This window comes from Artemia sp. Qi Xiang Cuo, chromosome 16, assembly GCF_049724085.1.
Source record: "Artemia sp. Qi Xiang Cuo chromosome 16, ASM4972408v1, whole genome shotgun sequence".
NCBI lineage: Eukaryota > Metazoa > Arthropoda > Branchiopoda > Anostraca > Artemiidae > Artemia > Artemia sp. Qi Xiang Cuo.
The window spans coordinates 30,665,781-30,727,248 of NC_142809.1; the positions used below are offsets into that span (position 1 = coordinate 30,665,781).

General features: G+C 36.3%; 1 protein-coding gene across 2 annotated transcripts; it reads right to left on the minus strand.

Moving 5' to 3' along the window:
* Positions 1 to 35,630: 35,630 nt before the first annotated feature.
* Positions 35,631 to 60,547, minus strand: LOC148942773 (uncharacterized). 2 transcript variants are annotated; one of them, XM_089102044.1, is made up of 4 exons: positions 60,279 to 60,547; positions 57,309 to 57,435; positions 47,754 to 47,997; positions 35,631 to 37,147 (listed from the first exon to the last, which is right to left on the minus strand). In XM_089102044.1, the coding sequence occupies exons 2-4, from the start codon at positions 57,378 to 57,380 to the stop codon at positions 37,017 to 37,019; spliced, it is 447 nt and encodes a 148-aa protein (XP_088958170.1). In that variant the 5' UTR covers positions 57,381 to 57,435; positions 60,279 to 60,547; the 3' UTR covers positions 35,631 to 37,016. The 2 variants fall into 2 exon arrangements, 1 of the variants encoding a protein (XP_088958170.1); XR_016143042.1 differs by lacking the exon at positions 57,309 to 57,435.
* Between the last annotated feature and the right edge of the window lie 921 nt (positions 60,548 to 61,468).

The window sequence follows — 61,468 nt, forward strand, 5'->3', positions numbered from 1 at the left end:
TGGACATTTCTAGTCGTTTCTAATAAGTTAAAATGTACTCCAAACCAACCAACAAGGGATGCAGGTATTAATTTTCGGGGGGGGTTTCACGGGGGAGGGGTATTTTTTGGGGGGAGGGTGCCTATACTAATTTCCATTTTTACTGCTGTGACAAATTTAGTCTCATCCCATGAATTCCCCCCCTCAATGTCAAATTCTTAGTCAATGCCTTGTTTAAGGTGCCAAGACATACAACTTATCGCAAATATGATGTTCGACAGAGAGTTCAGGGCTGGATTACGTTCACGTTTCATTTTCAAATGTGAATCATGCAGTGAAGAGATTACTTTACACACTGAAATACCACCAGCACCGAAAAAGACATCGAAACCATCTCACCAATCACATAGTTTGGAATCAGATTTACAGCCAGAAGAAAAATAGACTGAAAAAAAGCAAAAAAGAACCAATTTTACTACAGAAAGAGCAGCCAAAAGACGAAAGGTCAGCACAGGGACAATAAACGTTAACAAAGAAGCAGTAGTTGGTGCAACAAACACTTGTATGAGTCATGCCCAAATTCAGGAGCTTTTTTTTACAGTTGGTTTAAACTGTATGTCGCGAAAAGTTTTTACAAAATATGAAATGGACATTGGTGAGAACTTGGAAAAAACACTTCATCAATATTTACTGAACATTGGCAAGATTGAGCGCAGAATGGCTATTAAAGCAGGCGAAAAAACTAACATACACGGTTCAGTTGAGACGCGTATTATAGTTGATGGTGGCTGGTGTACTAGAAGCTATCGTAAAATGTTTTCTGCCTAGTCTGGTTGTGGAGTCGTCATTGGTTTTTATTCAAAAAAACTTCTATACGTTGGGATTAGAAATAAATACTGTTGCATTTGTATGAAGCATCGAAGGAATGAAAATACTTTGCTTCCCGACTAGATGTGCTTTATGAACTGGCAGGGACCGAGCACAAGTATGGATCTGATACTTTAGTCGAGGCATTTTGAATCGCTCCAACTATGCACTCTTTAAAATATGTTAGATTTATCGCTGATGGTGACTCTAGCACCCACGCAGAGCTTACAGCCAAAGTACCGTACGGTAGATATATCAAAAAATTGAGTGCCAACCATGCATGTAAGTGCCTAAAAAAGAGGCTTTACATGAAGCAAAAAGAAAACCCCGATTGCAGGAGGCTTCTTAGTGGTTTAAAAATAAAGAAAATGTGCGATATTGCAAGAAACGCAATTGCACGAACAACAAAAGAAGGGAAAGGGGGCAAAGACCTTGTAAATGAGCTGAAAGCAATACCATTGCATTTATTTCGTGGTAATCATAGACACTGCCCAGAATGCTGCAAAAGGACAAGAAAAATTTTTGAATTCAGCGAAGAATATGTCCCAAGCAATATTGTTCTTAGTCGTGTGTATTCAGCCTTTGACACTTTAACTAGAAGAGCTCGATTTGTCATCGGAAACAGTACTAGCAACCTTCCAGAGTATCTTCGGAAACCGTACTAGCAACCTTGCAACCTTGCAGAGCATAGTTCCTAAGCTTATCGGGGGAAAAAACATAATGGTGACAAAAAGAGCCCGATACACAACGCGTGTTACCGCTGCGGGCATAAAATATTCTAAGGGACATTCTGCCCGTTTGAATATTTTTCGCAGAAGTTTAGGATCTACACCAAGTCGTGTGTTTGAATCGACTTGCTGTTCAGTGGTCCAGAAGGGCAAAAAAAAAGCAGACAAGGAAATCTAAAAGAAGTCGGTTTGGAAAACCAATTAAGAAGAAACTTTCGAGACCCGACAGAAGCTACGGCCCGAATGCAGGTGTTCCAGGTTTAGATCTTGATTCTCTTGAAGATGCAAAAATTGATTTTCTGAACCGCGTTCAGTGTACTGACTTAAAATTTCATGAAATAGAAGAAGCAATACGACTTAGGATAAACTGTATTGACGACAGATGCCTGGAATACAGAAAAAATAGGATAACTGCGTCAGTAGCTGGAATCATTTGTAAAAGACGGACAAATACTGTTGCACCGTTAGTGCGCCAACTGCTTTATTCCCAAAACTGCTAGACTAAAGCAAAGGAACATGGGCAAATTTACGAACAAATAGCTATACCGGCTTTTGAGAAAAAGATGGACTCCAAAGTTCATCCTTCAGGACTTTTTGTTCATATTAAATACGGATATTTTGCAGCCAGACCTGATGGAATAGCCACTTTTTTGTCTGGTGATACGGCGGTTTTGGAAGTGAAATCTCCTTTCAGTGCCAAAAATTTAAATATAGAAGAATGGAGGCTATCCCCAAAAAAATATTTGTCTTGAAAACCAAAATCTTAGAGTGTTGTAACATAGATTCTGGCTATTTTGTTATTTTTTTCTGCAAAGGCGATCCGTTTATTGAGAAAATCAAACGTGACAAAGAATTCTGGCAGAAAAAATGCTACCAAAATTACAATAGTTTTATCTTGAAGCGATATTGCCAGAAATAGTTGACGCAAGATTACCAAGAAATATGGAAATACGAGAGCCGTTTTTATAAAAATAATTTTAACAGTATTAACAATAACGACAGACAAATAATTGCTACTATACGAATTAAATAAAAAAAAAAAAAAAAAAAAACAAAAACAAGTAGATAATTGCGAATACCACACTTACTTTCCTTGACGATAAATAAAAGTTCAAATAGGGATAAATCTTTTTAATAGACAGTAATAATTAACAAAAAATACTGGATATTTCTGTCACATTTACAGTGACAGTCATCAGCAGAAACACTCACGTCTATTAAAAGGATTTATCCCTATTTGAACATTTATCTATCGTTTTTAACTGAAGTTATTTCAAGGGAAATTAAGGAGCAACGTTAAAACTTACAACGGACAGAAGTTCAACGTACAAGAAGGGGGTCGCCTCCTCCTCAATACCTCCTTCTTCCTCCTAAAGTTTTTTAGCACTTTAAAAAAATCTTTCTATTGTTCTAATTAAATGACCCTTGTGTTTCATGAGTGGTTATTAACTTTATAATTAAAATTTCTAATTAAATGACCCTTGTATTTCATGAGTCGTTATTAACTTTAGCGCAAAGAGCGAGATGTTGACGAGAGGGAAACCCCCTGTATATACGTAATAATTTATGTTCCTTTTAAGCTTTATTGTTGCTGCTTACTTTCAGTTTAAAAAATAATTTTTTTATAGTTTAATTTCTGGTGGTTTTTTAAATAGTGCCAAGAAATCCGGCTCCAACTCCACGGAAAAGGTCCCCCATCCCACCTATAGAGCATCTCGACCCGTCAATCCTGGTGAAAAATTTACCCCGGCCACTTGCGCACAACAGCTCCTGACTAAAAATTTACTCGGCAAAGGGAAAGTAAGACAATAAAAAGAATTTTGCATAGGAGTTTTGGCAAATTTCCCCAACATAAAATTTCCTCAGACAATTTCACCCCTCTCCCCCCTCGGCAATGTCTCTCCGGAAGCATAACTTTACCTGTTGTAAATTCCCCGAGCAGAAAATTCACAACCCTCCCTCACCCGAAAAATTTATGCCAACTTCGCAATAAAAAATACTATAAGTAAACAATGGGGCAAATTTTTTAACTTAAAGATGCATCCCCAGGGGCTATGGGGGCCATATTCCCTCCATGGTTAGGGCATTATATCTCACAATTTTGATCGAACGATTTAGGGAAAAAGGGGCGGTGAATGTCAGGGGGAGGGCTAATTGCGCTCCAATCTTTTTGTTCACTTTAAAAGGGCACTGGAAATTTTAATTTCAATCGGAATAAGTCCTTTTCCAATAATATAGGTCTATTGGTTCGATACAATAACCCCTTGGGAAAACAAACAAAAAATTGCAACAAATAAACACGTATCCGTGATCTTTCTTCTTGCAAAAAAATACAAAATTTCACATTTTTGCAGAAGGGAGCTTGGAACTACTACAACAGGGTTCTCGGATACGCAGAACGTGATAATATGATTTTCATTAAGATCTCTTGACTTTTCGGTGGTGTTTCTCCCCCTTTTTAGAAATCAGGCAAATTTTCTGAGGCTCGTAGCTTTTGATGGGCAACACTAACTATCAGCATGAGAAACCGATTGTTTTAATAGAACTATTGACACAAGAATTCTAATTTTTTGGTTTAGGTAAAATTTGAGCAGCGTAGCTCCTTACTTACAGTTCGTTACCACAAATTATTTGATTCTAGTTAAAATTAGACAAAAATCTATGAATATGCCTTGCAATTTGTACTTAGCATTAGAAGCATACAAAATAAGTATCTGTAGTTAATTTGTGACGGAATTCATGATGTTTTAACCTTTATTCCATGACATTTCAAGGACAATTTCCATATTTCTTCAGATTCCGATTTGATCGTCGATTTATTAAAAATAAATTTTGTTGGATGGATGCTAGACTGAGTATTAACTTAGTTGCATCTTTCTTCTGCATTTATTTTTTGGGGTCATTGTCTTTTTTTGTAATACAGACAAATTGTTCAAGTTTGTACACTTCTTTTTATTTGTGCTTTTACGACCTGCGCAAGCTACTTTTTTGCGATCGTAAGAACTTTTGATATTATGGAACAACATTTTAAAATGATTTATTTCGGTTTACGAGTATTGAACAATTAGCCTCTTTTCATCATTTGTGTTAGTTGAATAAAAGCTTAATAAAGGTATGCTTCATCAAAAACTGTTGTAATTTGTATTAGTAAATCTGATGTGCATGTGTAATGTATCATATGTCATAATTAGGTAAATCGTTTTATGGCAAAAATTTATAGTTTTCTCAGGTTTTTTTTTCATAGTGCTACTTTTTTTTTTAATTGTGTTAGAAGATTTTCATCAGATTTCTAGTGGATAGGTAATCTATTAAAATTGAATTTTTTGAACTGGTTGAATACAAAATTGTGCTCTCAGTTTCGATAATCCAACTTTCTCGCGCATTTTTTCTTTTTTTTTGGCGCGCGCAATTTTTGGTGTTGCAGATCCATTTTTCAAGATTCTGTTCTAGGTATTATGTATATTTTTAATAAATGTAAGCCCTTTTTCTTAGTTCATATCAGATTTGTTTTCATTCTCTTAGAAACCATATATTTTAAGTGACTTGTTTAAGTTCACGGAGTCGAACTATAAGACTGGTTTTTTAAATGAATTGTGCTTCATTATGGGATGCTTCACAAAAAGCTGTAGTAAAGTTTTTCTTAATCAGCCTTATGTGCTGGTACACCCTCCAGAGGAGATAGGCAGACCATACTGTCAATATGATCTTATTCCTATAAATAAAAACCTGATTCCATATCATCGTGTGGTGAAAACTATTTTTTCAAAACAGATTTCAAAAAATAACCCTAGTCAGACACAAATTTGTGCAAATGAATGTGACTAAGGTAAGAAAGGTGAAGCAGCTTCATGTATTCCATCCCTGGACCTTAACTTTTATATTATTCTTTCACTGGAGTCCTTTATTTTGTCTGCTGAACTGTGTACCATCCACCTTGCCCTAGATCTTTTATAGATTATTTTGTACAGTCTGAAAGTATTCTCTCTTTAACTGGATGACTCCCAATCTGCAATACATTTGCTCTCAAGTTCAAACAGAATTATTGATGATAAGGGCACACTTCTTGTGTGCGATCACACAAGAAGTCTGATTTTGTATCTTGACCAAGTCTCCTCCCCTCGTTTGTCATATAATAAAATTCTTTTTAGTGTCATATCGGGAAAATCTAAACATTGGTTATTACAAGATATAAGAATTTACTATGCTAGTACATCACAGGGTACCTACAAAAGAAGTCAAGTTTGGTTAATTGTAATAAAATTAAATAGGATGAATATATAATAGTTTAGAAACAAATTTGGGCTATATATTTGCGGTTGGGGGGTGGGTGGGTGGTAGAACATACCATATATTAAATACGTAACCTATCCGAGGTACCTTCCCCGCCCCCTAAACCCCAAAAAACAACAGTTTAAATATTGTAAACGCAATGGAAACCACACTTTGCATTCCATTTCTCTATTGCAAATACCCGTTTGTCGGGTTTTGTGTCTGGTTTCCTTGATACAGTTATAGCAGTGCGTACCAACAGTGCACAAGTACCGAATTTAGCTACAGAAATAGGGTAGGCCTACCATAGAGGCATTCAAATGAAAAAAAGGTATTTGTTTGCTGTTTGAGGAGTTCTTGTATTCGAGTTTTGTGTTTTATGTTTCAGCAATGGTAGCATAGGGGCTAGATCAAAATTATATATGGAAGCTTTATTACCCTAAATTCTGGACGGAAGAAGATCTCATAATATGGCAATCTGCAAGCCATTTCTAAACGAGTCGACGGGTAAATAAAACTGCACACATTGATTCAAAGATAATGTAATTCGGAATTAATGTTTATTTACTGCATACGCTAAAAAAAGTCTCAAATGCTGAAACGAAGGCATTTATACTTATGTACGTTAATACTACATACTGGAAATAAATTTATACTTCTTAGCTGACCTTGTCATTGAAATTATCCTGTCTAGATAATGCTAAAACCGTGGTAAGAGTTTCTTCAAAATAAATAAAAAAATTCTTTTTTTTTTAAGGTCAGTCTGGGCCAAAAGATAAAAGGAAAGCCCCATCTTTATGAATTTTCTAACCCCTTCATGCATAGAACGATGCGCGATTTCGTAAGGAGTACAATTGCTTCTGTCACGAAAAAAGAAAATACAGACTAGGACTTAGTCAAGGCTCAAAAAGTAAGTGTGGTACTTAGAAGTACCACCAATTACCATAATCTGCAAGCCATTTCTTAACGGATCGAAGGCAGGGGCGTAATTTGCTATGGGACAGGAGCGACAACTGGCCCCTCTACATCCAATTCTGCCCCCCCCCCTAGACCTCAGTTTGCCCGCCCAGCTGAAATTTAGTTTCTGCAAAAAATCTTGTCACTATAAGCCTGCAAAATACAAGTATCCAGAGAAACAGGCAGTTTTCTTTAGTATATTTTTGTCTTTACGGTAATATATGGATCATTTCTCAGTTTTCACTGTCATTTTCATTTTATTTGGGAAAATTGGCTCCAGCTTTGCCACCCCCCCCCCTCCCGAATTTTTACAAAATTACGCCCCTGATAGCGGGGCAAATAAAATTGATTGCACGACTTCTAATCAAGACAGTATCTGTTTGGTTTTTTTTGGGGAGGGGGGAGGGAAACCCTTAAAATTTGTTTATATATATTTTGGTTGAGTTTCTACGAGTCTGACAAAAATTCCAGAGGGGTTAAACCACCTCTCAATAAGGCTTTGCTTCTGAGAAAATGTTTCAGTTTTTGACGAGTTGGGCATACCCAATGAAAAATCAAGTTTCGAATTAGGTTTTTAACGAAAGTTTATTTTAGCTACTCAAGTATTTATTGTGTCAGCTAATTCCCCCCTCAGACGGTCCCCCCAAAGAAAAATTCTCCCCGCGTATAAAATTTTCCTCAATCAAAATGAACCTCATTTCTTAAAATTACCAGTTTATTTAAAATCACCTGTGACTCATTCTTTTTACTTTTCCTCCATCAAGGTACAAGGCCTTTTGCATATGAACATTTGCTCCAATCTATTCATTTGAAAACTTCAACCAATTCTTACTCCCTTCTTACTAGTCAAACCACACATTCTTGATGACAACTAGTCATCTGTAAGAGTTTGCTAAATGTTAGATTCTTGCCACTAGATTAAGTAATCTCTATGCTTTTTAATTTACTGGAAAAAATTCGGAATCAGTAACCCGGAAATTAATCAGCGAAGTAACGACCTTTAACAGAGAGACATGAAAACACTGCCTTAATAAATGTACGTCATTCCTTTTAAAACCCGTTAATTTTCGAAGCCACCTATTATCCAGGTTGAATTGTATGCTTTTTGTGCATCGACACCGGTCACCCCTTATATCTTAATGTGGATTTGTGGTAGTTTTACGCTCGGGATATTTTTTGAATTTATTTCTGCCCATTTTTGGCTTAATGGAGCTATTCACTATTTTTGAAAAACTTATTTTGAGGAAAAACGTTTTCTAAATTAATTTCTGTTCGTTTTCTATTGACACAGTCTTTTTCCATTTATATTGTTGGAGAAAATTTTGAACAATTTTTAATCTGGACACAAATAGTATTGTTTAATATAATTTTATACCTACTCAAGTTGAGCTGAAAAATAAAACTTAATATTATTCCCAAATTGCTCTAAAAACTTGCTTAAAAAAGTGAAGACATTTAAGATATGTTTCGTTTTCAGTAAAGTGCAAATTATGTTCTGATCTTGAGAAGGGGTTGTCACCACTATTCCTGTTAATTCTTGCTCGTTTTGACCTTGAGTCGGTTATTTATTGTAGTTTCTCTTCGTTTTAGATTTCATTTATTTATTGATGGTGTTGTGGTAGTTTTACGCTTGGAAAATTATTTGAATTTATTTCTGCTCATTTTTGGCTTAATTGAGTTCTTAATACTTTTCTTTGAAAAACTTGTTTTGTGGAAAAAGTTCTTTAAAGCAATTTACCATAAAAGGATACAACCAAAACTAGAACTTTTTCATTAGCTGAACTAAATACCTTTTCATAATGAAATTCCTACAGGAATTTGGTAATTGACGGGTACATCAGTTATTAATGTTAGAATGAGAATTTGATCAAAGTATCCTATTCGTTTTCTAAAGCCAAGGTATTCTGTTCTCAAAGTCTGTTCTACAGAATCTTTCAGTCTAATGAGCATCATCGTGCTAATGAATTCAATTCCACCCAAATCAAGCTAATGCCTCTATAATTGCCATATTCACTCTTATTACCTTTCTTATAACAAGGGTTTGATTGTAATTTTCCTAAAACATCAGGGTACCTCTTCCTTAATAAAATAGTTCCCTTGTTTTATCTCTAGCCTCGTCATCGGCATATTTACCACGCTTCAATCTTATTTACCATACTATCAGTGTCATTTTTCAATGCTTCTGATATCACTTTAGCTGTTCCTTACTAAATAAATCTTCCTTCCTTTCCAAAATATTTAAAATTCTTTGACCATTTTCTATATAATTTCCCACGACTTTATCACAGTTTAGCTCTCTCAAACTGTTCTGAATGTTTCTCCTTAATACTCTTTTAGTTACTAATTGAGGCCCGTTCCTGTCTTAAAACGGGGTTAGTCGAGACTGACTACCTAACTTCAAAAGCCTTGGTCGTCTAATGCGAAACATCTGTTTCACATAATAGTAAATCACCGTGGTTTAAAGCCATTTGTGCTTCCCTCTTATACTCGTAAGACTTGTAACTCAGGAGCTTCTTGTAAAAACCTTTCTCTTTTCTTCAAAGCTTAAAGTCCTTTCACTAATATTCCTAGCTATCTTTCTAACCGGCCTCCCCAAAATATCTAGGAGGCAAAAACGCTTCGATGACGACCCATTAATTGTTATTTTTGACGTTACCTATAAACAGCCATAAAAACAAATTAATAACAGACAAATAAAATACCATAAATCAGTAAATGACAATCCATTAATCGTAAAACAACTAATTCTTTTCCCTCCAACATCAAGTTCTTCATCAAGATTCAGCTGCACGTTCATCTTCAGGACAATTGCAGCAGAGTTAAGAGCTAAAGTCTAATAGTTTGGTTGTATGCATAAAATATGTTTTAAAAAATTTATATATTTTCAAGAAAATAAGAAACGACAAAAATTCTTCGTATGGATTATAAAAATCTACTCTTCATAAAGCCGCAAGTTTCGCTGCCTCCTATAGCCGACATCAAATTCTTCATCAAGATTCAGTGCCACATTTGATCGTGGGATAATCGCAGCAGCTACATATCTTTGCTCCGAATTTAGAAAATTGAAAGTGCTACATGCCTGGCTACAAGGTAAGATTTCGAAACCCAGCTTCTTACTTCTCAAAAATTCTATCGTTTGAGGGGATAGTTTATCCCCACGGTTTCCCACGCTAATGACAAGTATATCTAAAATGGCTGAATTAAGTTAATATTATGTTAATGAGTTCAAACACACAAGACTGTACATCACGACAGTTATACCTTAAGTACAAATAAATCAACAGGCACGCAGCAACAAGATTGGAGGCGAAATAAAGACCTTAAACCCTATTCTCATGGGAAATTTTGTACTGCAAAGAAAGGTTCTTATTACTAAAAGAAGACCCAACCTTTCGACAATTTTAAAAGCCCCCTTTTTATCTCGACTTCTTTGTAGTAAAAAACAAGAGTAAAAACCAAGCAAAAGTAAATGAAAGCCCTCCCCCCTTCTGAACACAATTGTAGGTTACATATTTGACAAATTTAGTAGTCTTAATATGAAATACGGAGATATCTCACACTTAGAAGATTTGGCTCTGTTATGCATATTTTCCTTGTGAGCATCATTCCTCCGTAATTTTTCCAGGGACAACTCCATTCTTAAGAAAGGTAAAATAGGCACCCACTCTACTCCCTTTTGGCTAATTATGGTTCCAATCTTGCTCTGTAAACCGTTTGAAATCTGGGTTAGGGCTTCGACATTGAGAAGCGGGACTTTTTTAGGTATACCAGTCGTCAGAGCAGTCCTACGGCAACCTCGGCCCCAGTTTCTTCTCTAGCCCATACAACCCTAAGTATTACTTGTTTAGCTCTTCTAAGTCATGGCGAATCTTACATCCTATAGAATATACACGACATTGGCATTTACAGTTTTCAAAGAAAATTCATCGAAAACAGAGATAATATGAAAAAACGAACCTTGACCCAGAAGAACCAAAAACTTGGAAACACATTTAAAAAAAAAAATGTCAAGTGAGGAAGACTCAGCACTTAAAGCTGATTTAGGAATTGTAACTATGATTTTGATTGATCTTAATTACAGTCTTCTATTTTGAGTAACAAAAAAAAAAATCATTTTTCGTTTGGAAAGCAGTGATGTGTCTTCTTTTGCATTATCCTGCTTCAACTTGTTTTTTAGTCGCCGGCACTGAAACGCCATAGAGATGTTGCAGGGTTCGTTTAAAAGAAAATTGATATATCTACGTGGTTTTTGTAAGTAACAAAACATGGCACTAAAAATAAAATACAACTTTTGACAAGTATAAAAAAAATAAAACTAAAATTTCGAAATGATCCTAAAACACATACATTGTAGCGGCATACCCAACCGAATCAAGAGCATAATGTAAACCAATACAATCGCCCATACATAGCCCATTAATATGCTAAGTGAAGAATTATAAACTTGGCTAAGTAAAAACTTGAGCTTATTAGGAAACTTTCATAAATTAATGTAGCTTAAAATTGATCTAGAGACTGATGACTCGAAGTGAGATTACAGCTAAAAGTCCCATTAAGAATGACAAAAAACCATTTCAGAAGAAAGCACTGTACCCCACCGATAGGTATGAACGTAACCATTCAATCATCAAAGTTTGCACAGCATCAGGCACAAACTACAGGGCATACCTAAGATTTATTTTGTTAAAATTTACTTGAGAACGAAAAAATGCTTTTAATTTTTATTACAAAGCTTTGAACAAGAACAAACATGCATCAATTATGATTTATTTTATTACGTTTTTTTTATGTGAAAATTAGCTTTATTTTACCAGATAATCGTGTTTCACAAAATGTTGTTAATCTGGTCTTGGATGGGAAAAAACCAAGTCTTCTCTTTAAGGGGGGAACAGGCGTTTCATTTAACTATATACATTCTTTATCAGCTTTTTAGCGAATTTATTTTACACAAATCAGGAAAATACGCCACATAAGTCAAAAACGTTATAGAAAATGTGGTAGAAAATAGTAAATTTGCAATTTTTGAGCAAAATTTGTCGAAGAATAAAATAGACTTCTACAAATAAGGAAATTACTAATTTTTAGTAGAGCCTAAGCCATTGATTTTCAATCTATTCTAGGGAAACAGCGAACCCTATTTACTTAAAGGATGAACGTCTGGATACCTAATTATCAATTAGTCCAATAAAGGTATGGTTTTGACTCGGCATTAGAGCAAGATAAACGTTTTTGGCAACAAACTGTTCAGCAAACTTTGCTTATTAGCGTATCCTAAACAGATCAAAATTACCCGTGCGGAAGTACTACTTTTTCTGAGGAAAAGAGGGAGAATAGAGTGAAATTATAAAACTGTGATTCCGGCAAAACTCTATGGATTGAAATGTCTTTCTATTTTACTCCAAGTCCAAGAAGATTGTATATGACCTCAGAATCGAAAAATTCCGGTATTTAATAGCCAATTTCCACACCAAACGATATAAGAGGGGGCAAATGTTTGTAGTTTAAACAAAATGAAATTAGCTGTAGCTTTCAGCATTGAAGCTTTGCAAAGACCTTGAAATCTTAACTGGTGTCAAATTCAAAAGGCGTTGACAAAGATCGTTGAATTTGTCATCCCTGATGGTGGCTTTCTCCTCAAGTAACAGATATCATAATTTTCGCTATTTTTACTTTTTCCAATGCTGATCAATAGTCTGCGTAGCATAAGCGCTGACCTCCAGATTCTTTGCCCTCTGCCGGGAATGCTACTCATGGTTGGAAGAAAATCATCCATCGCCTAGTGTGTTTTCCCCAGATTTTTCCAGGTATCTATTTGGAGTTGGTTCTACAGTAGCTGAGCTTACAGACTCACACCACAGAGCCCGGTCTGACAAAAAACAAATGCCGTCAGACTCAAACTCCTGTCCCAAAGAACATAAAATTGCAATTCGAGCACGCACAACCACTCAGCTAGGACGGCTTATAAGAATTTTCACAATCAGCTGGAACCCCAGTCTGAAACCAAACCGGTGCTTGCTCAGGCTTAGTGTGTCAGGAAGACCAACAAGTCAGTATCATTTCCCATCGAACAGATCTCCCTCTTCTCGGCTGAAGCAAGTTCAGTTTTTACAGTTAGAACGGCTGAATCATCTATGCCAAGCTGTGCTTGACACCCGGCTTCATTAAATTTCCCAGGTATAAGGCTCAATGATATTCAACTTGTTGCCTGAGTTGGAAAGAAAGTCTTCTTTCTTCCAAGCTGACTTCATAGCAGAGACGATCTTAGATGGTTGCCCAACTTGCATTGCATAGCTGTCAAAAACAAGGTAAATTAAATCGAAACACTTCAGTACAAAACGTAAGTATGTAATAGTTACTTTTAAAAAATAAAGAAAGCCGCAATTATGCTCGTTCTTGAAAACAAACTCGTATTAACTCGAAGACTCTTCCGAAATAGAAGTATCTCAACAACCTACTCTGTGATAACGATTAGTATATGTTTCACTAATGATAGTACCCTAGTATGATTTTGAAAAATGTGCGTGCAACTGAACCACCGTGTAACTGAATCACAAGCAACTGAAACCCTGTAACTGAATCACCATGTAATAGAACCACCGTGCAACTGAAACCCCGTATAACCAAATCCCCGTGCAACTGAACCCTCGTGTAACTGAACCACCGAGAAACTGAACCCCATTTAACTAAACCCTCGTTTAACTAAACCCCCGTGTAACTCAACCCCATTTAACTGAACCCCATTTAACTAAACCCCCGTGTTACTGAACCCCCTTGCAACCAAACCACTGCACAACTGAACCACCGTGCAACTGAACCACCGTGCAATTGAACCACCGTGCAATTGAATCACCGTGCAATTGAACCACCATGTAACTGAACACCGTGTAACTGAACCATCGTGCAACTGAACCCTCGTGTAACTGAACCATCGTACAACTGAACCACTGAACTCAGATGTTTATTTCTCTAAAAATATTACACAATATCATTGGTTAAAACACAAGCTAGAATTTTTACATGTTCAACCTTTTTGAAATTGTTTGTTTCTTAAATTCATGATATAAACACCTGTCAAAAATAATCATGAAAAAGCTTTGTTTTATTTTTGCACAAGGAAAAGAAGATCTGTCGTGTCACAAACCCTTAAAGCTGATTTATTACTCTTTTTTTTTCAGATGAATCAGACCTTTCTTGACGTTAAGAAAGAAACATATGCGTTTAAAATATTTGACCTTTGTCAATCTAGATAACGAATTTTGATCAGATGTCTTTGAGGAGATTGCAGCTAAAAAGGACATGGGAGGGGGACTGGTTGCACTCCAGCCTTTTTTTTCAACATTCTAACAACACCGCTACTGACGAGAGTCACAGTACGAGCAATGGGTCCGCTTTGATACCAATGACTCTAAATCTAAGCAAGTCAGGATTATAAATCAGAATGATAAGAGCTACAGAGTCGGCCCATGGCTCCTTCAACTTGTCCCCGAAGCCGCTTCGAAATAAAATTTAGAGGCGGTGGACGCAATTACGCTCGGTGGCGACGCGCTTAAAAAATTACTGGCAGCGCATTGTCAATTGATCAGCGTTTGTTCTATTTTACAAATTTTTTTGCTTATATTTCAAAAGTTTCGAAAACTGAATTGTTATCCGTTCTTTTCAAAATTCCTTCAAAGCAAGAGTTCTTGGGGTTCACAGTTCCTTTTCAGTTAATTACTATGACCAAATCTCGGACAAAATAAGCAATTCAAAATTTTACTTTTCCCAAACATTCTTTAAATCCAAACAATCGACAGTGAGACCTTAAATTGCCTGAAAATATAATAGTTCTGACAAAACAAGTAATTCACAATTTTAAATTGTAATTTAAATGAAAATCTAATTAAACATAAATTTATTTGAATCATATTTGGTGCAAGATACCTCAAGGGAATCTAATGTGTATATCTTACTCAATGTCTGGATTTCCTGGTCTTACAACCTGCATTCCACTTCTTTGACTACCCTATAACCGTTTCGCAATTCCCTGAAGTCTCTTCCCTTCATTTATCCTTTGCTGTCGCAGACTCTTCCTGTTTACCTTCCTCAGAATTTTCCACGTACCAAATTAGAGCTGGGTCGAATCTAGATCAGCATACAGAATCACGCCACTAATCCCCATTCCAAACCAAATAACCAATGACACCAGGATTTGAACCCTTGTCCTCGCGGATAAAGGATTTCAAGTTTAGCATGCTAAACACTCGGCTAGGATGGCTCAAAATTGTCCTAAATCGCCATTTTGCACCTCAGAGCTCCAATAAAAAAAAAGAAATAAGAATTATCAATATCTCGGTTTCAGCACTCTCCAAAAATTGTCCAAGACAAGTACAATTTATATTTCTTCCAACAAGGAAAACTATTTGTCACATTTTATAATCAGGCCTTATGAAAGTTAGTAATAGTTAAAGAGTTAATAAATAAGCTAATTTTTTGATGAAGTAAATACAGAAATCCAAAATTGAAACGCTGAGAAATTACCCAAGGGAAATACCAAGACACAATCACTAAAATTTTCTATTATATTATAGTAAATTGTATATTCAACAGAAAACACGAGCATTATATCCTCAGTGGTGATAATAAAAAAGCTGCAGCGGTGAAATAGGAAAAAAGCATTACAAACAAGGAAACACCGGCACGAGATTCCGAATATAATACTTTCAACACAATCAAACAGTTCGTGGCAACGAACTTCAATTATGGAGCGAATCGACCCAATAGTAACCCAAACTTTATAAAACAGAAAATTGATAACAATAGATACATCAAAGGATTGGCTTTTTATGCTGATTCCCAATATATAAAATTCATTAAGTTTAATGTTACCCATCAAAAGCTACGAGCCTAAGAAATTCTGCCTGATTTTCAAAAAAGGGGGGAAACATCCCCCAAAAGTCAAGGAATCTTATTGAAATTGCACCATCAGATTCAGCAAATCAGAAAACCCAGCTGTAGAGTTTTCAAGCTTTTATCTTAAAAAACGAGCAATTTTGCATTTTTGCCAGGAGAAAATCATGGTTACGTTTTTTTTTTTTTTTTTTTTTTTTTTTTTTCTTCCCAGGGGTAATCGTATCGAACCTTAATCCTAGAAGGTTTGGAGATAGCTCATTTGAACGGAACTTAAAGTTCTACCGCCCTTTTTAAGTACAAAAAAATTGGAGGGCAATTGGCCCCCCTCCACGCCTTTCCCCCCAAAGTCGTCTTGTCAAAATTTTGGGATAGCCATTTTGTTTAGTATAGTTGAAACGTCCAATAATTATATGTTTGGGGATGACATGACCCCCTAAAGCCCCTGGAGGAAGCGACGCAAGTTACGAAATTTGGCATTCGTTTACATATTGGGAAATACCGAAATTTTTTGGGGGGGGAGGGGCTTTATGGGGATAATTTTTTACGGGAAGAATTACCATTGGGATGGAAATTTCCGAGGGTGAAGTTTCCAGGAAAAATTTTACACAAAGGGAATTTTTTCAGAATTCATATACGAAATTTGTTTTATTTCATACTTGTTCGTTGGCGACCCATTTTACAGATGGAGTTGCTCTGTGAGAAATATTCAGCGGAGTTAGAATTCTCTGGGGTATTTTTACTTGGGGAAATTTCCCACGGTAAAAATTCTCTATCGGAAAATTTTAAATAATTGTTTAGACCACACTCCTTTTCCATTTACAGAATTTAAGAGAGAAAAAACGTGTAAAATGTAGATAAAACAGTGTAACAGAAAAAAAAACAACAACAAAATTTAAATAATAAAAATCCGAATATTGCGACTGAGCCTTTATTAACGGGAATAAAAAAATGTAAAACTAAATTAAACACAACATATGAGAGGCTGCTAAGATCTAAATTTTATTTTTTTTGTTTTGTTTTTCTTTTTATTTATATGTTAGCCTATGTTAGTTGTAGTATGGGCCGTCGGGTAGAATGATATTGACCTTAGAAGTTTGGTGAAGATTTTACATATGTTTGTTCAACCAAAAGAAAACATTTATAAAGAATATCAGGGCTAGTCGAAACTCATTTTAGTTAGAAATTATTACACTGTACTGAAGAGGACAGAAACAAGTGAAAGATAATCTTAAATCTATAGTAGACGAGTAGATTCAAAGATATTTTATGGGGGATCCAAATTTTTGCATGTGCCATTGAATAGTGGATTTTGCCTTACATTTTCCCCTCATTAATCTCAGAAAATAATTCAGCACTCGAAATTTTCCGTGGCACGCCGAAGCTTTTTCAGAACCGGCAGGCTGAAATATTTTCGGTGGCGGGACGCCGGTTTTCGGTGCGGCTTCAAGGGCTACATTCAACCTCATTACTCTTTCTTCTCGAGTTTTTTAAGAAGAAAGGTAGTCACATGTTAAATCTTTTGAAGCGGAATTGCGCAAGGTTTTTTTTCATCGATATTGTTAGAAGCGAAGGCTGGGCCAGTGACCAGTCAAACATCCTACTCTTTATACCTCCAACTTTTTAACAAACCATTAGGAGTTTTGCATCTTGTTTCAAGAGGAATCAATCGGCAACTACGAGATATTGTAGGGGTCGCGAGCCGAATTTTCTTTTCTAATTATAAAGATGGAAAATCTAAATGGTTCCAATCAAAAGACTGCATAATATGCCTAGCTTTCTCCCAGAAAGTTGGCGAGGAGAGTGGGACAGGTGCGTTGGAGAGGGCCATGGCCCAGTTCAATGCTTCTATTCATGCTGATTAAATATACTTGTATGATTACGATTCAAACATGAAGCAACGTAAGTATCTTTCAGCTGAAACCTTGGAAGTAGAAGGAAGATGGACGGCTATATGGTCTAATCAGCTTAAAAATCATTCAGATTGACGATTCCTATATTATTTTGATCCAAAAAAGTACTGAATGCCTATTTTGTGCAAGGGAATTGGCATGGGACAAATATAGAGCGTCGGAGAGGACACTGGCCCACTATGATTCTCCTTGTTTCAGATAGAGAATGTTATGGTAATTCTAGTTCAAAAAGGTGCAACACGCCTGCGTTTCTGCCAAAAAATTAGCGGGGGGGATGTTGGAGGAGCCTTAGGCCCATATTATCCCTGAGACAATATAGCTTGGATATAGACAGATCATCAGATATGTATGCATGCCTCTTAATTGAGCAGCATTTGAATGATAACATATGAGGCGTGTTCATAACAACAATGACATCAAATATAATAAAGAACACCATTTAGTTGATCTTATTATCTGTTATCGTTATAGAAAACGACTTGAAAACTTTGAGCGCATATACGTATATATTTCAAATACGGAACAAAAGAGAAAAAAATGCGGTATACGCTCCTAAAGTGAATTCTAAGCTAAACATGAGCGAAGATCAAAAGTCGTACACAGAGCCAAAAATTCACTTCAAGCACAGACAAGAGCCATGAACAAGCATTTAAAATTATTTATCAGCGCAACAAAATATTTAATAATAACAAAATAGCCTAAAAATACACTATAGGTAATAATTGGGTCTCTGATTAAGTGGCAATGGGTAAAAAGCTCTATTTCTATATGCAGGATGATCTCCTTAAGATTGGCACAAAAGCTTTGATAAAAATGCAGAAAGTTTAGGCGATAAAATATAAATTTTGTCGGTTTCAAACACCCTCTCCTTTTGAGCCCCCTCCCCTTCTAAGATTTTCACCGTATGGAGCTATACCGAATTGGTCATTTTAAATGAGTGAAATATGTCTAAAGCCAAATTAGTTATTGATTTAAACTGAAAGTTTTAAAAGATCAAGGGGAACATCTATAAATAATTCGAAAACAATATTTGTGACAGTCTTCAATTTTTAAATTAAGTTTTTAGCTAGGTGTTATCATTGCTTTTTTCCAAGTTTTTTCTTTTTTTCAGGCTTCTGTTTTATTGTACTGGTTGTAAACGCTTATATTACAGATATTCCAAATATTCTTACTAAGGAAAATGTAATACTTTTTTTAGTCCCCGAAATTCTCTGCAGCAAAAGTTTGGATTTCTCGATCACTATAGGTTTTATTGAAAAATTATGAGGAATAAAAATTAAGAAGATAAAACGAACCTAATGAAACTTTTGATTTCAACGCGAGAAGTTACGATAAGAAAAGACTCAAAAGAATCTCCTAAAATTTTCGCACAAGATACTGTTATCATAATCTTATTTAATGGCTAATAATTTCAACTTTAAAGAAGATATTCCAAACCTAAGCGTAAAATTAAAAAAAAAAACATTCTCCCTATTTGCAGCGGAAAATAAGCTTGTATTTTCTTATAACACCAGCCTGAACATGGCCAAAGTCTCTACTATAACCTCGTTTGATTCAACACAGGCTGCCAATGAAATCGATAACGAACGTTTAATTCGCAAGTCTTACTGTCGACTGTAGGCCACTAGAGGAAATAAATTGAACCCCTGCTTTTGATGTAAATTTTGAAAAAGCCATTACTCTACAATATTTAGTCAAGTTTGGAAGCATTATTCGACATCTTAAATTACTTATATTGTAACCTATATGGACAAATTTGAACCATTTCTCTAGCTTTTAGGTTTAACAAAAACATATCAACGGTCAACATTTCTATAAGTTGTATACGTCAATATGTATAAGTTCGACAAGATAAATTATGGCTTTTCCCTTTTAAATTTAAGTTTACATAAATTCCATTAATTTTAATTTAACAAACTGCTTAAATCAAACATGGCTTAAGAATAACCTCCTACAAGCTTGAGCACTTCTTTGTTATTCTTGTCATTAAGAAGGGAGCTACGCTTACTTTTTTTGACATAGTTTTTGTATATGGCCATGCTTTTTGAGTTGGGTTTAAATGGTCCATAAAGACCAACATTTATGTGCTTCTTATAAGTGTCTTGGGATTCTCAAGCCAAAGTTGGAGTCAAAACCTTAAAATGAAAAAATTAATAAACCTATATATAACGCTACATATCCCTTTGCATCAAAAAAAAAGTAAACTAGGCTGTGTTGGCTTCGTTTCTAAGTTTTTCTTCTTTATTCGGCAACATTTTTGAGAAAACAGTGGTTGGACAAAGGGGCGCCAGTTGGAACATTGATCTCAAAGATTGTGAGCAAACCAGCCCTCCTCAACTTCTTTCAATTATACGTTCCATTTCATCCGGCCAAAAGAATAAAATTAAATGTACGGCAAATCACTCTGTGCTAAGAATCAGAACCAGTTTAATGAAAACAACTGTCATAGACACATTGAAAAAATGCACTAAAAGGTGCTATTTTTTTTATATGAAAAACACTTCACTACATGAAAAACATTTCACTTCATTTTATTAAAAGCACTTGCAAAGAAAGGAACAAAGGAGTTACTGAGTCTGTGTGTGCGGCACGAGACGGGCATAAGCTTGCTCTTGCTTCTGGTATTAGCACGGACAGGCATTTCAGGTGGTAATATTGTCCGATGTACAGGACTAGACATAAAAACTGGCCAAAGCGAATCATCGGCTGAAAACGGCGATCACGAAGGCTTGGTATTTCAAGTGACTTCGGAGTGGAGCTGTAATCTACATATTTGTCACAAAGAATGACTTTCACAGCTCGTTTCTGGATTCCCTCCAATTCATCACCTAGATAATCTAAGTCATGAACTTGCGGGCCCCAGACGGGACAAACATACTCAAGGATGGCTCCAATAAAAGTGAGGTACGCCGTTTTCAGTTGATATATTGGAAAACCTAGGTGGCGCATCGCCACTAGTGTCCGCATAGCATAATGCCCCTTCTTTACCAGCTCTTGTATGTGAATAGAAAACGAACAGTCCACACTAAAGTTGACGCCCAAAATAGTCACACACGAAGCAGAAGGGAACAAAGTCACGGGGCAGGTAAAATCGCGTTTAAGTGGGTTAAACCTAAAAAACCTTTGATTTATTCTTGTTAATTTGAAGACTGTTAGCATTACACTGTGATTTAAACTGAACGCAAAAATTTGGGCCAAACTGGGCTACAGCTTGCGAATCCTTTACGTGGTATTTAATAAGCGCAGACAAGTCATCGACGAATTTAAAGCGATCGTCGAAGCCAGAAAGGACGTAGTTGATAACAGCCAGGAAAAGAAGAGCTGCTAACATGGGCGCCCATAAGGGTGGGGCACCCCCCCCCTGGCAGAATGATGCTGCCTCATTTTATATTTTTGTTCTGAGATTTCTAATATATAGCATTAAAAGTGCCAATTAGACGAGGTTTGCCCCCCCTGGAATTCAGCTTATGGGCGCCCATGGCTGCTAATTTGGTACCTTGTGGGGCACCACATGTAATTTCCACCCATTCCGATTCAATATCACCGGGAAAAAGGACGTACACATTTTGATACCTGTGACGTAAGAAATCAACTACCAATAGGAGGATGTGCTTCCGAGCACCCGTTGATTGGAGATTCTGGGCGGCAAGAGGGTGCTTAATCAAATCAAATACCTTTCGGTAGTCTACCAGAAGAAAATCGACAAAAGAGCTTCCTAACTCCAACCATTCAACTACTAGGTGATAAAGTCGTACTAAATAAACAGATGTGCTGCATCCCTTCAAGCAACCGTACTAGAAGGGGTCAAGTAACGGTGAAATTTGCGTAAAAAGTTTACGATATACGAAAGATTCTGCAACTTTAGAAAAGTTCGGTGTGTTATTTTTGGCTTGCCAAAGGATTACATAATGATCTGAACTCTGGAGAGGACCTAACGACCGAGGGGAGTATTAATTGTCACTCCTGTTTGTAAAAATTAGGTCTAGAGTACTGCCAATCTAGTGCGTAGCAATGGTAACTACCTGCTTCCGATCAAGGACACTAGATACCCATTGTCTGTTTGTCTGGTTAAAATCGCCAGCTATTATGAAGCCAGGATAGGCATGGGCACGACAAAGTTTGTCAATGTAGGTGTAAGTAGCTGATAAGCTCTTTTCCTTTTCTTTGCACTCTCTGGGTAATACACAGATGCAATTATCAAACAGGAGAACTTTTTTGATAGTTTGGATGGCTTGCACTCTACCCAGACAACTTCGTGACACGAATCGGTTGGTATAATTAAGGGCTTAGACGAAATGTCATTACGAATATAAATACCAACGCCACCACCTTTTCTACTCAAGCCTCTATCATGGCGAGTGTTGAAGTAGCTAGTTTAGCCTTTTATTCTGACCATTTCGTCAGTTATATCCCAGCATTCGGTAACTGCGGCAATAGGACCACTCACTTTTCTCAGCAGTATCTCCAACTCGTCAACTTTGTTTGTTAACGATCGGGCATTACACAGAATAAAATTCGGAAGCTTTCCCTGAGCTGATAACTGTTCAGGACGTAATAGCAGGGAAAGCTCATCAGAGGAACACGGTAAGATCGTCTGCGGCTGTGTCGGAGAAAGAGCGGGAGGAATTTCATACCTTTACAAACATCTTATTTTCACAAGAGTCCTTGGTTCACACACAGCCATCCTCCGGTCAGAACGACGTTCTTCAGAAATATGAACGGATATCACCATCTGTCTGTTTCGCCGCCCACCTCTCTTTCCACGCCGTCTACGCTTTTTTCGAAGCACCATAAACAGTAAGTCCTCTGGTAACCGTTTGAGTAATCCAAAAAGCCACAGTAACAAATGTAGATGGCGTTGTAGTCAGTTGAAGTGAATTAAATCTTCTTAAACAGTCTTTTTGATAAGTATAAGTCATTATGATTTCATTTACAAAGCTAGGTGGGCCTTCTTAAACAGTCTTTTTAATAGTAAAAGTCATTATTATTGTACTTACCAAGCTAGGTTGGCCAATTTTTAGAACAAACTGACAAATGTAGATGGCGCTGTAGTCAGTTGAAGTGAATTAGATCTTCTTAGAAAATCTTTTTAACAGGCAAAAGTCATTATGATTGCACTTACAGAGCTAGGTAGGCCAATTCTCTGAAAAAATGCACCATCACAACGAAAATCTGTCGAAAACACCACAGGAACAAGCTAAACTAGAGTGGCGCAAAAGCAGCTGTAATAGCGCTAGCAGCGCTCTCTATAGAAAAAAAAGCCTAAGCCTACGTAATTGAAAGAGGCGGTTTTAGGGAGGGTAGAGAGGGAACTTTCCCCGGGCGCAGGAATTTTAGGGGCGCAAAATCTCGAATAAATAGCTTAACAGTTATGATCATTTTGTAATTTTTGACATCTAATTTTTATTAAAATAAAGTAGAGGCAGTAGTTAACAAATGAGAATAATTAACGAATTATAAATTAATTAATAAAATAAATTAAAAAATGAATAAATAATGATAATTAAAATAATTAATAATGATTAAACATTTAAATAATTTAAATAATAAATTAAAGAGTAATTAAAAATAATTATTAATTAATTAGTAAATTGGAAATAACTTAAGGACCAGTCCCATCCAAGGATAAGTCCCAGCTACAAAAGCCAGTCTTACATGATATGCAACGTGAGTGGGACAGAACCACCTCGTTTACAAGAAAAGAGCTGAGGGTCATAAAATAGCATTTCGTTCATAGTAAGCTTTTGCTCGTAAAATTATGTGTAAGCAGATTCTTTGACTAAAAGACTTCATTAAACCTATCATAACCTCCTTAAAGATACTACCTCTTCTTTCACCACCCTTCTTCAAAAAGTAAAAGGACATAAAATCATGAAAATTTAAGTTATTTTACAAAATATTTTTAAGATTTGCCATCCTAAGTTGTTACCTTGATTAATCTTACGTGACGGTTAAAGTGGTCACGGCGTCCCCAGAATATCTTCGACAATAAATATAAAAATTTGTTTTTCAGCCATGAGCAAGCACTCAAAATTTCAGATATTTAAAAATTCCAGCGTTTTAGGGTGGTCTTCTACCATTTCTAAACAAGAATTATTATTTAAAAATCAAATAAATTTCTTCGTAATTAAGAAAAAAAGGGGCCCTATTTAGCAAAAGAAAGGAACAAGTCTAAGAGGCATATCAACAGTGAGGCATCTAGAGGTTATAATAACCAAAAATATTTCTGCTGTTAAAATCAAGGCTGCCATCCGTTTGGATTTTCCTCAAAATCTCTGGATCTTAGCCCCGACCTTGCGATCTTGAAAATTACCCTCAAAATATTTTTCATGTATACATATTGTTATTATTCAAAGTCTTAGGATTTTTTTTCAAAATTTTTGCAAGTGGATATTGGGGCATTGTTGAATTCAAGGGACAGCCAAGTCAAAATATACATTTTAAAACATATTTGTATAATTATAAACGCGCAGAATACTATGACATATAAATTTTGCTGTTTTTATTACTATCTACTTTGTTTTAAGATTTCCCGCACACTCAACTACTCCAGGTTTTGACGCGTTATATACTCTCTATGATGCTTTATAATCTTAGAAGAACAAATAAGTAAATTTACTAACAGGTCAAGGTTTCTATAAGATTTTGAAAATAATTTTTCACTTTCAGGTTTGCTATTAAAAAATGCATTTCGCTTTCTAGTAAAAAATACATTTGCTATTAAAAAATACATTTCGCTTTCTATAAAATATATTTCGCTTTCTAGGGCTATATAGACATAACAACTGAGATGGCTAGGAAAAATTCTGCGGATGAAGGAAGACAGATTGCTAAATATCGTCCTTGTCGACCAACTATCTAGGGATAAAGGAAAAGCAGATCGTCCCCAAATGGGGTAATGGGTATTCGTATTAAATTAACTTGGCTACTATTTTTTAAGTAAGGTATTACACAGTTCGTGTGTCTCAGTGGCTTGAGGCTTCTTCGGCTTGACTAGTGTTCGTAGTGCTAGCTACCGCTGGCACCAATGTTCGTGGTGTTTAGTTACCAGTGTTATACCGGTAGGCAACAACACCACTGGCGTGGTAATATACGGGTGTCACCACTTATTGGAGGGGAAAGCCCCGGCCCCAAAATATAATGCTATGCCCGTGTCTACCACACCGGTTCTGCAAATATCGGGTTTGGTACTACCCTATTTACAGTATACCCTGTCCCAGGGTATGATAAAGCGGTCGAGTGGTCAAAAGACCACTTTCTAAAGCCAAATGTACCCGCCTTGGGTTACGGCTGGAAAATCTCTTAACTCTCTCCTTGGAGGTAACAAACCTCCCTGTCAATATAATAATAATGACGGTACCTCGTAGCTCTATTCCTATCCTGCCTGGGTTACGCAAATTAGTACACAGTTTGTAGAAAATACCTTACTTGTATTCTTCCAAAAGGTCACAATAGTACCACAAAATATATATATCCCCGAATGGGGTCAAAATGCAGACTAAAAAATAATAATAATCTTTACAGCACTGTCCGTAGAGGTGGACGTTCACTTGGCCCAGCCAATCAACTACATCCCCATTCAAACCCAATTTTACCTCTTAGATTTATCTTTCAATGACTCCCAAACCAGGAAGTATGAAAATAGAACTTAGTTCAAAGCTTACATATTGCAAAACCACTATCGCTTACTAACGGAATTTAACCTGTCTTTCGAAATTATACTATAAGAAAATGTAAATAAGAAAATGAACATACGTCATTCATCTGAAAGGAAAAGAAACAGGAGTGGAACCCCGACACCTCCCCCCGTAAGATAACGGACCGCCCATGCGTTATTTTGCTCCCCCATTGCAAACATAAGCACATAAATTTAACTTTACCAAATTCATTTCCCTTCGCTCTTCCACCAGTGTCTGTGTTCCCATTTCCACCGCTTGGCTCTGGATCTGTCGTCCTTGACACGTCTTTACTGTAGGACCACCATGGTCTACATCGTATAGTATCCGCATTTAATTTTGAAAGTTGAAGTCTTCAAGATTCGTAGATTATGATTGTGCGTAGCACAATCAAAACCAAAGAAATTCTCGCTCTCACAAATTTACATTTGAGAGGAGCAGAGAATCAGTTTCTGGCACATATGATGATGCCAGCCATCGTAAAAAATTGGCTGCACTAGCCTCTTAATTTCCATCTGTGGAAAAAACCCCATATCTCAATCAAAAAGTAAATTACCCCTTGGAATAATTTCAAATAATATAAGGCTGAAAATGCAAAGGCCAGTGATAACGATAGGGGTACTGGGAAATGAAGTAAAATTTTGAGCGTACCATGAATCGCTTTTCTCTGGGTCCCATCCCCTAAAATAATCGAATGAATAACGCTCGGCGATGAGGGATGAAAATAATATTGAAGACTGGAAAGACAAGGCTTCATTAAAGGGATCAAAACTTGTCCGCCAGTTTTGCATTGAGGAAAAGGGCTATCTTTCACGTCTTCCCGCAGGGGATCTTCCCCAAGGGATTCCCCCCCTACAGTAAAGGCTTCAGTAAAGGGATCACAACTTGTCCGCCAGTTGTGCATTGAGGAAAAGGGCTATCTTTCACGTCTTCCCGCAGGGGATCTTCCCCAAGGGATTCCCCCCCTCATAAAGGAACAATTCCTTTAACAATTCCTTCGGATTCCTTCCCAAATTTTTCCAATCCGACTCGACATTCCATATCTCCCAACTTTCCCCCTCCCCCAACCCGTTGTAGGTCATTCATATTTATCTCGTAACCATCTTGTTTTATTCCCCATAGGTCTTTGACCTCTTTTTCCCCTTTATTATTTATGTTTTCAAGGCACAGCCCATCCAACATTTTATTTTTCTCTCTATTATTTATGTTTTCAAGGCACAGCCCATCCAACATTATTTTTTTTTTGCCACTGCAGGCTGAATTTCCAAATTTTGTCTCTTCTTTGCATTCCTCTTTTCGTCTCTAATTTTATCAATTATGTCATTCGCGCAAAATAACAAATCATAGTTAAATCTGATTTGGACTCCAGTGTCCAGCATCTTTGACTGCATAACTTCATTGTAGCTCGGTTTAATATCTCTTTTTTCTCTTTTAGTCTTCTTTATTCTTACCGCAGAAACAAATATTTCGTTATCTAATGGGAAATGAGTTCCGACATTTGGTTTTTCATATTGTAATAAACTTTCTCGATTTTTCCGAGGAAAAGCGGGTACAATAGATTTTGTCCCCCTATCCTCTGGTTCAATCAGCACTTTATTTTGGCCTGTACTTGTTAGCGTCTCATATTCATTAAAAGTGTTCTCAAGTTTTCCATTTTCTGGAAATTTTCCCGAAAAATCATTCTCGCGCGTCTTATTTTCAATATTTTGTGGTCTTTTTACTTCCGCATCCCATTTTTGTGGATTATCAACATTTTGAACACGCGTATCAAGTATTTCATTTTTCTGACAGGGTGGCACAGCCTCCCCATTTGTTTTATGGGCCGGTCCACCCTCCCCCGTAGTCAGCGAAGTTGTATATTTTCTCGTAAAAGTGTTTAATGTTTGGTAATTTTCATTTTCTTGCGATTGATTCTTAGACAAATTATTATGGTTATATGACAGCCTAGAAGTTAGTTTTGATAAAATCTCACTTTCTGGAATTCCCCAGCGGGCTTCTATTAGACCTATCATGGTTCTTTAAACTCTTGGTGATATCTTTCTTCTTTCTCTCTAGCTATTTTCTCATTCTCCTTTTTTCGTTTTCTGGCTATTTTATCAGCCTCTTCCTTTCGTTCTCTAGCTATCCTCTCTTTCTCTCTTTCCTTTCTATCTTCCTCCTCCTTTTTTATCTGGCTACCTCTCTTTCTCTCGTGAAATTTAATATTTGATGTGTTGTATCTATTTGAGTACTCTTTCGCGAGCCCCTGCTGGATCTCGATTTAACACTGCTCCTTCTACTCGGACTACTTAGACTCCGTCTGTCATTATTTTTTCCTTAATTCATTTTCTGAATCTGTTCGTTCTATATCCGTATTGTCTCTTTATTTATAGGCTACTCTAGCCTTTCCGTCCTCTTTTCTATTCTTTCTAATTTCATCTATCTCAGCCTGCATTTTCCCCTCATATTCTCGGTGCTCTCTCTCAAAGGCCTCCATATTAGCCTTTCTTTCTATTTTCTACTCTTTCTATGGGCTTCACTCGCCCTTCTCGATATTGATTTAATCTCATCTCTGTCCGACATAATTTCAGAATTTCGTTAACTGAAATTACCTTTTCAGTCCAAATGAAAATTCTTTTATCCATTTAACTTCCGGTCTCTCGCGAAAATTGTTTTGACACGCAGCAATTTTAGCCTTATATTTTTGAATACTAATTAGTTGCGCGATATATTGATTCGTAAATTTTTCAATTATGATCTCACAAGGCACAGCCTAAAATAGATCTTCATAATTCTATTAATTGATTCCGTATTTCTTTCTTTTCTCTTTATATGTAACCGCAATAGGCTACTATCACTATGTAGGCTAACTCAACTAGTCTCTTCGAAAACGCAGAATTCTTTTACTATCAATCCTGTTAATAGTTCCTGTTCTTGCTGCCACCAATGTTCGTAGTGCTAGCTACCACTGGCACCAATGTTCGTGGTGTTTTGTTACCGGTGTTATACCGGTAGGCCATAATACCACTGGCGTGGTAGTATACGGGTGTCACCACATATTGGAGGGGAAAGCCCCGGCCCCAAATTATAATGCTATGCCCGTGTCTACCACACCGGTTCTGCAAATATCGGGTTTGGTACTACCCTTTTTACTGTATACCCTGTCCCAGGGTATGATAACGCGGTCGAGTGGTCAAAAGGCCACTTTCTAAAGCCAAATGTACCCGCCTTGGGTTACGGCTAGAAAATCTCTTAACTCTCTCCTTGGAGGTAACAAACTTCCCTGTCAATATAATAATACTGACGGTACCTCGTAGCTCTATTCCTACCCTGCCTGGGTTACGGAAATTAGTACACAGTTTGTAGAAAATACCTTACTTGTATTCTTCCAAAAGGTCACAATAGTACCACAAAATATATATATATATATATCCCCGAATGGGGTCAAAACGCAGACTAAAAAATAATAATCTTTACAGCACTGTCCGTAGGGATGGACCGTCACTTGGCCCAGCCAATCAACTACATCCCCATTCAAACCCAATTTTACCTCTTAGATTTATCTTTCAATGACTCCCAAACCAGGAAGTACGAAAATAGAACTTAGTTTAAAGCTTACATATTGCAAAACCACTATCGCCTAGCAACGGAATTTAACCTGTCTTTTGAAATTATACTATCAGCTAATGTAATTAAGAAAACGAAAACAAGTCATTTATCTGAAAGGAAAAGAAACAGGGGTGGAACTCCAACAACTAGCCTTTCCAATCATAATAGACCATCTGTCAGACCCGGCAATTTTCTTTACTTTTTATCAGCTTCTTTGCATGCCATGCTCTTGATCGACATTAATTGACCATTTTCCCCAAGAGAGTTTTACTTCAGTTTCTTACGGCTTACTATGAGATCCCGTGTCTTTGTAAATATCCACTGTTGGTTAACCAATTTTCTAATCCCAATGGTTTCTTCAGCCGCGTCCGCGTAGTTTTTGCAAATCGTCCCCAAGGCTCCTTCAAGGTCTTCTGGGAGGTCATCGAGGGCTTAGAGAGAGAACGGTTTATTACACAATTTTCGCAGCTCTTAGTTAATTTATAGTTGCAAAACATTAATTGTTAAATATAGATAAACAAAGACATAGATAAACATAAATATTACAACGTGACATGTTAAACATAGACGTAAAGAATGGCACAAATCAATTACGATATCGGTATGTTCGTGCATGTATAGGTGTCAGTTTGAGTTTTTATCTGGTTTTTCTGTTTGGTGGGGCATCTGCGGGGAGAATATCACGGTGGGTTGGGTTTGACAGCAATGTTTTTCCAAATCTCATGATGAGATCACCCAGTATTTGGTCAAGGCCCTGGATTTCAAGTTTATTGAATTCTTTTCATCCCAGTATCACTACATCCCAGGATAATCCTAACTGCCTTTTTCAGCACTGACTCTAGGTCGTGCATTTGGTGAGCAGTATGTAGTACAGAGGGGCCCCACACAGGACATGTATACTCTAAGACTGACCGCACATAGCAAAGGTAGGCATGGAGGAGGCTTTTGACATCGCGACCGAAACGACGCATTTTAGACAAAGTTTGAAGGGAAGTGTTACCCTTCTTAATTACACTGTCCATATGTGCGGCAAAAGAACAGTCTTTAGAGAAAATGACTCCCAGTATTTTGCTTCGAACACAACGGAAATGGAACTTCAGGGGGGGGGGGGGGGTAAAGTCTCTTTTTAGGGAGTTCAGCCGAAGTATTTTTGACTTGGTAGCATTAATGGTTAGATTGGATTCGTTACACTGGAAATTTAGCTCATTGAAAATGTCACTAGCAAACAGCGCTACAGGGGTATTACCTTCAAGTAGATAAAGAAGCATGAGGGATAAGTTATCCACAAAATTTATACCTGCCTTCATAATCGCTCAAGATGTAGTTAACCATAGCGAGAAATGTTATGCCTGCAAGTTTGGTGCCTTGTGGGGCCCCGCAGGTTATATCACTCCAGTCGGAGTCAGTGGTTTCTTCGTGGAGGGCGAATACCTGCTGCAAAATACCTGTTCGACAAAAAATCCAGTACAATTGTTAAGAGTTTAATGCTTGGCTCCCATTCGCTTCATGTTAAGGCATGCACTGACACTTGCGAAAATTGATCACAGCTACATCAGAAAAACAACCCAGGGTCTCTAGCGACTTTAGAATACGGTCGGACATTCTTACTAGGTACATGGAAGTTCCGCGTTTACAGAGTCCTACGTACTGATATTTGTCTGTGGATTTACGCACTTGAGCTAACAGGCAGCGAAGTATGAAAGATTCCGTCACTTTCGCAAAGCACGGGGTTAGGGAGATGAGTCTCAAGTCATCACAGCCCTTAGGTGGGTATACCTTCGGAATGACAGGTATGTGTGCTTTCTTCCAAAGCGGGGGAAAATACTCCGGACACAAAGCACTAATTAATCAGAGTGGAAAGGGACGTAGCAGAGGAACATAGCAAATTCATGGATAAGTTTTGCAGGGATTTCGCCAGGAAAAGGTGCAAATTTATTGGATAGTTTATACCATTTTTTACGCGCGGGGGAGAGGGCTGGGCTCTTTAAATGGCACAGGAGTGCAGTTATGACGAAATGCATACATGATCAATGAACTAAAATTTTAAACTTTGAAAAATTGTATGGTCAACATTTATAACAAATTAAACCACAGTAAAGGAATAAATTATATTCAAAAATTAAACCAAGCAACAAATCAAATTCTTTAAATACTTAAGATAAGATTCATTAATAATACATTAAACATACAAATCCCCACAAAAAATACTTTATCTCTAAAGAAGGGGAAAATACAGACGAGTCAATAAAACATTATAAACACAAAATCAGAAAGAGAGATAGAGAAAGATTAAAGAGAATCTAAAAACTTAATTTCTTCAGAAAGCTAAATGGGTGCAACAGCTTTTAGGCAAAATGTTCCATTCAATGACTCACCCTTACAGGATAAAAATGCAAATGGATGTGCATTGTCAGTTTAATATACATATACTGATATTTAGTAATCAAAAGGTTAAAATTGTTTGATTTATTAAAGTTATAAAAGTAAAAACATACATATTTTTTTCAGTAAAGTGCAAATTTTGTTCTGGCCTTGGGAAGGCATAGGGGTTTTGCGCCCAACTTGTGTTAGTTTATGCTCGTTTTGAGTTTGACTCGGTTATTTATTGTAATTTCTGTTCGTTTTGGGTTTCATTTATTTGTCGATGCTTATTTGTGGTAGTTTCGAGCTTGGTAGATCATTTGATTTTATTTTTGCTCATTTATTGTTTAATGGAATTCTTTACTTTTCTTTGAAAAACTTATTTTGTGGGAAAAGTTTTTTTTAATTAATTTCTATTCGTTTTATGTTTACATCGTCTTTTCAGGGAAAAAGAAAATAATCCTTTAAATATTTTAGTTTTTTAAGACTTTATAGCTTGGCCTGTTATTTGTATGCTGGAGAAAAATTTTCAGCAATTTTTAACAACATACACCATTTTAAAAATCTGGACACAAATAGTACTGTTTAACTTAGTTTCATACCTCACCTCTAGGTGACCTAAAATGGAAAACTTAATACCATTCGCAAAAAAAATCTGTCTACTTTCTTTGATAGCTTTGATACACTTTATTTGGTTAAACTTTAAGGGCAGAAGTCGCCTCGAAAGTTTGAATATAATACCCTCGGTCGTTCTTGGGATAGTGCTGAGATGCCTTATTGGTAATTAGATTAATCGCAGTGCATTTTGATTAAATATTAGGGAAATATCTATTTTTTAAACACAATGGGCAAATGGGAGGGTGGGAGTGGAAGGGAGATTAGTTGCCCTCCAATCACTTTCGACTATTAAAAGGCCTTCTATAAAAACCTTATATGCCCCCAGGGCATAACTTAAAACCCTTGCCCTGAGGGTTGTAGGGGAGTATCCTCCTCAAAAACATATTTTCTATCTAGAAATCAACTACGCAGAACAAAATGGCTGGCGCGGGGGGGGGGGGCTAGTTGCCCTCCAATCACTTTCGACTATTAAAACGGGCACTAGCCCTTTGAATTTACAATCCAATGAGCCTTTTTTTAAGTTTCTACGACAACGCCTTCTATAAAAACCTTTGGGTTGTGGAGGAGTGTCCTCCATAAAAAGATATTTTCTATCTGGAAATCAACTACGCTGAACAAAATAGCTATCTCAAAATTTTTATTGGATGTGTTTGGGGGAATGATGGGCGGGGGGGGGGGGGCTATTTGCCCACCAATAACTTTCGACTATTAAAAAGGGCACTAGCCACTCCAATTTGAAATCGAATGAGCCATTTTCGAACTTTCTACGACAAGTCCTTCAATACGAAGTGCCGGGTATGGAGAAAAACAAAACAAAAAAAACAACACATTGTGCCCACATCGTTTAGGGGGGCTAGTTGCCCTCCAATCACTTTCGACTATTAAAACGGGCACTAGCCGTTTGAATTTCCAATTGAATGAGCCATTTTTGAAGTTTCTATGACAACGCCTTCTATAAAAACCTTATATGCCCCCAGGGCATAAACTAAAACCCTGTCCCCGAGTGTTGTGGAGGAATGTTCTCCTCAAATAGATATTTTCTATCTGGAAATCAACTGCGCTGAACAAAATGACTATATAACAATGTTGATTGGATGTGGTTGGGGGACTTATGGGCTGGGGTGGACTAGTTGCCCTCCTATCACTTTCGACTATTAAAACGGGGCACTAGCTCTTTGAATTTCCAATCGAATGAGCCTTTTTTGAAGTTTCTACGACAACGCCTTCTATAAAAACATTATATGCCCCCAGGGCATAACTTAAAACCCTTGCCCCAAGGGTTGTGGGGGAGTGTCCTCCTCAGAAAGATATTTTCTATCTGTAAATCAACTACGCTGAACAAAATGGATATCTCACAATTTTTATTTGATTTGTGGGCGTAAATAATGGGTATGGGGGGCTAATTGCCCTCCAATTATTTTTGACTATTCAAAAGGGCACTAGCCGCTATAATATCCAATCGAATGAGCCCTTTTCGAACTTTCTACGACAACTCCTTCGATACGAAGTGCCCGGGTATGGAGAAAAAAAACAAAAAAAACACATTGTGCCCACATCGTCCGGGGGGGGGGGGGAGGGCTATTTGCCCTCCAATCACTTTCGACTATTAAAACGGGCACTAGCCCTTTAAATTTCCAATCGAATGAGCCTTTTTTGAAGTTTCTACGACAACCCCTTCTATAAAAACCTTATATGCCCCCAGGGCATAAATTAAAACCCTTGCCCCGAGGGTTGTGGTGGAGTGTCCTCCTCAAAAACATATTTTCTATCTTGAAATCAACTACGATGAAACAAATAGATATCTCACGATTTTTATGGGAGATGGTGGCAGGAATTAGGGTCATGTGGGGGGGGCTAGGTTCCCCCGGATAACTTTCGAAAATGCTACAGGATAATATCCCATTTAAAGTCCAATCGAATGAGCCGTTTTTGAATTTTCTGCAATCAAACTCTCTGTTACAAACATTTATATCCCCAGGGCATAATTTAAAACCATTGCCCCGAGGGTTTTGGGGTACTGTGCTCCTCAAAAACATATTTTTTATCTGGAAATCAACTACGCTTAACAACATGGCTATCTCAAATTTTTGATGGGCTGTGTTTGGGGGAATGTTGGGCGTGGGGGGGCGCGAGTTGCCGTCCAATCACTTTCGACTATTAAAAAGGGCACTAGCCCTTTTAGTTTCCAATCGAATGAGCCTTTTTGAAGTTTCTACGACAACGCCTTCTATAAAAACCTTATATGCCCCCAGGGCATAACTTGAAACCCTTGCCCCGAGGGTTTTGGGGGAGTATCCTCCTCAAAAAAAATATTTTCTATCTGGAAATAAACTACGCTGAACAAAATGGCTATCTCAAAATTTTGATTGGATGTTTTTGGGGGAATGAGGGGCGTGGGGGGGGGCTAGTTGCCCTCCAATCACTTTCAACTATTAAAAAGGGCACTAGCCACTCCAATTTGCAATCGAATGAGCCGTTTTCGAACTTTCTAAAACAACTCCTTCGATACGAAGTGCCGGGTATGGAGAAAAACAAAACAAAAAAAACAACACATTGTGCCCACATCGTTTAGGGGGGCTAGTTGCCCTCCAATCACTTTCGGATATTAAAATGGACATTAGCCGATGGAATTTCCATTCGAATGAGTTACTTTTGAAGTTCTTACGACAACACCTTCTATAAAAACCTTATACGCAGCTCGGGAAGAACTTAAAACCCTAGCTCGGAGGGGTGGCGGGGAGTGTCCTCCTTAAAAACATATTTTCTATCTGGAAATCAACTACGCTGAACAAAATTACTATCTCAAAATTTTGATTGGATGTGTTTGGGGGAATGATCGGCGTGGGGGGGGGGGGCTAGTTGCCCTCCAATAACTTTCGACTATCAAAAAGGGCACTAGCCACTCCAAATTGCAATCGAATGAGCCCTTTTCAAACTTTCTACGTGAGAGGGGAATTAGTTGCCCTTTAATGACTTTCAACTGATAAAAAGGGCACTAGCCCTTTCAGTTTCCAATCGAATGAGCCCTATTTGAAGTTTTTACGATAACACTTTCTATAAGAGCCTTATGTGCCCCCAGGGCATAACTGACAACCCTTGCCCTGAGGGCTGTGGCGGGTTGTCATCCTTAAAGACGTAATTTCCAGAATTTTCAACTAAAATGAAAAAATTTTGATTGAATGTGTTTGGCCAAATGGTAGGCGTGAGAGAGGGGTTAGTTGACATATAATCACTTTCGACTATTAAAAAGGGCACTAGCCCTTTGAATTCCCAATCGAATGAGCCCTTTTTGAAGTTTCTACGACAACACTTTCTACAAAAAGCTTGAATGCCCCCAGGGCATAACTTACAACCCTTTCCAAGAGAGCTGTGAAGGGAGTGTCCTCATCAAAGACACAATTTCCAAATCTTTCAACTACGTTGAACAAAATGGCTATCTCAAAATTTGATAGGATATGTTTGGGGGAAATGGTGGGTGTTAAAGGGGTGTTAGTTGCCTTCCAATCACTTTCGACTATTAAAAAGAGCACAAGCCCTTTCAATTTCCAATTGAATGAACTCCTTTCGAAGTTTCTACGACATTTCCTTCGATACAAAAGGCCCTGGTCTAAAACAAAGAAATAAATAATACATTGTGCCAACATTGTTCTTTACTTAGGCAGCGTTGTTGCGCTGCCTATGATAAATGGCAAACATATAAACGGACAAACCGCGGTCGCTCGAAAGGAATAATGTCATATAATAATTTCGAGGAACGTAATATTCAAGGAATAATGCCATTTTTTAAAACTTATATTTACATCCAAAACATAAGTTTTACTCATGTTTTGAATTTGATTTTTTCAAACCATTTTCCCTCGTTCCTCAAGATATTTAAAGGGATCTCTTCTAAAAATGCATTCACAGAAATAAATAGGGAATTTGAACTTCTAATGTAAAAATTGTTTTACCGTATCTTGGATGCATACGAAACTTTCCTGTATATACAACGGTTCCATGATAACAGTCAAAATATCATTCTAAGGATCCCATTTCGAAAGGTGTCCAATTCATTGCAGGGAGGCAGGATCAAATGAACAAAGTATCTTATACAACCTTGCAAGTGCATACTAAGAAATTTGTTTCTTTCCAAGTTTCTTTTCAAGGGAGGAAATTTCTCAAGGGAGAAATTGTAAACCGAAACGGAAACCGACAAAATCAGTGTTCTCAAATTTACCATCATTCCGCGAGGGAGAGATGGGAGGAGGGTTGTTGTATCCGTTTAATTGAAGGGAAGTTGACAAATTAAATTTAAATTACATGAATTTTTTGGTTGGTATACAGAAATTTCAATTCAATTTCTCTTTGGTGAGGGAGGGGGGAGGCAAGAGCCACTACTTTTGCTGGAGGGGTAGAGTGCATAATCGAAAAAAACCCTATTTCAATCCAATTATCCCTCTTGGGTGAATTTTTTGCTGAAACTTTGAGCCCTATCCAGGAAGGAGGGGGCGAACCCTAGTCCCTGATATTTTCATCCAAATAATGTTTCTATAAATTTATCTAACATTCAATATATTTTAGCAGCTTTTAAAACCTCTTTAGGCATAAGACCGCATAAGACCGTGTTTCTTCGAGCATAAGACTATGTTTTTCATTATCGTTTATTAATGTAAACACAATTAAAACAAACACTTTTTTATGAAATCTGACCATACTTTCAACATAATCTGAGTAGTTTCACCAAATCTTTGTTGATATCTTGGTTATGCTTATAAATTTATTTTAACTGATACACGGGTGCAGCCAGAGTGGGGATCATGCGAACGAACTCAGTGTTACCAGATACCCGGTGTAAGATGACAGGGACATACAAACAAAAATACACCAAAAGCACCAAAAGTTAAGTGCCGAATGAACAATTTTTTAATCAAAATTCACTTTGAAAAATGCGCTTAGTTAAAAAGTTTAAGGCAAAACCACTTGAAAAAAATCTACCAAATGTTGCAAATGTGCCTCATCTGGAATTCCCTGACTGATATTTTGTTTGGGTATGACAGTCCAAGCCTGGAGAAACGTCCCTATTAAAAGCCATTTCTAGGAACTTATTCAACTTTAAACACATTTTACAAATTTTTGAGCTTTAGGTTGCACACTGGCTTCCCCAACCCAGGCTACACTCATGAAATGTATCATGCTCAAAAAACTCCCATAGTTTCAAGGTCTTTTATAGGAGACCATCGTGAATCCTCCAAAGCCTCCCAGAGCTCTTGATTTCTGTCCATGAATTCGCGATTTAGCTTTTCAACATCAACAGGGACGTCCCATTCTAAAAAGAAAGCGATTTCCGACACAATAAACTTGATTAAAGCTATGGAACTAAGATTTAACAGAAATCACTTTATTTAAATAGATACACTTAAATTTATATAGCTAGTAGATTTAATTTATAAAGATAGACTGTATTTACATATACAGACTTAAAGGGAATCACTCAATTTATTGGCTAGAGTCCAGATTTCAGATCAACCCTGTCCAAAGACCTTAGCATTACTATAGACCTCAACATAAATATATATATTTTCCAAATATGGGATTCGATTAATTATTTCAATCGATTGAGTTATTTCTGAAAGAAATAAATTATTGCCGATTATGGAAGATATAACACTTCACAGTTTTTTTTTTTTTAGCATTGCTTTATTTGTGAAATGTGTAGAAATACTGAAATAGCGGTCGTGAAATATGTACTTAGTGTATTTTATTTTGAACTTATATAGTGGAATATTAGCTTATCATTTGTAATCAACGTCCTCAGAAATCTCTTGATACAGAATTTGGTTGAAATTTGAAACCATTTGTGAAATATGTATGCTGACTACTGTGTTTTGTTTTAAGATGCTCAAATTGAAATTCAACCTTGAATTTATAATTAGTGACATCAGCTCTTAAACACAAAATTTATCGAATATCCGACATTATTTGCAAAATACTTTCTTAACGTGTTTTGGTTTTGAACTTTATATATTGTAGTACCAATATTGTAATGAAAAATTTGAGATCCTTAAACAAAAATGAGGGGAAAATTAGACGTCATTTATGAAAAATCTCCATACTTTGTTTTCCTGTAAACATTCGTGTTGTAATTTCGGCCTCAAATATGTGTAACAGTGACACCAAAAACACCAAGGTGTCAAACGTAATGGACATCAAACATCTTTGTGAAATATGTGTGAGCCCTCTTTAGGCCCATACATCCCCAATCCTTAATAATTCTAATTTCAGAAAGATGTATGACGTCCATATTTCTACTAGGATATGTTAGTGAATGTTTGAATTGGCCATTTTCTGAATTAGAGATTTGTTCCCTTACCCTAGGACTGCACACAATATTTTGCCTCCGGGGGCACTTCTTTTTTTAGACTCTTCGAAAGCTTTGATTGCTTTAAATTTTGATCCTATTCAACGCGCGAGCTCAAGGGCAAATAGGACGTTGAAAATGGGATTAGGTCCTCTTAAATTTTTTTTTCTCAGAAAAGGGTAGTGGATCTAAGAAATTGCAATTAAATAAGCTCTCCTCCAATTGCATATGATCCTCTATATTACTGGATGCGGCAAAAATTATATATATATATATATATATATATATATATATATATATATATATATATATATATATATATATATATATATATATATATATATATATATATATATATATATATATATATATATATATATATATATATATATATATATATATATATATATATATATATATATATATATATATATATATTAGACCTTTATCGGGGGCAACGATGGAGTCCTCGTCAAACAAAATGAAATGGTGTGGACTCTCGTACAAATGTTGCGCCAAGGCGGATTCAAAAACCTCAGGCCTTTGACGTAACCTCATTGCCTTGTCGATTGAGGACTTATGCTCAGATAATCTCTCCCCCAATGGCTGTTGGGTTCTACCAACATAAAAACAGCCACAATAACAAGGAATTCTATAAACACCACTACCCAGAATGGGGCTGGTTTTATCTTTGCCGTTGTTAAAAAAGTTCTGTGTAATATTTGGATTTTTAAAGGCGACGCTAAGTTTATGTTTTTTAAGGATTCTTTTCAATTTGTCACTCAATTTTGGAATGTAGGGTAGAACAGTGAAAAGTTTCTTATCATCCACCAATGGGACGGTATCTGTGGGGGCTTGTGGACCTGATTCACTCCCCTCAGCCTTTTTTCGTCTTCTGTCTATAATGGTCTCAAGTAATTTTATAGGGTAGCCATTGCAAAATAAAATGTCCTTAATGTAGTTCAATTCTGAGTCTATGTGAGGCTCTGAGCATATTCTTATTACTCGGTCAACCAAAGAATTAACAACTCCTCTTTTTATGCAGGGAGAGTGGTTGGAGGAAAAATGCAAATACCTATCGTTATGCGTAGGCTTTCTATAAATAGAAAATTCAAGGCCAGGAGACTTATTGAAAATTAAAACATCTAGAAAAGGAAGTTTGTGGTTATGTTCTAGTTTTAAAGTGAACTGAAGGTTAGAGTCCAAAGTGTTTAGATGAGTTAAGAAGGAGTTAAGTAACTCTCCTCCATGCTCCCACACAGAAATAACATCATCCACAAACCGACCCCAGAACCGGTGTTTCATCGGAAAATTTTCCAGAGCAGAGATTTCAATGAATTCCATATAAAAAGTTGCCAAAAATGGTGAAAGACTTGTACCCATTGGCAAATCCCTAATTTGGGTAAAAAATTGATTATTATATCGGAAATAAGAGGAGGAACTATTGCAAAGACGAACGAGACGCATAATAGTTTCTATATCCAGTGTTTTGTAGTCTATTTGATCAATATTATCTTCTAATTTCCTTTAAAGAGATAGTCCACATTTTTTATTGTCGCAAGACGTATACATAGAAATGGCATCGAAACTGGCCAAAATTGTATCTTTTTTTATTTCAATGTCTTTTAATTTCTCAACAAGGTTCTTAATTTCAGTTGAAAAGAAATGTTTTTTTAAATTAGCAAATCATTAATTATAACCATAGGGAGATTCAATCAACAGAAGTATCCCGAGGACGGGGTGGTTCTCATTACCCCCCTCCCTTCCGACTTTTTTGGCCTTCGGTAAAACTTTCACCGAAGGCGAAAACTTCGGCATAAATTTTGCAAAATCGGCAGAAATTTAGCAAAATTCTTTATTTCTGCAAAAAATTCAGCATAAATCAGGTAGCGATTCGGTAAAATTTACGAATATACCCCCCCCCCGCCCCAGTGAATTGAGGGTCGGGACGCTCCTTCCAATCACAATTATAAACACAGGGTTTCTTAGGACAATCTTGGGTTAAACTTCGAGGCAGCGAAGCTACTGAGCCAGTAGAAGGTGAACTGTAGTGTGGTAAACAAAAGATAGGACTTGATGGGAAAACGGAACAAAATATGAGGGAAATTGTTGGCCCAACTTTTATTTGGACTGTGTTGGAAGGATCACAAGGCCTCTTTAAACCGAAGTTCATACAAATTAGAAACTTCAGCATAATGCTGGTTTAAACAAGCTGCCACGTGCCTAAATTTCAATTAAAAATTTGACGGCAGGGTGGTAGGAGGAGTTACTAATGTTGAAGCTAAGTTGGCACAGCATTGCTTCTATCCTGCGTTTGGAAAATTCAGTTTAACCAACTTTCCATAACAAACAGTCCATAAAATATTGCTAATTTGCCATTACTTTAAGCCAGTATTCCTTTGCAATTACAGAGTCCTCAAATTGAGTTATGTGCCTCAGGGTGGAAAGACGCAATATATGATGCGTCTTTTCATTCTTTCTTAGTCATTCATTCGGTTTCATTGCAATTCACTTTTTCTTGTGGATCCTCTACAGACCTTCAGTGAATCCCAAGTGTCCAGGAAACCATGGTAGAGAAACAGTTTAAGCGAAGCTTCTAACTAAAAGTTCGTTCGATAATAACTGATAATTGTTTACAACAGGGTTACCAACATTTTGGTTCACGAATGTCCCCTGAGCATCCAAAAATATGTCATTTGTAGCCAAAACATGTTCATATTGGGTCTAAAATATGTCCATCTTAAAATCTCAGAAACTAGAGGTTATATTCTTATCACTTGGGGTATTGACCAAAAGACGTTTTGTAAACCTCTTTCAAAGCGGTCAATTAACACAAAATATAAAGAAAACCAAAAAGAATCATTTGAATACAAGCACAAAACTCATAAGAACGTGTAAACACTAAAAAATAACTTGAGGGGTTTAAGGCTAATCTTCTAACGAGAATTCCTCTTGAAAGGTATGGCCAGCATGACAGTCAACGTTCTCTCTTCATTTGCTAGCTTTTTGCCACACACAGAGTTTCTTGTTCCTTTCAAAATATATAATCAAGGATTCCAGCAACGTTCCAGAGTGCCAAATTAGTTGCTTGACTCGCATCAAACAACTAGTCGTTTGCATTATAAGACCATTTTCTAATTAGGTATTGATAAAACCAAATAGCGTAAATTGTCTTTCAGCTGCTGCCAATCAATGGGCAGGCCATATAACATCATCATAAAATAACAAAAATACTTGTAATTTTCTTCCCCCTTGGCATCTTTACTTTTTCTTAAGGCTGACCAGAGAACTGACGGATTCACTTCTGCGGTGGTTACACGAATAACATGTTCCAAAGTTCCAAAGTTCGCCAAGGTCGCTTCTGGCCTTCTCTTGGTGAAATTCGGTTTCCTGAGCAAGTGGGGAAACCGCCTGGGCAGGCACAATTCTGTCGTGCTCTCCACCAGGAACAATTTCAGGATCCAAAAGTGACAGTGCTTTCAATGTTTCGTCTTTGTGGTCAAATTCAACTTCTGTTTTAACTAAAAAGTTCTACCATGTGCGCTAAACAGTGCTCCCTAACTTTTTCCATATTATAAAAGTAGGAGCTATATACAAACTTCGTGTTTCTGGAGGCATTCTTAAATAATTGGGACAAAATTCAAACTTTAGCGTAAACAACGAGGTGTTGAAGAGGGGGCAACCTCTTCCTAGTTTCTGGAGTGGTTGTAATTTATGACAGTTTTTTAAATAAGGCCTGGAAATCTGGCTCCACCTACACGGAAAATTCCTCATCCCCACGGGTATATCCTCTAGACAATTCAAATCCTGGTGAAAATTTAACCGAATACACCCTTAACATCTCCAGGCGTAAAATTGAGGAGGCAAAGAGAAAGCAACACGTAAGAAGAATTTCGTTTAGGAATTCCGAAAATTCCTATGGTGTAAACTTTCCCCTGAAAAAATCCCCCTGGAAACTTCCTCGCCATGGAAAATTTTCCTCTTTGAAAATGCTCCAAGCAAAAAATCCCCCCCCCCCATCCGAAAAATGTATTCATACTTCTCAATAGCAAATGCTATACGTAAACCATAGGAAAATTTTATAACTTAGACCTTTCCCCAGGGGTCGTGTTATATCTATAAGGCATAGCAAAATAGCTATCTCAAAATTTTTATCGGAAGATTTCGAGAAAAAAGGGGCGTGGGAGGAGGCAATAGTTGTCATCATATAGGCTATATATATATATATATATATATATATATATATATATATATATATATATATATCTATATATATATATATATATATATATATATATATATATATATATATATATATATATATATATATATTTATATATATATATATATATATATATATATATATATATATATATATATATATATATATGTATATATATATATATGTCATAGATTAAATAGTCATAGATTAAAGTCTGGGTGCATAAAACCATTTGTAGATGAAGAATTTTCAAGGCGTTTGCTTCTGGAAAGAGTAAGCAACCCCAAAAAATACAACATAAAACGTAAAAAATACATAGATTAAAGTCTTAGCACTCATCTGGTGATGAGTTATATTTTTTACTGAAGTATTTTGTTTTATGTTATAAATTTGGAATGAATTGGCCATTTTCTGAATTAGAGATTTGTTCCCTTACCCTAGGACTGCACACAATATTTTGCCTCCGGGGGCACTTCTTTTTTTAGACTCTTCGAAAGCTTTGATTGCTTTAAATTTTGATCCTATTCAACGCGCGAGCTCAAGGGCAAATAGGACGTTGAAAATGGGATTAGGTCCTCTAAATTTTTTTTTTCTCAGAAAAGGGTAGTGGATCTAAGAAATTGCAATTAAATAAGCTCTCCTCCAATTGCATATGATCCTCTATATTACTGGATGCGGCAAAAATTTTATATATATATATATATATATATATATATATATATATATATATATATATATATATATATATATATATATATATATATATATATATATATATATGTATATATATATATATATATATATATATATATATATATATATATATATATATATATATATATATATATATATATATATATATATATATATATATATATATATATATTAGACCTTTATCGGGGGCAACGATGGAGTCCTCGTCAAACAAAATGAAATGGTGTGGACTCTCGTGCAAATGTTGCGCCAAGGCGGATTCAAAAACCTCAGGCCTTTGACGTAACCTCATTGCCTTGTCGATTGAGGACTTATGCTCAGATAATCTCTCCCCCAATGGCTGTTGGGTTCTACCAACATAAAAACAGCCACAATAACAAGGAATTATATAAACACCACTACCCAGAATGGGGCTGGTTTTATCTTTGCCGTTGTTAAAAAAGTTCTGTGTAATATTTGAATTTTTAAAGGCGACGCTAAGTTTATGTTTTTTAAGGATTCTTTTCAATTTGTCACTCAATTTTGGAATGTAGGGTAGAACAGTGAAAAGTTTCTTATCATCCACCAATGGGACGGTATCTGTGGGGGCTTGTGGACCTGATTCACTCCCCTCAGCCTTTTTTCGTCTTCTGTCTATAATGGTCTCAAGTAATTTTATAGGGTAGCCATTGCAAAATAAAATGTCCTTAATGTAGTTCAATTCTGAGTCTATGTGAGGCTCTGAGCATATTCTTATTACTCGGTCAACCAAAGAATTAACAACTCCTCTTTTTATGCAGGGAGAGTGGTTGGAGGAAAAATGCAAATACCTATCGTTATGCGTAGGCTTTCTATAAATAGAAAATTCAAGGCCAGGAGACTTATTGAAAATTAAAACATCTAGAAAAGGAAGTTTTTGGTTATGTTCTAGTTCTAAAGTGAACTGAAGGTTAGAGCCCGAAGTGTTTAGATGAGTTAAGAAGGAGCTAAGTGACTGCCCTCCATGCACCCGAACAGAAATGACATCATCCAAAAACCGACCCCAGACCCGGTGTTTGATCGGAAAATTTCCAAAGCAGGTATTTCAACGAATCCATATAAAAGGTTGCCAAAAATGGTGGAAGAATTGTACCCATGGGTAAATCCCTAATTTGGGTAAAAAATTGATTATTATATCGGAAATAAGAGGAGGAACTATTGCAAAGACGAACGAGACGCATAATAGTTTCTATATCCAGTGTTTTGTAGTCTATTTGATCAATATTATCTTCTAATTTCCTTTAAAGAGATAGTCCACATTTTTTATTGTCGCAAGACGTATACATAGAAATGGCATCGAAACTGGCCAAAATTGTATCTTTTTTTATTTCAATGTCTTTTAATTTTTCAACAAGGTCAACTGAATTTCTTATGTATGAAGTTTGCGTTTGCATAAGGGGGCGAAAAAGAGTTGACAACCATTTCCCCAATCTGGTAGTCAGAGAGCTATAAGAAGCCACAATTGGGCGTAGAGGTACTCCATCTTTGTGGATTTTTGGGAGCCCGTAAATTTTAGGAGCTGAACAACCTTTAGGGTGAAATAATTTATACATTTGTGGAGTAATAAGTCTTTCAGTTTGCAAAATTCCTAGCTCCTTTCGTACTAAACGTGTGAACTTATCGGTGGGGTCTGAATCTATGGGCTTGTAAGTATGGGTGTCGGATAAAATATCAGTAACTTTTGTATTATATGAAGTTTTATCAAGGATAACAATTTTATTTCCTTTATCAGCCCTGGTGATAATGATGTGTGGGTCTTTTTTTTCATTTTTGAGAGTTTGTGTTTCCTGATTTTTTTACCTTGAGGAATATGGAATGAAATTCATTGGAGGGCAACTAACCCCCCTCTCACGCCCACCATTTCTCCAAACACATCCAATCAATATTTTGAGATAGCCATTTTTTACAACGTAGTTGAAAGTTCTGGAGTTTATGTCTGAGGATGACAACCCCCCCCCCCCCCCACAAACCCCTTAGGGTAAAGGTTGAAATCTATGCCCAGGGGGCATATAAGGGTTTTATAGATGGTGTTATCACAGAAACTTCAAAAAGAGCTCATTCAATTGGAAATTGAAAACGCTAGTGCCTTTTTTAAAAGTCGAAAGTGATCGGAGGGCAACTAGCCACCCTCTCACGCCCACCATTTCCAAAACATATCCAATCAAAATTTTGAGATAGCCATTTTTCAACGTAGTTGAAAGTTCTGGAAATTAGTTCTTTGAGGATAATCCCCCCCCTCAGTCCTCTGGGTAAGGGTTGTAAGTTATGCCCTGGGGGCATATAAGGTTCTTATAGAAAGTGTTGTTGTAGAAACTTCAAAAAGGGCTCATTCAATTGGAAATTGAAATGACTAGTGCCCTTTTTAAGAAGCTCATGATCTTCATTACCCCAAGATCAAAGAAATTCTATAGAGAAGTCCGCAGAAGGGCTATCTAATGTGAGAAAACCAATTTATTTTACGTGACGTCATCGCAAATAAATTTTCTGACAAAATGAAAAATGATATTAGATGATGTCATCACAAAAAAGCCTATTCTTGCTATAGGCTACACAGCAAAAATGATGTCACCTCTTTAATATAAAGGAATGTTTCCAGTGATTTCTCATTAGTTAAACAAGTTACTTCAAAGAAACAATCTATCATGTCAAGTAAAGTTTTAAGCAAAACTGAAAATTTTGAAAAGGACAGAGACGTATCGTATGCTATAGGAGAGAAGAGAGCAGTAGTGAAGAAAACGAATATCTTTCAATCTACTGAAAATTCTAAACTAGGACTTGTTCCTAAAAAAGCGGAGTTGAACAATGACAGTTCAGGTCAGGTCGATATAAAGGCCGCCATTTCTTCAAATAATGAAAAGATGAATGGTGATAAAAAGATTGGAATGGAGGAAAATCAAATCATATCCGTGCATCGTCATCATGCTTGTTTTGAAGGAAACATAGAAGATCACATTGACAATATTCTGGAAGGTGAAGCTGACGTAAATACAATAGGCAAAAATGGTTGCACAGCTCTTGAAGAATGTGCTGCTGCAATGGGGTTATATTTCAGTAAGCCACTTCAAAGATATGTTATCGATGAAAGTTGTTCTTCTCGTATTTATCTAGCTACCATAGATATAGTATTACATATTATAAAAATGAAAGCTGCAAATTTATTTGTCAGTGAGAAAAATTTGTTATTACAAGGTGTGATGGCGAGATTAATTGAATTTTCTGACCAGGATTTAAGTAATTATGAACATCAATGTAAGAAAGAAGTTGAATGATGAAAAAGAAGAAGTTTTGTGAATCGAATAATTCACTGTATGATGTTTTAACACAGGGGACCAGCTGGTTAGCAGTACAAATGAGGAATGAAAACCCCTTAAAAGCTACAAAATCAGAAGATTATGAAGTAGAATTTCCTATGTTCTCTGAAATGTTGAAAAGTCAGTCCAGAAAAGGCATGGAAATTAGCTTGAAAATAATTTAATTTTGTTGAGGGAAGTTTTTTTGTAATCTAGAAAAATTTAGTTTATGTGACATTTTTTTCTTTTCCCTTTTATTAAATAAAATAGGCTCATAAAATGTGCGTATTTGCTTTTGGAATAATGCTTTAGTTTGCTATTTTTTTAATGGGAAACAGTTATCAAATTCCTATGAAAAGTTGTTAAGAGTTTTTCCACAAAGAGAAGAATCTAGAGATCTTTCATATTATAGAAATTTACTATAAGAGAGTAAAAATATGCATTTGTTGCTATTAATATTGCGGATACTCCATTGGATATAGTAAAACAAATAATTAGTATAGAGTTACTCGAACTTCAATCTTCCTTGGCTAGAGTAAATTTCTATAGCCACAGTATTATAGTAACTGTTAATACATGAGTCATTTTTGGGTTGGTTATGTTATACATCTGAATAGAGTAAAATTTGAAACAAGCAGATATTAAGTCTGAAGACTAAAACATAATTTGCGATTCACTGAAAACAAAACATTTTAAATAATTTCTCTTTTTTAACTTTGAAATATCCAAAATTATTAAGACTTTAAGAAATAAATATCAGTACATATTTATATTAAACTGTCAATCCGTATTCATTTTTTTTCAGTAATTTTGGTTTGATGCGTTTTTTTCAAGAGTATGAGAAATACAAATATTCAGCACGAAATAAGGATTGTTTTAATAAAGTGCAAATTATTTACGCGTCTTCAGAAGGCTTGGGAGAGGGAGGTCAGCCCTATCCTTCTTAGTTTCTGCTTGTTTGTAGTAACAAGGTTGTGCAAAAGTCACTTAAAAGACGTAAAAGTAAATGAAAACATGCAAAATACATGGGCTATTCATGAAGAAACAAACCAAAACGGTACTTGTGCAATATATTCTACACACGAAAGAGGTTAAGTTTGGTTAATGCTAAAGAAATAAAATAAAATAGGATGAAAATGTAATAGTTTAGAAATAAATTTGGGCTATATATTTGCTCATTAGGGGTGGGGTGGGGGGCGGAGGGGTAAAGCATAGCATATTCAATACGTAACATAACCTAACCTAGGTACCTCCCCCCCCCTAAACCCCCCCAAAATAGTTGGAATCAGCATGGTCAAAAACCTCACGCAGGAGAATTAAAATCCCCTACCTTGAAAAACAAGCAAACTCAGTTTTTGGCATTTCATAGGCAGCGCAATCACGCTGCCTAAGTAAAGTACAATGTTGGCACAATGTATTATATTTTTTTGTTTTCTTCTTTTTCTATACCAGGGCACTTCGTATCGATATATGGGCATGCTTTTTGAGTTGGGTTTAAATGGTCCATAAAGACCAACATTTATTTGCTTCTTATAAGTGTCTTGGGATTCTCGAGCAACAGTTGGAGTCAAAACCTGAAAATAAAAAAATTGTTAAACCTATATATAACGCTACATATTCTTTTGCATGAAAAAAAAGTAAACTAGGCTGTGTTGGCTTCGTTTCTAAGTTTTTGTTCTTTATTCGGCAACATTTTTGAGAAAACGATGGTTAGACAAAGGGGCACCAGTTGTAATTTCCACCCATTCCGATCTAATATCACCGGGAAAAAGGACTTACACTTTTTGATACCTGTGACGTAAGAAATCAACTACCAATAGGAGGATGTGCTTCCGAGCACCCATTGATTTGAGATTCTGGGCGGCAAGAGAGTGCTTAATCAAATCAAATGCCTTTCGGTACTCTACCAGAAGAAAATCGACATAAGAGCTTCCTAACTCCAACCATTCAAATACTAGGTGATAAAGTCGTATTAAATAAACAGATGTGCTGCATCCCTTCAAGCAACCGTACTAAAAGGGGTCAAGTGGAATTATCAATTATAAGAGAATTATCAAACAGGAGAACGTTTGACTTCCCATCATACCCTCCTGTTATAACCTTAATGGAATATATTATAATAATTCAAATACTGTAAAACAAGTAAAAGCATCGCTTTCCTTGCTTTAACTACCTTATAAATTAACTGAGTTGATGAGATAGAGACAAATAAGTAAAAAAAAAACTTTAAATGAGTAAAATTTTTCAAATGAGCCATTAAACATCTTTTCAGGATATTTTGATGGAAAACACAAGAAAATGGTCATCTCTGGATTCTGAAAAACACTTTTCTCTGCCCCCTCCCCCTTAATCAGCGTGAATTAACGCCATTCATCAATGCTAGTTCAGACTATTGTCAGCTAAAGGGCCAAGATCATATATCATAGGACAGACATTCTCATCTTTTTTCTTTCTTCTATTAGTTACCAAGTTTGATCGGATAGCCACTGGGCTTTAGGGCTCCTACAGGCGACCAGGGTTTGTTTAGCTATTTCGTGGTAGCATTCCTTCATAGCTTCCCATACTATTTCACATTCAGCTTCCTCTGGTATGGATAGGGCTTCAAATCTATTGCTAATGTCAATATAATTTATTAAAAATGCTAGCTGATTCTGGCTCTGATAGTGATTCTGATACTGTTCTTCTGGAAAAATATGTTTATTGATAAGCGATTGTCACAAGCTTCAAGAAAAAAATAACCCAAGTCAAACAATGCCACATTCAAAACAGAATCACAATCATAATGCAGGTCAAAGATCTGATATAAAAGGGACAAATGATAACTGGCAACTTGGCCCAATCGTTACGGAAACTCTAAAACCAAGAATTTTGATAGCAATAAATACATCAACGAATTGGATTTTTATGCTGATCCCAAATATATAGAATTCGATAAGTTTAATGTTATCCATCAAAATCTATAAGACTGAGAAGATTTGCCTGATTTTCTAAAAAGGGGAGGGCAATCGCAAAAAGTCAAGGGATCTTAATGAAAATCATACCATCAGATTCAGCAGATCAGCAAACCCTACTATAGAGGCATCAAGCTCCTATCAACAAAAATTCGGAATTGTTTAGTTTTCTTCACAGAAGATAGAACTGGGATGAGTGTTTACTTTATTTTTCTCCTGTGGTTATCGTATCGAACCAATGGTCCTAAATATCGGGAGAGGGTTCATTCTAGCGTAAATTAAAGGTTTTAGTGTCCTTTTTAAGTGACCAAAAATATCAGGGGGCAATTAGCCCCTCTTCTGCCTCCCTTCTTCCCCATGGACATCCGATCTTAATTTCAAACAGCCATTTTGTTCAGCATAGGCGAAAGGTACATTAACCATGTTTCTGGGGGCATGTACATGACCTCTCACAAAACAAGGAAACAGGGTTGTAAATTATCCCATTTGCCCATTAGTTACATATAGTATTTACTCATGGTAAATATATGGATATTTGGGGGAAGAGATCTTCTGCCGGGGAGTATTTTCCAAGATTGTGATTTTTCGTGGGGAGGAAAGTCTCCGAGTTGGGGGGGGGTTGATTTTCAGGGCAAATTTTACACAGGGAGAATTTCCTAGAATTCATATACCGCATTCTTTTGTTTGTCTTACTTTTTCAAAGGCTATTAAATTTTACACGTAGAGAAAATATTCCAGGAGAATATTCTGGGGTAAATTTTCAGCGGGGAGAGAGATCTCAGGGGATATTTTTCACAAGAGAATTTTCCACAGGAGGAACTTTCCATTGGGGGTGGGTGATTTTCCAGAGAAATTTACAATGGAGGGGGGACTTCGGGCATGATTTTAAAAACAATCAGAAATTGAATAAAAAAAAAAATTTCAAGAAATTTTTCTAGAGGAATTTTCAGTGAGGAGGGTATTATCCAGGATAATTTTAAGTGGGAGGAGTTTTCCACGGGAAAATTTTCCACGTGAGGAATTTTTCGCTGGATGGGGGGAATTTTTACAGATTTCCCGGCATTTTTAGAAAAAAAATCAGAAATTAAATTTAAACAAACTAATGTTTTCAAGCGAAAGTAAAGACGAACTTTAAAACTTAAAATGAACAGAAGTTTTACCATATATGACGAGGGTTGTCCCCTTTTCTCTTTCTTTACGGTCCCTCACTCTTTACGCTACGGTTTGAGTTTTGCCTTTTTTCTTTAAGAACGACTCCTGAGACACGAGGACCATTTGATTAGAATAAGAAGCTTTTTTTAAAGTACAAAAAAAATAGTGCAACAATCGAGGGATTGGTGAGGGGGCAGCCTCCCTCATACGCGGAATAATTTCTGATCGTCTAAAGTTTTAATTTTGCTTCTTAATTTCAGTTGAAAAGAAATGTTTTTTTAAATTAGCAAATCATTAATTATAACCATAGGGAGATTCAATCAACAGAAGCTTCCCGAGGACGGGGTGGTTCTCATTACCCCCCTCCCTTCCGACTTTTTTGGCCTTCGGTAAAATTTTCACCGTAGGCGAAAATTTCGGCATAATTTTTGCAAAATCGGCCGAAATTTAGCAACATTATTGATTTCTGCAAAAAATTCGGCATAAATCAGGTAGCAATTCGGTAAAATTTACGAATATACCCCCCCCCCGCCCCAGTGAATTGAGGGTCGGGACGCTCCTTCCAATCACAATTATAAACACAGGGTTTCTTAGGACAATCTTGGGTTAAACTTCGAGGCAGCGAAGCTACCGAGCCAGTAGAAGGTGAACTGTAGTGTGGTAAACAAAAGATAGGACTTGATGGGAAAACGGAACAAAATATGAGGGAAATTGTTGGCCCAACTTTTATTTGGACTGTGTTGGAAGGATCACAAGGCCTCTTTAAACCGAAGTTCATACAAATTAGAAACTTCAGCATAATGCTGGTTTAAACAAGCTGCCACGTGCCTAAATTTCAATTAAAAATTTGACGGCAGGGTGGTAGGAGGAGTTACTAATGTTGAAGCTAAGTTGGCACAGCATTGCTTCTATCCTGCGTTTTGAAAATTCAGTTTAACCAACTTTCCATAACAAACAGTCCATAAAATATTGCTAATTTGCCATTACTTTAAGCCAGTATTCCTTTGCAATTACAGAGTCCTCAAATTGAGTTATGTGCCTCAGGGTGGAAAGACGCAATATATGATGCGTCTTTTCATTCTTTCTTAGTCATTCATTCGGTTTCATTGCAATTCACTTTTTCTTGTGGATCCTCTACAGACCTTCAGTGAATCCCAAGTGTCCAGGAAACCATGGTAGAGAAACAGTTTAAGCGAAGCTTCTAACTAAAAGTTCGTTCGATAATAACTGATAATTGTTTACAACAGGGTTACCAACATTTTGGTTCACGAATGTCCCCTGAGCATCCAAAAATATGTCATTTGTAGCCAAAACATGTTCATATTGGGTCTAAAATATGTCCATCTTAAAATCTCAGAAACTAGAGGTTATATTCTTATCACTTGGGGTATTGACCAAAAGAAGCTCTGTAAACCTCTTTCAAAGCGGCCAATTAACATGAATTATAATTAAAACGAAAAAGAATCATTTAATACGAGCACAAAACGCATAAAAACGAGTAAACACTAAAAAATAACTTGAGGGGCTTAAGGCTAATCCTCTAACGAGAATTCTTCTTGAAAGGTATGGTCAGCATGAGAGTCAACATTCTCTCTTCCTTTGCTAGATTTTTGCCAATCAGAGTATTTCTTGCGCATTTCAAAATGTATAATCCAGGATTCCAGCGACGTTCCAGAATGCCAAATTAGTTGCTTCACTTGCATCAAACAACTATTCGTTTGCATTAGAAGATCAATTCCTAATCAGGTCTTGATAAAACCAAGTAGCGTAAATTGTCTTCCAGCTGCTGCCAAACAGTGGGCAGGCCATATAACATCATCGTAAAATCACAAAAATACTTGTAATTTTCTTCTCCCTTGGCATCTTTACTTTTTCTTAAGGCAGATCAGAAAACTGACAGATTCACTTCTGCGGTGGTTACACGAATAACATGTTCCAAAGTTCCAAAGTTCGCCAAGGTCGCTTCTTGCCTTCTCTTGCTGAAATTTGGTTTCCCGAGCAAGTGGGGAAACCGCCTGGGCAGACACAATTCTGTCGTGCTCTCCACCAAAGACAATTTCAGGATCTAAAATTGATAGTGGTTTCAATGTTTCGTCTTTGTGGTCAAATTCTACTTCTGTTTTAACTAACAAGTTCTACCATGTACGCTAAACAGTGCTCCCTAACTATTTCATATTATAAAAGTAGGAGCTATTTACTAACTTCGTATTTCTGGAGGCATTCTTAAATAATTGGGACAAAATTCAAACTTTAGCGTAAACAACGAGGTGTTGAAGAGGGGGCAACCTCTTCCTAGTTTCTGGAGTGGTTGTAATTTCTGACAGTTTTTTAAATAAGGCCTGGAAATCTGGCTCCACCTACACGGAAAATTCCTCATCCCCACGGGTATATCCTCTAGACAATTCAAATCCTGGTGAAAATTTAACCGAATACACCCTTAACATCTCCAGGCGTAAAATTGAGGAGGCAAAGAGAAAGCAACACGTAAGAAGAATTTCGTTTAGGAATTCCGACAAATTCCTATGGTGTAAACTTTCCCCTGAAAAAATCCCCCCTGGAAACTTCCCTCGCCATGGAAAATTTTCCTCTTTGAAAATGCTCCAAGCAAAAAATCCCCCCCCCATCCGAAAAATGTATTCATACTTCTCAATAGCAAATGCTATACGTAAACCATAGGAAAATTTTATAACTTAGACCTTTCCCCAGGGGTCGTGTTATATCTATAAGGCATAGCAAAATAGCTATCTCAAAATTTTTATCGGAAGATTTCGAGAAAAAAGGGGCGTGGGAGGAGGCATAGTTGTCATCATATATATATATATATATATATATATATATATATATATATATATATATATATATATATATATATATATATATATATATATATATATATATATATATATATATATATATATATATATATATATATATATATATATATATATATATATATATATATATATATATATATATATATATATATATATATATATATATATATATATATATATATATATATATATATATATATATATATATATATATATATATATATATATGTATATATATGTCATAGATTAAATAGTCATAGATTAAAGTCTGGGTGCATAAAACCATTTGTAGATGAAGAATTTTCAAGGCGTTTGCTTCTGGAAAGAGTAAGCAACCCCAAAAAATACAACATAAAACGTAAAAAATACATAGATTAAAGTCTTAGCACTCATCTGGTGATGAGTTATATTTTTTACTGAAGTATTTTGTTTTATGTTATAAATTTGGAAATTTGTCCACTTTATGTCCCAAAAATTCTAAAATGTGTCCCTTTTTTGCTCTATTGTTTCATTATGTCCCCGTACATAGAAATATGTCCTTTGGACATAAAATATGTCCATTAGGTAACCGTGGTTTACTAAGATAAAATTCTTGTAGCGATAACTTATGACGTAGCAGCTAGTGACCAACACAAAGGCGCACTCTCTAAAAATTGTCCAAGACAAGTACAATTTATATTTCTTCCAACAAGGAAAACTATTTGTCACATTTTATAATCAGGCCTTATGAAAGTTAGTAATAGTTAAAGAGTTAATAAATAAGCTAATTTTCTAATGAAATAAAAACAGAAATTCCAAATTAAAACGCTGAGAAATTACCCAAGGGAAATACCAAGACACAATCACTAAAATTTTCTATTATATTATAGTAAATTGTATATTCAACAGAAAACACGAGCATTATATCCTCAGTGGTGATAATAAAAAAACTGCAGCGGTGAAATAGGAGAAAAGCATTACGAACAAGTAAACACCGGCACGAGATTCCGAATAAAAAAAAATGTAAAACTAAATTAAACACAACATATGAGAGGCTGTTAAGATCTGAATTTTAGTTTTTTGTTTTGTTTTTATTTTTATTTATATGTTAGCCTATGTTAGTTGTAGTATGGGCCGTCGGGTAGAATGATATTCACCTTAGAAGTTTGGTGAAGATTTTACATATGTTTGTTCAACCAAAACAAACCATTTATAATGAATATCAGGGCTAGTCGAAATTCATTTAAATTGGAAATTATTATATCGTACTGAAGAGGACAGAAACAAGTGAAAGATAATCTTAAATCTATAGTAGACGAGTATATTCAAAGATATTTTATGGGGGATCCAAATTTTTGCATGTGCCATTGAATAGTGGATTTTGCCTTACATTTTCCCCTCATTAATCTCAGAAAGTAATTCAGCACTCAAAATTTTCCGTGGCAAGCCGAGGCTTTTTCAGAACCGGCAGGCTGAAATATTTTCGGCGGCGGGACGCCGGTTTTCGGTGCGGCTTCAAGGACTACATTCAACCTCATTACTCTTTCTTCTCCAGTTTTTTAGAAGAAAGGTAGTCACATGTTAAATCTTTTGAAGCGGAATCGCGCAAGGTTTTTTTTTATCGATATTGTTAGAAGCGAAGGCTGGGCCAGTGACCAGTCAAACATCCTACTCTTTCTACCTCCAACTTTTTAGCAAACCATTAGGAATGTTGCATCTTGTTTTAAGAGGAATCAAGCGGCCACTAGGAGATATTATAGGGGTCGTGAGCCAAATTTTCTTTTCTAATTATAAAGATGGAAAATATTTACATGGTTCCAATCAAAAGACTGCATAATATGCTTAGCTTTCTGCCAGAACGTTGGCGAGGAGAGTGAGACAGGTGCATTGGAGGGGCAATGGCCCAGTTCAATGCTTCTATTCATGCTGATTAAATATACTTGTATGATTACGATTCAAACATAAAGTAACGTAAGTATCTTTCAGCTGAAACCTTGGAAGTAGAAGGAAGATGGACGGCTATATGGTCTAATCAGCTCAAAAATCATTTAGATTGACAATTCCTGCATTATTTTGATCCAAAAAAGTATTGAATGCCTATTTTGTGCAAGGGAATTGGCATGGGACAAATATAGAGCGTCGGAGGGGGCACTGGCCCACTATGATTCTCCATTTTCAGATAGAGAATGTTATGGTGATTCTAGTTCAAAAAGGTGCACACTCCTGCCTTTCTGCCAAAAAATTAGCGGGGGGATGTTGGAGGAGCCTTAGGCCCATATTATGCCTCAAACAATATAGATCGAATATAGAAAGATCATCAGATAGGTATGCATGCCTTTTAATTGAGTAGCATTTGAATGATAACATATGAGGCGTGTTCATAACAACAATGACATCAAATATAATAAAGAACACCATTTAGTTGATCTTATTATCTGTTATCGTTATAGAAAACGACTTGAAAACTTTGAGCGCATATACGCATATATTTCAAATACGGAACAAAAGAGAAAAAAATGCGGTATACGCTCCTAAAGTGAATTCTAAGCTAAACATGAGCGAAGATCAAAAGTCGTACATAGAGCCAAAAATTCACTTCAAGCACAGACAAGAGCCATGAACAAGCATTTAGAACTATTTATCAGCGCAACAAAATATTCAATAATAACTAAATAGCCTAAAAATACACTATAGGTAATAATTGGGTCTCTGATTAAGTGGCAATGGGTGAAAATCTCTATTTCTATATGCAGGATGATCTCCTTAAGATTGGCACAAAAGCTCTGATAAAAGTGCAGAAAGTTTAGGCGATAAAATATAAATTTCGTCGGTTTCAAACACCCTCTCCTTTTGAGCCCCCTCCCCCTCTAAGATTTTCACCATATTGAGCTATACCGAATTGGTCATTTTAAATGAGTGAAATATGTCTAAAGCCAAATTAGTCATTAATTTAAACTGAAATTTTTAAAAGATCAAGGGGAACATCTATAAATAATTAGACAACAATAATTGTGATAGTCTTCAATATTTCTAAATTATGTTTTTAGGCAGGTTTTATCATTGCTTTTTCTCAGTTTTTTCTTTTCTTCAGGCTTCTGTTTTATTTTACTGGTTGTAAACACATATATTACTGATAATCCAAATATTCTTACTACGGAAAATGTAATACTTTTTTTTAATCCCCAAATTTCTTTGCAGTAAAAGTTTGGTTTGCTCGATCACTATAGGTTTTATTGAAAGATTATGAGGAATAAAAATCAAGATAAAACGAACCTAATGGCACTCTTGAATTCAACGCGAGAAGTTACGATAAGAAAAGAATCTCCTAAAATTTTCGCACAAGATACTGTTATCATACTTTTATTGGATGGCTAATAATTTCAACTTTAAAGAAGATATTCCAAACCTAAGCGTAAAATTAAAAAAAAAAACATTCTCCCTATTTGCAGCGGAAAATAAGCTTGTATTTTCTTATAACACCAGCCTGAACATGGCCAAAGTCTCTACTATAACCTCGTTTGATTCAACACAGGCTGCCAATGAAATCGATAACGAACGTTTAATTCGCAAGTCTTACTGTCGACTGTAGGCCACTAGGGGAAAATAAATTGAACCCCCTGCTTTTGATGTAAATTTTGAAAAAGCCAATACTTAGTCAAGTTTGGAAGCACCATTTGACATCTTAAATTACTTATATTTTAACCTATATGGGCAAATTTGAACCATTTCTCTAGCTTTTAGGTTTAACAAAAACATATCAATGGTGAACATTTCTGTAGGTTGTATATGTCCATATGTATAAGTTCGACAAGATAAATTATGGCTTTTCCCTTTTAAATTTAAGTTTACATAAATTCCATTAATTTAAATTTAACAAACTGCTTAAATCAAACATGGCTTAAGAATAACCTCCTACAAGCTTGAGCACTTCTTTGTTATTCTTGTCATTAAGAAGGGAGCTACGCTTACTTTTTTTGACATAGTTTTTGTATATGGCCATGCTTTTTGAGTTGGGTTTAAATGGTCCATAAAGACCAACATTTATGTGCTTCTTATAAGTGTCTTGGGATTCTCAAGCCAAAGTTGGAGTCAAAACCTTAAAATGAAAAAATTAATAAACTTATATATAACGCTACATATTCTTTTGCATTAAAAAAAAAAGTAAACTAGGCTGTGTTGGCTTCGTTTCTAAGTTTTTGTTCTTTATTCGGTAACATTTTTGAGAAAACGGTGGTTGGACAAAGGGACACCAGTTGGAACATTGATCTCAAAAAGTGTGAGCAAACCAGCCCTCCTCAACTTCTTTCAATTATACGTTCCATTTCATCCGGCCAAAAGAATAAAATTAAATGTACGGCAAATCACTCTGTGCTAAGAATCAGAATCAGTTTAATGAAAACAGCTGTCATAGACACATTAACAAAATGCACTAAAAGACGCTGTTTTTTAAATGAAAAACACTTCACTACATGTTATTAAAAGCACTTGTAAAGAAAGGAACAAAGGAGTTACTGAGTCTGTTTGTGCGGCATGAGACTGGCATAAGCTTGCTCTTGCTTCTGGTATTAGCACGGACAGGCATTTCAGGTAGTAATATTGTCCGATGCATAGGACTAGACATAAAAACTGGCCAAAGCGAATCATCGGCTGAAAACGAAGATCACAAAGGCTTGGTATTTCAAGTGACTTCGGAGCAGAGATGTAATCTACATATTTGTCACAAAGAATGACTTTAACAGCTCGTTTCTGGATTCCCTCCAATTCATCACCTAGATAATCTAAGCGATGAACTTGCGGGCCCCAGACGGGACACGCATACTCAAGGTGGCTCCAATAAAAGTGAGGTACGCCCTGTTCAGTTGATATATTGGAAAACCTAGGCGGCGCATCGCCACTAGTGTCCGCATAGCATAATGTCCCTTCTTTACAAGCTCTTGTACGTGAATAGAGAACGAACAGTACACACTAAAGGTGACGCCCAAGATAGTCACACATGAAGCAGAAGGGAACAAAGTCACGGGGCAGGTACAATCACGTTTATGTGGGTTAAACCTAAAAAACCTTTGATTAATTCTTGTTTATTTGAAGACTGTTAGCAGTACATTGTTATTTAAACTGATCGAAAAAATTTGGGTCAAACTGGGCTACAGCTTGCGAATCCTTTACGTAGTATTTAATAAGCGCAGACAAGTCATCGACGAATTTAAAGCGATCGTCGAAGCCAGAAAGGACGTAGTTGATAACAGCCAGGAAAAGAAGAGCTGCTAACATGGGCGCCCAAAAGGGGGGGGGGCCGGGCAGAATTATGCTGCCTCATTTTATATTTTTGTTCTGAGATTTCTGTTATATAGCATTAAAAGTGCCAATTAGCCGAGGTTTGCCCCCCCCCCCTCCTGGAACTCAGCTTATGGGTGCCCATGGCTGCTAATTTGGTACCTTGTGGGGCACCACATGTAATTTCCACCCATTCCGATTCAATATCACCGGGAATAAGGACATACACTTTTTGATACCTGTGACGTAAGAAATCAACTACCAATAGGAGTATGTGCTTCCGGGCACTCATTTATTTGAGATTCTGGGCGGAAAGAGGGTGCTTAATCAAATCAAATGCCTTTCGGTAGTCTACCAGAAGAAAATCGACAAAAGAGCTTCCTAACTCCAACCATTCAACTACTAGGTGATAAAGTCGTACTAAATAAACAGATGTGCTGCATCCCTTCAAGCAACCGTACTAGAAGGGGTCAAGTAACGGTGAAATTTTCGTAAAAAGTTCACGATATACGAAAGATCCTGCAACTTTAGCAAAGTTCGGTGTGTTATTTTTGGCTTGCCAAAGGATTACAGAATGATCTGAACTCTGGAGAGTACCTAACGACCGAGGTGAGTAATAATTGTCACTCCTGTTTGTAAAAATTAGGTCTAGAGTACTGCCAATCTAGTGCGTAGCAATGATAACTACCTGCTTCAGATCAAGGACACTAGATACCCATTGTCTGTTTGTCTGGTTAAAATCACCAGCTATTATGAAGCCAGGATAGGCATGGGCACGACAAAGTTTGTCAATGTAGGTCTGTAAGTAGCTGATAAGCTCTTTCCCTGTTCTTTGCACTCTCTGGGTAATACATAGATGCAATTATCAAACAGGAGAACTTTTTTGATAGTTTGGATGGCTTGCACTCTACCCAGACAGCTTCGTGACACGAATCGGTTGGTATAATTAAGGGCTTAGACGAAATGTCATTACGAATATAAATACCAACGCCACCACCTTTTCTACTCAAGCCTCTATCATGGCGAGTGTTGAAGTAGCTAGTTTAGCCTTTTATTCTACCAATTTCGTCAGTTATATCCCAGCATTCGGTAACTGCGGCAATAGGACCACTCACTTCTCTCAGCAGTATCTCCAACTCGTCAACTTTGCTTGTTAACGATCGGGCATTACACAGAATAAAATTCGGAAGCTTTCCCTGAGCTGATAACTGTTCAGGACGTAATAGCGGGGAAAGCTCATCAGAGGAACACGGTAAGATCGTCTGCAGCTGTGACGGAGAAAGAGTGGAAGGAATTTCATACATTTACAAACATCTTATTTTCACAAGAGTCCTTGGTTCACACACAGCCATCCTCCGGTCAGAATGACGTCCTTCAGAAATATGAACAGATATCACCATCTGTCTGTTTCGCCACCCACCTCTCTTTCCACGCCGTCTAAGCTTTTTTCGAAGCACCATAAACAGTGAGTCCTCTGGTAACCGTTCGAGTAATCCAAAAAGCCACAGTAACAAATGTAGATGGCGCTGTAGTCAGTTGAAGTGAATTAAATCTTCTTAAACAGTCTTTTTGATAAGTATAAGTCATTATGATTTCATTTACAAAGCTAGGTGGGCCTTTTTAAACAGTCTTTTTAATAGTAAAAGTCATTATGATTGTACTTACCAAGCTAAGTAGGCCAATTCTTTGAACAGACTGACAAATGTAGATGGCACTGTAGTCAGCTGAAGTGAATTAAATCTTCTTAAAAAGTCTTTTTAACAGGCAAAAGTCATTATGATTGCACTTACAGAGTTAGTTAGGCCAATTCTTTGAAAGAATGCATCATCACAACGAAAATCTGTCGAAAACACCACAGGAACAAGCTAAACTAGAGTGGCGCAACAGCAGCTGTTATAGCGCTAGCAGTACCCTCTATAGAAAAAAATGTCTAAGCCTTGGTAATTGAAAGAGGCGGTTTTAGGGAGGGTAGAAAGGGGACTTTCCCCGGGCGCAGGAATTTTAGGGGCGCAAGATCTCGAATAAATAGCTTAACAGTTATAATCATTTTGTAATTTTTGACATCTAATTTTTATTAAAATAAAGTAGAGGAAGTAGTTAACAAATGAGAATAATTAACGAGTTATAAATTAATTAATAAAATAAATTAAAAAATGAATAGATAATGATAATCAAAATAATTAATAATGATTAAACACTTAAATAATTTAAATAATAAATTAAAGAATAATTAAAAATGATTATTAATTAATTAGTAAATTGGAAATAACTTAAGGACCAGTCCCATCCAACGATAAGTCCCAGGTACAAAAGCCAGTCTTACATGATATGCAACGTGAGTGTGGCAGAACCACCTCGTTCACAAGAAAAGAGCTGAGGGTCATAAAATAGCATTTCGTTCATAGTAAACTTTTGCTCGTAAAATTATGTGTAAGCAGATTCTTTGACTAAAAGACTTCATTAAACCTATCATAACCTCCTTAAAGATACTACCTCTTCTTTCACCACCCTTCTTCAAAAAGTAAAGGACATAAACTCATGAAAATTTAAGTTATTTTACAAAATATTTTTAAGATTTGCCATCCTAAGTTTTTACCTTGATTTATCTTACGTGACGGTTAAAGTGGTCACGGCGTCCCCAGAATATCTTCGACAACAAATATAAAAATTAATTTTTCAGCCATGAGCAAGCACTCAAAATTTCAGATATTTAAAAACTCCAGCATTTTAGGGTGGTCTTCTACCATTTCTAAACAAGAATGATTATTTAAAAATCAAATAAATTTCTTCGTAATTAAGAAAAAAAGGGGCCCTATTTAGCAAAAGAAAGGAACAAGTCTAAGAGGCATATCAAC

Coding starts and splice junctions, on each gene's coding strand:
- LOC148942773 (XM_089102044.1), bottom strand. CDS start 57,380: ATGTTGGTCTTTATGGACCATTTAAACCCAACTCAAAAAGCATGGCCA. Junction 47,998..57,308: donor CAAAAACTATGTCAAAAAAA/GTAAGCGTAGCT, acceptor TTTTATTTTCAG/GTTTTGACTCCAACTGTTGC. Junction 37,148..47,753: donor GAGTTTGCTTGTTTTTCAAG/GTAGGGGATTTT, acceptor CTTTCTTTTTAG/AATGGGACGTCCCTGTTGAT.